Here is a 72,089-nt window from a genome sequence, read left to right on the forward strand (position 1 = left end):
CTGAACTGAGGCCGCAGAACCAAGGGCTAAGGTCGCACAGCAGTGAGGGCACCGAGGGCAATCTTGTTAGTTTGTTTGTTTGTTCAATGCCGACAACACACACAAACACACACAACACACACACACACACACACACACACACACACACACACACACACACACACACACACACACACACACACACACACACACACACACACACACACACACACACACACACACTCACAAAGAGACTGAGCTCCCACATAACTCAAAATTGTATGAGAAAATACATTTTAAAAAGGAATTATGAACACAGTAGGAAGAAAATAAATATCAAAGGTAGACCAAGCTGCATTTTGAAGGAATAGTTTGAACATTTGGGGAAATGTGCAGATAGTAAGAGGAGAGGATTGACACAACTGTCTTCTGTTAAATATAGAGGTACATTCAGCAGCCTATCTTAGCGTCAACATCTGGAAACAAGGGGAAGCAGCTTGCCTGGCTCAGCCAAAGATAAAAACATTAAAATAAATCAGCCTACCGGAGCCTCTACAGCTAACTAATTACCAGGTTGCATCTCAATTGGTTAATCACTATGTTCAGTAAGTGGAATGCCGATTTTACTGATTTAGGCAAGAGCAAAAAGTGTCTTATTATAAAAAAAAGGCTAATTTGGTTTGAGGTTTTAAATTACTTGAAGGCAAAAAAAACATGAGACCGAACAAAAGTATAATAAATAGAGAATACTGCATTTCGAGATCACATTAATATAACTGTGCAGTTCAATCAAAACCACTAAACCTTTTATTTATGCAACGATCCACATGTAGTGAATAAAGCCTAAATACGTGTTGAATGTGTTTAGTGCATCTACAGAAAAGAGCACATACGCAGTGGGGGCAGTATATCAGGATTTGAAATTAGGTTGGCAGCAGCCGCTGAACAGATGACAATAGCATTATGTTTTGAGGAGAAAACATCTTCTTTAATATAACTGTTAATATTATAGTTATCCTCTCAATTGTTGCTCTTATTTTTTAGCCTTTACAAAGTACGAAGGAAAGCATGTGAACAACGGCAATCATGTTTTAGCTGCTAGTAATGTGTTGGTTAAAAAAAAGTGTAAAGGAATGTTATCGAACCAACAACAGCATTGTCTCCAGATTCAGTGCACATGGACATTCACTCATCCTCACAACAACAACAAGTCAATCCTTTAGAGAAAAAAACGAAATCTCTGTGCTTGGTTCTGCTTGTTTGATTTGATCAACGGCGAGCTAAAAGGTCAAAAAGGTCACTGTCCAGAAAAGTCTGTTTGGTTAATTCCATTCAAATCTGTTTTATATACATTACAAATTGTACATAGTCGTTGGAGACACGGCGGATGGCCTGGCCCTTCTAGTAGTTGACCTCGTAGACCGTCGCTTTCTTATCTCCTGAGCCCGTCACAATGTACTTATCATCAATGGAGATGTCACAGCTCAGCACTGAGGACGACTCCTTTGACTGTAAGGGGAATAAAATATGTGTGAAAAGTGCAGTTAAGGCGGAAAAAGCCAAGAAGGATGAAGGCTATGTGTGTGGGAGATAGATATTAGGCAGAATATTTATTTTCGGTAAAGTCCATAATAAATGTAAAGTGCAGTGGCAGCTCCCAGTGCAAAATCTTTTAAAGATCCTGATGAAGGCTTCTTCTTCAAATGTTTGTGTCCTTGATATGCAGTGACTTTTAGTTTTTAAGATTCCTGAATATTCTGTATTCAGCACCTCCACTTGTGTGTTAGCGCTGAATGGTTTTTGACTGTCATGCTCAAAGACATTTCCTTTCATTCTTTCAAATCTTTGAATGGAAATTTCTGGCATCAGGATTGGGCAAATATATTCCACTTTGTTGTAAATGTACACCAATTAAGTATAGCAGTATTAGAAAAAGCTGCCTGCATGTTCTTGTTCTTTACACTTACCTGGAAAATGCTGGCTCCATACGGAGTTCTCCATGCATTGAGCAGGTTGTCTTTTCCTGTGCTCACAAACCACTTCCCTGCAAAGGATGATAAACTGCATTAGGCCACCATCAAGAAAAAAACATAAATTTATTATGTTGAAATGTATGAAGCAATAAAGCTAAAGTAACTCAGTCACATGTTGAGATATTTAGGTGAGAGTTAAACATTTTATTGAGATAATGGTTGCAAACTGTTTTGAAGAATATAAGACTTTTCTAAAATGAAAGAAAATTGAGGACACCAGCTTTTCATTCTAACCACAAGAGGGAAAATTGATACAGAATTAGTGGGACCAATATAATACCAGCATAATGCTGAAATACTGAGGGCATTTCTGTGTACTTTATACCTTTTTACTGACCAAGCTTAATAAACTCTCAAACTATTATAATGTTGAGATATTTTTAAATATAAGTACAATCCTATATTAGATTTTAACAATACTGTACTGACAGACCAACTGGTGGCTTCAAAACAAGTCAGGTTTGTCGTAATCAACATTTGCAGAGATTGTCCTATTTATCAATTCAACCATTAATTGATGACAATGTTATAATGGTGGAGCAGTCTATTCAAATCTCATCTTTTGGTTCCTGCAGATCATTCATACTGGTTCTCCATGCTAACATGTGTTAACTCATTTCAGCTTTTCTTAATTTCCAGTATATTACAAATAGTTTGTTAGGATTTTATGTTTTACATCCCAAGAGGATTTGTCCTCTTAACTTATACTGCAGCAGTATAAACCAGCTATAGATTGTAATTTCTTATCAAACATACTGTGTCTCTCAACATAGTAAATATTTGTGTGACAGTTCTTCACAATTCACACAGAATTTGATCAAAAAGCCAAATCACCCAAAGATTTAGTAGATGCATATTTGTTTTTTTCTTTAAGACTTTATCTAAAACATTGATAGAATTAGGAACCTGTTTAAAGTGGTAAGGATTCTTACCACAGTGAGCAAATCTGAGTGAGAGCACGCAGCTCTCATGCAGGTGGAGCTGGTACTTGTCAGGTTTGGTGACATGTAGGACCTCCACATTGTTGTTCTCCATCCCCACTGCCAGCCACTCGCCCGTTGGACAGTATCCCAGTGAAAATATCTGCAATAAAACAAGTTATTAAATCGTATTTATCATACGCTTTATGTTATATAACTCCTCTCTTATATGATTCTACTGTGTTCTTTTAGCAGATGAATATTGTGTTTGTCAGCGTGGGTGGCAACTAACATAAACATATCTATTGATGCTGGCAAATCCCCTGTTCAACACATTCATAAGCATTTCATGCTTATCTGTTAACGCGCATGACTGTTTCAGCTCATAAAATCATATTGAGTAAGTGATGTCCTGCTAGCAGAAATTATCAATCATAAAGGTGGGTAAATTAATTCAAATGTGTTGCCACAAATCACAGCAATATTTGTCCAGATCATTAAGACACCTGATGGCTCAATAAACCTTGTAAACACAATTGTATTTTTTGTCTTTGCCAACGCATTGGTGTTTAACTCGTTGAAGCTGTTTTTAAGGGGGTGGAGGGGTTAGTACAGATATTATAGGATGGCATTAGCACTTTATTGGTCATGTCTCTCCTTCTCTGGCCTGCCCTCTCTGAGCTCTCTTTAATGCACACTCGTCTCCTCCTGAGCACACTGAGAATGCCAAATTGGTCTTTTCAGGGAAATTGCAGTAATGGTCTATTATTGCTGCTTTTCTTCTCACCTGACAAAACTATAGGTTACTTACGTAACCCCAGGCCTCAGAGTAACATGAAGTGAGATGTCTCACTATGGGATGCGCCTCATCGCGGAGCAAACAGAAGCATCAATCTCATTACGCCAATCCTGATTGGCTGGTGATCTTGACGTCAGCGTCAGGGGAAATCACCCCCTATAAGTAGCTTGCGCCACAACGCATGCGTCATTCAAAATAAGCACCTCTTCTCGCTTCACCATAGCAAGGAGGGCCGTCTGGTGAGACATCTCACTTCATGTTACTCTGAGGGATGGGGTTACGTAAGTAACCTATAGTTCTCATTCATAACACTCCGTTCGATGTCTCACTATGGGATATTGTAGCTCCCGTATTGCCAGACGAGCTTATCTCGAAAATCACCGATCAACCAGAATTTAACAGGTAGAGTCCCGACTCAACAAGGTGCCCAGCACTGCTCGGGCCACGCTTGGAGCGGAAACGTCTAGCCTGTAAAAGCGGACAAAAGTGAGCGGCGAGGACCAGCTCGCCGCTGCACAGATGTCTTGGATGGAAACACCCTTGAACAAAGCCCAGGATGTAGCCAGGCCCCGAGTCGAGTGAGCCCGCAGACCCGAAGGTGCTTGCAAATTCTGACTCGTATAGGCCAAAGCAATTGCCTCCACAATCCAGTGGGAGGAAGCCGTTGCTTAGTAACAGGCTTGCCCTTGTGAGGTTAGCCCAGGACACGAAGAGTTGGTCATTAGACGAAGCTCCTTTGATCTATCCATATATGTGTGTGTAAAGCCCGGACTGGACACAACAGATCCTGCTGCTAGCTGAGGAAATGCCTCAATGTCAATTGGGGTACACGAACCAACCACCTTTGGTGTAAGGCAGGGTTGGGCTTCAACAACACTCTCGTTTGCCCTGGGGCGAACTGAGTGCATGAGGGGATGTACAGACAGTGCATGGATATCACTGACCCGCTTGGCGGATGCCAGGGCCAGTAACAGCACTGTCTTGAGTGACAGATGTTTCATGTCAGCTCCCTCCAGGGGTTCAAATGGGGTAATTCTGAGCCCATTTAAAACCACTGCCAGGTCCCATAAGGGCACCAGCGACCTGGAGACAGGGAGGAGCCTGCGAGTTTCCCTTCATAAAACGGCAGACCAAAGGATTGTTGGCTAGCCGTCTTACCCTCAAAGCCCACATGGCATGCAGCAATAGCAGCCAGGTACACCTTGATCGGGAGAAAGCTCTGTGTTTATCGATCAAGTCCTGTAGGAATGATAAAATCACCCCGACAGGACATTGAAAAGAGATGTGTCCCTTCTTGAAGGCACCACTCCTCAAACACCACTCCACTTACAGTCGTAAAGAGACCTGGTGGAGGAAGCTCTCGCACTCTGAATAGTGTTTATCACCTTCTGAGGGAGTCCCACTGTACAGCTGTCATTGAGCATTTTTTCTTTATGCGAACAGATTTAACGCGGCTCCGCCGTATACGCACCCACAGCGGACTCACGATCCTTGGGATGTGGAGTCCAGTCTGCATAGAGGGGATGCACCTCCGGACAGTAATTCTGTCCCGATGTGCATCCCTCCCGGTACCTGTGTCGCTCTCAGAGAGAGAGACGTCGCCGCTCCAAGGGATCAGTTTGTGTGCCAGTGTGTGTGACTGGAGACAACGCAACCTCCCTTGGCGGTTCATACACGATATCGTGTTGTCCTGTCCTCACGGGACATTGGTGTCCTCTGAGAGAAGGCAGGAAGCGTTTTAGGGTGGGGAACACCGCTAAAAGCTCCGGGTAATTTACGTGCGCTCGCTGGAGGTCTCTGCTCTAGGGACCTCTCACCGGGCGACCTTCTTAAATACCCTATCAGTCTGTCAGACATGCGTCCGTGGTGACCACCTTCCGTGAAAGGACAGTCCCGTAGGCGCGTCCCGCACTAGAAAAGTCGGGTGTAGTGCCACTACGCATTACATAATAACCAATACTCTCCGCACGCCGTGGCGCGCGGGGTTTAGTTTTATTATGAGACCCATGTTGAGCGAGTGCTTTACGAGGACATTTGTCTGCGTAATCTGACTCTGCTCAGCGGGCATTATAGATAAAACCCTTCTTTCTAGGAGAGAGAGAGCCTCTCTCTCCAGAATATGGGTTGACTCTCTCTGGGCTTGTGAAAACAGATAATGTGTAATGTGTTTTGAGAAACCCAGGCAGATGTCGTGAGTATCTCCTGCTGTATGCTCCTTACGGCCCCTACACACGGCGGCGTGCGTTGCCGCTTCAACGCTTCTGCCCATTCACTTTGAATGGGGTGACGTCACGATTCGCCGAACTGCATTGCGGGAGCAAAGCGTAGCTTCTCTCGAGGTGCTCGCTGCAAAAGTAGAGCAATGTTCTACTTTTGCCGCCTCGACGGAGGCGTCAGCCAATCAAATCCCTCGTATGTAAATCTGATAGTACAAGCAGTAGCCAATCAAACCGGGTGTATGTTGGGAGAGCCAGACCGCAGTTATTTCCCATATGTCAACAAAAGGAGGAGAAAATGATCGTGGCGGTAGGGGACATACAGGGATACAAACTGGAGGAGCCAGGCATGGGGGGAGGTGGCAGAGACAGTGGGTGAAACTGGTAGGTTTTCGCCTGTTTGGCGAGTTTATATCCAGTGTATTTCGTTTGAATGGACAGCTAGCAAGAATAGACAGTATATTTAGCCAGCATGGATGTAGCATGAATGCTTTGCTTTGTATGTCCGGGGCGGGACATTCATGTGGTTGGTTGTTGGTCGGGCTGCTCGCGTTGACTCCTCAAGCTCAAGACACGCCCACCGCCAAGCGGCAACGCACGCCGCCGTGTGTAGGGGCCGTTAGAGCCAGCTGCGATGTCACGCTTACGGCTCCAGCCGGCACTGCGCATGCGCGTGAGCTAGCAACAGATGTGCTGCTAGCTTGAAAAAATCGGACCTACCTTACTTTCTCGTAGAGAAGGGCGAGGTCGATTTTTAAGTACTAACGGCGTTAGTACTACCGTCTTCCTGCGAAGCAGAAGGAGTAGCCGGCTAGCGACCGTCGACCGAAATGGTATTTTGGGTTCAGTCTGTGGACCGTGAAGCTTGCCCGGCTACTGTGAGATGTGCTCTGAAGCGAGAAGAGGTGTTTGAATGACGCATGCGTTGTGGCGCAAGCTACTTATAGGGGGTGATTTCCTGTGACGCTGACGTCAAGATCACCAGCCAATCAGGATTGGCGTAATGAGATTGATGCTTCTGTTTGCTCCGCGATGAGGCGCATCCCATAGTGAGACATCGAACGGAGTGTTATGAATGGGAACCCTAAATTCTTACCACATAACTTAACATTAGTGTTAAAGGCATTTGAGCACAGAAACCCTGAGCTCGGTCTAGCCTTTATAGCAGGTTAAATGTTCTGAACTGAGCTTATTAATTACTGCAATAAATCATCACAGACACTGCAGATGGCAATGAGCTGTCCTGAGATGCACGATTTTCAACAATCTGTGTATTTTACTTCAACCACCAAGCAAATCTGTATGCATTTTATACCTGGAAACTAATTCCACTCTGCTGCTACACCAACACGTACTGTACGGACATTTAGCATGCATGCAGTGACACCAGCAGCCCGTCAGCTGGTGTAAGTGTTTGAGCTTGGTTAAGAACACAGTACGGGTGTTTGTGTACCTGGGAGGTGAAGTCGTGCTGCTGCAGCTGCCGTCCCTCTCTCAGGTCCCAGGAGCGCACGGTGTTATCCAGGCCTCCCGTCCACAGCTTTGTCCCATCATTAGAGATGTCTATACAGCTGGCCCCATCAGTGTGGCCCTGGAACTGCCTGCAGAAAAACACAAAGCCAGACAAACCCATGTAGTAGTGTTCATCGTAGCAAATTACACATGAACATTTGTATCTCTTCTTGGAGCTCTTAAGATAGTAACGTCTTAGTATGTATTCCTCAGGTTGTAAGATGTGTAGCTTAAGTTCTGTTGACATTAGCCCAGGCAGCAATGGAGGAAGACATGTCAGACATTCTTTGATGGGGCACTCTGGTGTCTACACTATCCAAATATAAGCCCATGAAATATATATATATTTACATTTTAAATAAAAATACATTATATCATTAAAAGGTCTGTTTGAATATTGATGCCATTGCCATTAAAAAAATCACTTCTAATGACATTGTTTTTAAATTTTTTTAATTATAATCAGCAGTGAGAGCTATCACTTGCACACACACAGAAACACACACACACACACATCATAAAAGTAAAAAGAAAAACAACAAAATAGTTTCTTGTCTTAGAGAATTAGAGACTCAGATCCTATAACTGGTTTAAAAACCCTTCCACAACGCCCCCCACAGCTCCTTACCGAACCAGGGTCTGGTTGTGTAGGTCCCACACGGCTATGTTTCCATCGGAGCAGCAGGAGAAGCAGACCTTGGAGTCTGGGCTGATAGCCAGAGCATAGCATGCAGGTGCTGAAGAGGTGAGTTCAGCCTTGATCCGTGGCGTTGGTGTAGCCAAATCCCAGATCGACAAAGTGCTCGCCTCGCCCCCGACTATGAGGGTCCGCCCATCCGGGAGTAACCGACAGGAACGGATGTAGTTATCTCTGTTCTGATAAACACACACACAGTAGTTTTGTGAAAAAAAGGATCACTCCATAAACTGCTTGCTGTAAGAAGTAGCAGGCAAAACATTAGAAAGACATTCTGTATTTCACCCATATATTAAGTAACACTGCATGGATGAAGGGCTCATCACACTCACAAGGCAGTCCAGCTGGGAAACAGGGGTCTTGTTTCCAGGGTGACTGATGTCCCACACCTTGACGCAGCCCTTGCCGCCGGTGTAGACATGACGTGTGGGGTTACTGATGGTGACAGCACACACCACCTCCCCGTGGCTGAGGGTATTGATCTGTCGCGCGTGGCGCGGGATGCCTGGGCCGATCAGCGCGTCAGGGGGAAAAGGCACAGGCTGCATCTGTCCATCAGCACTCACATGAAAGGAGTACGCTCTAGAGGAAAGAAAATGTGACAATAGAGGTGGAAGTGTGGGTAAGCGAAAATGCACATGTGAGAAAGAAAAAAAAGTAAATGGGGATTTATTAAACGAAGGAAGAAACATACGGTTTTCCACCAGGAATGCCTGAAAGGTTGGGAGGAAGGCCAGGGACACGCATGTGGTGGTGAGGATCAAATCCTACCTATAAGATGTGAGAAGAGAGGTTAGAATACAATCAAACAATAAACACTACTTTTCATGCTGCATGTTCAAAATAATCTTTTAAGAAGAGACATGAACTGGCTTTTGTAGCTTGCATACTGTATTATCTGAAAACTGCTTTCTGTATTAATTGCACCGTAAACTACGATAAACAAGTACAAAAAAACAGTAACGTTAAGCAGCTACTGACAACTACAATATAAATAATGTAATGTAATCACTGAAAATCTGTTTGTTTTATGGAATTCACACTTTTTATTCAGCCACACGTTTCTTCTAGCTTTGTTTGTTTTGTTTTCAATCTGTAAATCACCAATCAATGATGAGCATCCAACCAAATAAAACATTTCTACCTTTTATCCCTAAAAATGATATTCTCTCACTTCTGGCACATTTTTCCATGTTTGCCATTTGGTTTTAGTTTTTACGATTCAAATGTTTCTGATTATACAGAGAGTGTGAACAGATATGGTAATTTGAATGAGCACGAGAAGCAGGCACACAGTTAGAATGCTTAAACTGCTTAAAAATAAATTCCTTTATTTTATTTTGGCCTTTGCTATTATAGATTTTTGGTTGCCAGTTCTCGGCACGCCAAACATGGAGTTAATTGCATACTTGGTACTATGCAGACATATGTCAATGAACTTGTGTATGTTTGTGTACCACTTGTGTGCGTCCGTAAGCTGCCACTGCAGCGGCTGCGACCGCACTCATCTGTGGAGAAATGTTATGCAGCCCGCTGTATGCTGCTGCGGCTCCAATCAGCTCTCCGTTCATACCCGGGTGGGGAACCATTCCAAACGGACTCGGGTACGAGCAGGGCACAGCCAACGGCGTGCGGAGTCCAGGAGCTACAAGACAAAACACTGTCTGACACAAGTTGGGACATTTGCATCTGATGTTAGAAGGCCTATTTGATTTGATTGCAAAGTCTCATGGATGCATTCAGAGAGGTTTGAAGCTCTGTTTGCAACACTCACCAAGCGCCTCAATTCCTACAGGTTTACCAGGGGCAGACCTCAGGCTCGGGGTGGAGGTGCTGCTCGGTGTCGGGGCGTCGGAGCGGGATGTGGGGGAGCTGGACTTGGACACAGGCGTTGTGGACTTCTCATTCTACAACAAAAAAAGGCATGAAATCAGGTAAATCCCAAACTGATCAAACAATGCACTTAAAGTGAAACAAAAATCTAATTGAAAAGATTTAAGAGAATGAAGACAAATTTAAATTATACATGTGCTTAAGCTGCGATTTAATTTATGATGCATAAAATAGATTTTCTATAAACGCTTTCTGAACCTGATATTATCCCGGGTTTTTTCACTCACATTTTGCCATTTATTCACATTTTTCTTATCATCCTATTTACCTTGCAAACTCTGACAGGAGTTTGTCATCATTCAAATCAGGCCTTGATTCCCTTATATATTTTACTCACAATGATTTCATTTGTTCTGAATGCCTAAAAATAGAAAACTACCCTGAGAAATGATGAAGAAAAAGATCAGAGGGCTATAATTACCCCCAACGACTCACCAAATTAATCTCTTTGGATTTGGATGAAGGTGTGCTGCTGGAGGAGGCGATGGAGGACGGGCTCAGTGGAGCATCCTTCTTCGACAGGCGACTCTTGTCCAATCCGTTCTCCCGAGGCGAGTGGGCAGGACTTCCTCGTGGAGACGCTGGATCCTTTGGTGGGTGATCACAGGCAAAGATTAGAAAATAAAAAGGATTTTCATAAATGTTTTTACATTAGACGCCAGGATGTGTTGTACCTCATTGGAGACATCCACGACCAAGTTGTCATCGCTCTTCTCTCCATCACTTTCCTGGGATAGACACAGAGTAGAAAAACACACACATACTTACAGTTTTGAAAACATCTTTGTGTAAGATTTATACAAACTACCTAAGAACATTTACATTGCATTTGCATGTATATTTTTTGTGCTCGTCAATTTATCATTTGAAAATTAGCACTCCGTTCTTTTTCTCTAGAAAGGTCAATTTGAGCCCAGACTCCATTTTAGTCGAAAGTGAATGTTTTAATAATCACAAAACAAGAAAATCAAGTGCTTTTGCTTTTCATTCACAAATGAAAAAAGGTATACATATACAAATGTACCTAAGTCATTAAAGGTCAAGTAAATGATGATGACTCACATAGCGTGTAGAGGCCAGCTCCTTATCCTCAGTCTTCTGTTTTTTGCTGTCGGAGGAGTAATCGCTTGAACTCCGGTGCTTCTCTCGGGTCCGAAAGCTGGCCGAGGGGGACACAGATGAACTCTGGAAGAAACATGAAAGACTTGAGTGTCCCAAGTAATGCTGTGTTTTTATTTAAATATATTTTAACCATCTTTATCCTTATGTCTTAAAGCAGCTGTAAAGCTTGTTCAGCATGTCCTGTCAAACATTCAGTGTAATACTTTAAATAAAGGCAAGTGGAAAAACCCATAAATGTTATTCCATTGAAGTCCTTTGTTTTGGGTGAAAATAGATATCTTCCAAACAAACTAGGCAAATAAAACATCTGCACTACGTACAATAGGAGGTAAAGAGAGAACATGTGTCTGTTATATGGGAGAACCATCCCTTTTATATAGAAAATTAGATTGCATCTATTATTGTCAAGTAAAGTAAATTAGACACGGGGGTATTTGGCAATTACCACTAGTACTTTGGGCCTACTTTTTCAGGTTACACTTATCCAATAAGGAATCTTGCAGAGAGACACAGCTGAAGAGATGACACATTATGTTTGAAGATGTTTTGTGGGTTGAAGCTGGTCCACTGATGTCTCTCTTTTATTAATCAAATATGGCATCTTTTAAATAGCATTAATGACAGATTAATCCTCTCTAAGAAGCAAAGATCAAAATAAGGTCAACTGAACATTTCCCCTCTTGCTCGGCCTGTCCCTGCTGATCTCTCTCTCTTTCGGAGGCTTCTTCTTCACAGAGAGAAGGAAAATAAAGCAGGACCTTTAACTCGACCTTTCCACTAACTCACGCTTGTAACCTTTCCACTGCCCTTTGCCGTGCTGCAAGTGTTGATGACAAGATTCAGTGGGGGAGGAGTGAGTTTCGGTTGTGTGTGTGTGTGTGTGTGTGTGTGTGTGTGTGTTGTGTGTGTGTGTGTGTGTGTGTGTGTGTGCGCGTACATGTGTGTGTGTGTCTGTAAACGGGCCACACTTGTACCTGTTTACATTTTAGTACTCCGTATGTGCAAACAATGCTGAGATGTCAGTGTGTGTTCAGGTGTCTCTCCTTGAGTGAGACAGAGCAGGTTGAGCCCCCCTCCCCACCTTTACTCTATCACACATTTTCTAGTCTCATTAGATTAATTAGTCTGTAAATTAGCTCTTTGAAAAACATCAAGGCAAATTAATTTAGCTGCAGAGACAAATGAAGGCTCTGCCGGCAGTACAAGCGTGTGTAAAGCATGTGCGCTGTGACTGGGTGAAACTATTAATTTACCATCACACCGTAATTATATTTGCCTCCCATTTCAAATTGATTCTGCAAGTCCTGATAATGATACCTGTAACCTTCACTGTGCGCTCAATTACAGTTTTGGAAAACAACTTGGGTGTCTCTCTTGTAAAAGCCCAGGATGACCGAGCGTCTCTTAATGTCTTAACGTCTCTTAATGTAAGTAGCATGAAGTCAGGAGTAATCCTCAAGGTGGATGTTAAGGCTGCATTAAATGTTAAACACTGTTTAAAGAGAGAATAGTATCAGTAAAAAAAATAACCTGGAGCTTTAAGAGGTGTTTTTATCATCATGATAACATTCTGTACTTTGACTCTGTAGTTTTGTCTTGTTGTGCTTTATTACATAGAGACTATCACTGATTTGAATGCCTTTGTTTTCCTTGAACTTCCTGCTCATTCACAAAATGTACACCTGGAAGCTGCCTGATCTGACTCGAAAGGAGCAGCTGGGGTTTAGGGGTCTTGCTCAAGGGCCCCTTCGGCAATTCAATTTGTTTACCCTTTTGGCTTTCACTGACCCAGTTTAAAAAACCTAAATGAAGTTGCTCCAATACTCATAATTGTGTATCACAATGCAAAAATAAAAATGCTATGATATGTAACACAGTATTGGATATGATATCATGTCACTATGTATTCTCCACTGCTGTTCAACAACAGCTCCTGAATTGGCCTTGTGGTGTGTATCTCAAAAACAAGATGACTGATACATTCACACAAATACAGCCATTTATATAATTAGTTTTTGTTAAACAGTATCGGAATTGCCAATTACTGTATTTTAAATCTTTACTTCATTTCACTTTGTTTTTGGCTTCCACCTTTCCTGTTTTCTATTTCCATCCCTTAACATGTTGCTTCTTGCCACCAGCAGTGAGAAGGTACATTTCTGCTTTGTAAATATCTGAGAATTGTTTTGATCCCCTGGTTTCTCAGCTTCCTTCGCTCAATATCCCTCAAAAATGATGGCTGAGCTCACACCAAAAAACCTTTTTTAATCTGGTTTAAAGTCAGTATCCCCTCTGATCCCTTCTCCTATTCCACTCAACTTGTTTTTTATTCCGCAGCCAACACAGCATGGAAGTCCAGCCTGAACTTTGTAAACTGATTTTCTTTAAAGATAAAACAAAGAATCCTAACAATTTCAAAAGAGACACATTGCAGCCAACCAATAAGCAAAAAATCAAGACAAAAAAGTATAAAAGAAAAGTGTGACGGTCACCGCCGCAGAAGGTTTACTTTTGTGATTCAGTCTAAAGGTTAGTGTAACCATGAACGCCGCCTCATTAGGAATTCATCCCCCATCTTTTTTTCTAAACAAACAGTACATAATCAAGGTTGTCCACTTTGTTAAAGAGTAGTTTTACCTTGAGTGATTGTATTAAAGGTCAGAGAATTAAAAAAAAAAAACTGTTTTAATTGCAACTACTCCAAACATCCTGTTGTTGCTAAATAGACTGAAAAGGGAACATTCAATGTCATTGACAACTGAACCAATAATTAACTTGGGATAAGTGTGTCTGACAGGCTTAAGGATGTGCAGTCCTTGAACGCACCACAACTACATAATAGTCTGTATTGGCAACAATAACAGACACAAATGAACATCTGCAACTAGCAACTTTAGCTGGCGGACGTGCAAAGGCAGAGGACATTAAGGCACAGATGTTCATGCAATTCACACACACTGAACTCAGTGGACTGTTGCCAAGGCAACTGTGGACCACTGACAACGGGCTTATTGGTTTTATGAAGTGACTGTTGGCTGTGTGTGTTCTCACAGGGCGCTAATGAAAGGCATTCATCATTCAGGTCTCCCTATCTTTACCTCAAATTTCTGATAACCTCACACACACACACACACACACACACACACACACACACACACACACACACACACACACACACACACACAAACACAGCTAATCGCTCCCATCACGGTGCTTATAGCTGTGGTGTGTGTGTGTGTGTGTGTGTGTGTGTGTGTGTGTGTGTGTGTGTGTGTGTGTGTGTGTGTGTGTGTGTGTGTGTGTGTGTGTGTGTGTGTGTGTGTGTGTGTGTGTGTGTGTGTTTGTGTGCAGGATGATGCACTTCATGGGGGGCTTGAGGTAACATATTAAACATTCCTCCTGTCTCCACCTACTCTAAAAACACCAGAGAACACCCACAACCTGCTAAATACATGCATGCGTGTGTGTGTGTGTGTGTGTGTGGTGTGTGTGTGTGTGTGTGTGTGTGTGTGTGTGTGTGTGTGTGTGTGTGTGTGTGTGTGTGTGTGTGTGTGTGTGTGTGTGTGTGTGTGTGTGTGTGTGTGAGCTTGGGCTGCCTGAATAAAGAAATGCTAATCTGCTCATTGAGTATTCAACAAACCAAATGTTTGCCTTGGGAAAAAGGCTCAGCTTAAGGGACTAATTACTACAAGTGCTGGATGTAATGTTGCTCGGTTGAACTCCCTCTTTCCTTCACTAGTCAGACGTGTGCTTTTTTCTTTTTTCATCCGCTTCTCTTTATTTTGCTTTGTCTGCATTTCCAAATTTGATTTAAATGAATATGTATAAAAACGACTAGTGGATGAGAGAAAAATGTGTATTACAAAATAAACAAGCATAATATCAATGTATTTAATATAGTTTATGTTATACTAACAACACAATTATAATGTACTTAATGTAAAATTGCACAGAAACATTGTTTTTTACAACATCAGCATTTATTTTGAGTCATTCTGTGATTGAATGTGACTTCGTAACAAACATCACATTGACAAAAAAAAGGATTTAAATAAATGTGGCTAAGAGTTATTATCATGCCTTATAAGTCATAGCATATTTGGACTCGGGTTTTGTGTATTTTTTCTCTTTATAGTTGACACAGCTTTGAATGAGGACGGCAGGAATTATTTATCGGTCTCAATTCACATTATTTTCATGTGATACAAAATACTAGTCTTCGGCTCCCACGAAGTGTGTTACCAATTACATTTGAATGAAGAAATATGTGCGGTAATGTTGATAGATGAAAGAGAAGTTGCTGTATTGTGGGTTGTGTCACTTGCTAAAGAAGTGTTGATATTATTTAATTAATAGCGGGTTGAGTGGGATCTGTATGTAAAAAAGAATGAAATAAATAACTTACCTTAACCGAGTCTCTGTCTGAGGAGGCGGAGGGCAGGAGACAGAAAACGAATTAAGGCATTAAATGATAGAGCAACAAGCACGATAATGCATGTTCAAAGAGACACGTGAAAAGCAGAAAGATAATGTAGAACCAACACATAAGCACACATTACACTCCAAGAGAAAAGAGAGGCAACAGATATGAACAGATTTCAAAAAGTATTTCTCTTTGCCAGACTTTGTTCAAAACGTGCAAGAAGCTGATGGATTTGGAATATAAGGAGCCGAGGGGGGCAAAATTACACAACATTGGTAACAAAGTAAAACTACAAATAAAGTAACCTCTAATATACTGTAAACACACACGCCCATTCACAGGAACTCAGCTAGATAAATTGGATTGTTATTGATTGTACTCCTAATGGGGGAGAGTATTACCTGGGTTAGCAGCCGTAGCTTTACTGCAGCTACAGGGCAAGGTTAAATGCTCTGCTGCTCAGTAAAAAGCCTCACAGTCATGCTGCAACAGAGTAATTAACAGCTGGCACACCGTTTCTATCACACACACACACACACACACACACACACACACACACACCCACACACACACACACACACACACACACACACACACACACACACACACACACACACACACACACACACACACACACACACACACACACACACACACACACACACACACACACACACACACACTCGTACACAGACAAACAGTCTCTATTAACTGTAATTAAATGCTTGAGCTCAAAGTCAGATCGCAGAAGAATTGGCAGAGGCGTTCGGCGTGTGCAAAGGAAAAGAGGCAACATGATGGTTGTGTATATCGCTCCTTATTAGGCCAATTAAAACTGCATAATGACAAATCAGTTTTTAATTGCTTTAACTGCTGTTCATTCAGAGTAATAACAATTAGGCATCAGCTAGTACAAGTGCCGGTATTATTCTTAATTCTTAACTTTGATTGGATAAGCCAGACATGAAAAATACGTTTGGGGTCATAAACTGAACAAAAGACAAAGGCTTCAGTTTGTCTTTCATACACATTTAGTATCTGCTAATGAATGACATAAAAGAGCACGGGATTTTGCAATTTGTATTAAATATTGAAACAACTCAACACAGAGCAGGCCTTACCTCTCGGGTGTTCGTTGTTGCTGTCGTGGTGTTTCCTGTCCTCTTTGAGCGGCAGCTGGTGGCTCAGTGCAGAGGACAGAGCCAACAGGCTGGCAGTACCGGCCCCGGGGAGCAGGGGGGGCTGGAGGCCCGCCGGGTGAGGCGTGAGCGGGACGGGGATGGCGTGGCCGTGAGAGAGGTGCTGAGCCTGGAGCTGCTGCTGCTGAACCATACAGAGATCATGATCAGTGTTATGCTGCATTTTAAATTGAAGCACTTTGCATGGTCTGAGACAAAATAAGCTGCAAAGATCCAGGAGAGGAAAAAACTGCCATTTGGAGCACGGAGCAAGGGCATTTAGTCTCTAGTCCGGCCCCCTACTTTATGCCCACGTAGGCTATAAGTGATGCTTGCATTAGCACCGCGTGAAAGTGGCCGAGTTTAAGTAAAATCATGTTAACATTTTCAGTCGTTGGTCGATGAGCAGCTTCATGTGTTGCTGTAACGCGGCATGGATGGGTGACAGAGAGAGAGTAATGGCAGGTGTAGGAAATCAGCTGTTGGAGATCATTGTAGATGGAAAATGGTTTTAGTTGTCTAGTGTTATTTAATGTACAGTTTCTCACACACACACTTTCTGAAAATCAGTTTGATGTATCTTACAGCATCTTCTGTGTGTGTGTGTGTGTGTGTGTGTGTGTGTGTGTGTGTGTGTGTGTGTGTGTGTGTGTGTGTGTGTGTGTGTGTGTGTGTTGTGTGTGTGTGTGTGTGTGTGTGTGTGTGTGTGTGTGTGTGTGTGTGTGTGTGTGTGTGTGTGTGTGTGTGTGTGTGTACCCACTCCTATGATTGCGTTGAGTTCAGACATGGTGACCTGCTTGGCCCGCTCCACCGCCTGCACCACCTGCTGCTGATGCTGGGAGAGATAGACATAGCAGAGAGAGTGAGATATAGCAGCAGCAACTAAGATGATGAAAATAATATCTGTTGAAACAGACATACACAATTCTCTGAAATAAATAAAGATCAGACTGTCTCCACACCTCTCATCTAAACAATGATTTTGCCATCAATCGGTGCACAATTAAGCGACAGTGCCTTACTAAAAGCTGTGCATTAGGGATAGTAAAACAATTCCCATCCATCAGTTTTCAGAGATTCTAGATTCAAAGGCATGCCAGGCTCCTCCAACAATGCGACATAATATATATAAGACATAAGAAAATAAAATAGTGCAAGTAAAAACAGTGAAGAATAAAATAGAGCAAGATTATCTTGCAAGAGTAATTGGCAAATGCAAATGATATCAGCTATAAGTACAAGTTAAATGAAATTGTATTGTATATTTGTTGCACATCTCAGAATATAGCAATAGAGAATAAGACATATGTGTGGAGAGAGAGAGACCCAGAGAGACAGACAGCTAACAGGGCAACAAGTCATCCACAGATTACTGAGCGAGAAAGACAGATCCACACGATGAGAGAGAGCAGCAGAGCTTCAGGAGCGCAACACATCAAAGTAGGGCAGAGACGAAAGAGCTTAGCCAGTGTGGAAATGAACCTGACCATCAAGTTCAGCTACACCTCTGCAGAGTCTAAACGTGACTCACACACATGAAAGGTGAATATTGGCCAATAGCTTCTAAAGCATTGTTACCAACTTCTCATAAACATAATAGACCATCACTTTTTTACTTTGATATTTCAACCCAATCAGATGCTTTTCATTTGATCACCTTTGCCCTTAGAATGTATTTGCCATAAAGTGACACGATAATTGATGGAAACACAGTCAGTAATCCAACCAGAAAAAGAGACAGAGTTTCCCTGACTGGCACACTGTTGCAACTAAGGAAACACTTATAAGTGAATATGGAAAGCTGCTATCAGTATGAAAACCTTTAGAAATGTACACAAGGTAAGATATTTATTTTATGAATTGCTAGTAATTGTCACACATTACCAAAATCATTAGATCAGTTGAGCTAAATAATGTCGGATTAAAGGTTTGGTTTGTTAAAAAATATAATCAATAAAAATGTCCACTAACGGACTGATTTATGATACTGATAGCAAAACCTTACTTTATTAAATCCCATTACTTGCTGAGATCAAACCCGACAAATTATTTTATTTTTAAAGAAAAAGATAAACCTATAATAACGAGAAAAGATGTGATCTGCATTTAGCGAAATCATGATTTAAATCAAGAAACAAGACTAGACTATGACCCAGGATTCAGTTCTAACGTGAGTTGCTTGATAAGTTAAAATACTCTTGGTTAAGACTCAATTTGCATCTATATGAACAAATATAGAATTATAGGGATAATTCCAAAAAATAACAAATACTTCTGAGCAATGAATTCACAATACACTAGGTTGACTAAGCATGTCATCGTATTTGTGACAACAACAAGAAAAACTCCAAACTGTGAAACACACAGTCATTGTGATTTTCTGCCCAATCTTAATATGATTGTCATAATAAACATATGCACACGTAAACAGGGCTGTGCATCAAAACAAAAGCAGCATAAAGCTGTTTCCTCTCCCTGCCCCCCCCCCCCCTCTCTGCGGGCCTCAGGGCTGTGTAGCAGCACCGCAGTCTAATGCCATTATTCCTAATCCACCCTAAACCCTCCTAATCCATGGCTAATCTGGAGGAGAGTTTTGGAGTCCACACTCACTCCTTCCCGCTGTTCCCACACCTAAAAACACCACACACACACACACACACACACACACACACACACACACACACACACACACACACACACACACACACACACACACACACACACACACACACACACACACACACACACACACACACACACACACACACACACACCTTTAGAGGGAGGATTTACCAGTTACACACACCAGAATATTCCATAATAAACATACTGTACTAAAAACCCCTCTGACTCCCACTACCAGCACACAGTGTACTTTATGTGCATGCAGGTGGACACACACACTAAACCAAATAAGCTTATACACAAAGGATTTTTCTCGCACACACTCTAAGCCGCTGGCTCCTGCATATGTTAGTGGGAGACATTTAATAAATTCAGAGCATATCAGCCTATCCCGAGCAGGGAGGATTATCCCAGGATAATCTGTGTGTGTGTGTGTGTGTGTGTGTGTGTGTGTGTGTGTGTGTGTGTGTGTGTGTGTGTGTGTGTGTGTGTGTGTGTGTGTGTGTGTGTGTGTGTGTGTGTGTGTGTGTGTGTGTGTGTGTGTGTGTGTGTGTGTGTGTCTGTCTCACCCACCTCTGTCTTAACTCACAGCGACAGGCATGTTTTAAGTCTTACCTCTTGAGAGAGGAAGGGGATGACTTGGGCGCAGATTGCGTTCAGCCGCTTGACGATCTCCGCCTGCAAGACAGAGTGGTGGGCACACACAACACAATCATTTTCAACTTCAGACAAGGAGGCGTTGTCTTCTTCACGTGACTTAAACATTATAGTAATAGCTCACATTGGTTTTCTTTACATGATAGCCAGCTCATGTGAAACAATTTGATGAATTCTCAGTTGTTGAAAGCTTTTACGTGGGGTGTTAGAACCATCATGTCTGGCAGGTTTTTTCCAAGGAAAATCTTTTGTCTCACAGGAACTGAGGCCTACAGAGACTAAATGAGGAAGGACATACACTCCATGCATTTGTTTTACCTCGAGGTTACACACAATTGGTTGTAATGAGTAGCACCGAATGTAAACATAACTTTAGTATGTTTACAAAAACTCCACAGGGGATCTTTTAAATTAAGCATTTAATAAACACATGAACTGTGATTGGAAGTCTGCGTAGCAAAGGCCATGAAAAGAGAAAAACCACCAGAAACTCAAACTTCATGTGCAGAAAAATGCAAGATAAAAGACATCAAAGTACCACCCACACTGTGTGTTTCAAAGATGATCTCTGGAAAGTGCAGTGCACAGGCAGCACGGTAATGAGCACTTAGCACCAATGTCACCAAAACAGAAAAAGCGTCACAGAAAGTGCTCTCAGAAACTTTCTTATTCAATGTTAAAGTAAAGCAGATGTTTTGCCAAGAAGCCTGAACAAAGGGAAATTATTAAGGTTGTTACATGTCATCCAACGAGGGAGTTAGTAACTCATTATGACCTTTTTTGTTGATTTGTTTTAATCGGCTAAATTAAGACCAATCTACTGAAAAAAGCCATAATGAATTATGATTATGTCTCCAAGTCCAATGCAGTAGTATCCTGTCAAGGGCTTCTTTCATGTGTATAACCTTGACAGAGGTGAACTTTGCTCTGGTATCAGCAGTAACAGAAGCCCCCGGAGGCCATGAAAGCAAACCTCACATGGATACAAACCCTTCAGACAGACGCACACACCTCACTGCACCAGGATGCTACACAAAAACACAACCATGTGCACACTGGCAGGTGCACACCTCCACAGCCTTCTCTGTATTCATCAGATGTTTTACTAAACCCAAGGGTTGGCTTTTAAAGATTATACAGCACTCTCTCTTACTCCACATCAGGTAGGTATTTCTTTTTACAGGAAATGGCCTGATCCACTGTCCCAAAGGGAGTGCTAATAGTGCAACTCTAATCCAAACACAAACACAAAAGGAGACACAGACTTGCACTCAACCACACACTAAATGGAACACAAGGATAAACACCATTTCCTTTTTTTGTAAGACTAAAACTATAATTTACAGTATATCCTCAAGAAGTCACGTAACCTGCAAGCACAATGGTTGGAGAACTCTCGGTCACTCCTGTCATACTGATTTTTTTTTTAAATATTATGACTTCCAGAGCCTACAGCAGTTTGTTCTAGGGGTGACCCCCAAATAGGCGACTATTGTATCTTACGAGCTTGATTTGACTGCCAATTTCAGAGTTTAATTGACGCAGTGGCAGAAAAAGGGGGTTTGAAAATGCAATAATTCCAACCATTGTCCCGTGTCGCTAACCCTTTTCGTATGTTGATTGCTACAATCGGGGGAATGGAATTATAGATGACGGTTGCTACTAAAACCACAAGTTATAAGACCCTGTGTCACATTCGGTGAACACCAGCAAGACATAGAGGAAGACTCAAATGCAGAAAATACTCCTAAGGCAAGCTAGGACCAAGGATAATTTCCTGAAGGCCAAGGACATGAACAGGCTTACATGTTGGCAGCAGTATTGAAGAGCGTACAAGAAAAATCCAAGACAGGTGAGAAGGTCCGAAACAGGAAACAAAGCAAAACCTGTACACTAGAGATCTATAGCTAAGTCAAGAGGACCTAAATGATTGAATCACTCCACCTGCACTTTTACAGTACAGTTTAAATACAGTTTATTCTTACATATTAATACTTAAGCACATGTTAGAGATCAGCAGTCCAGGGCTGAAAGTTGTACTGATTTTTATTCAGGTATAAGATGTGTGCTCTGGCAAAGAAGCAGCAGCAGCAGCTCTGCAAAGGTTTTGCCATTTAAGAGTGTGCTTCAGAATAGATGAGTAGCTAGAAGAAGTACACCGATGTTCACCATAACCAGACAGCAGACAGACGGTAAAAACAAACATGAGGGCAATAACACAGCTTCATGCTGATCCTTTTCCACTCTGCATACATTTGCAGTCATTTCCACAGATTTGAGTGGTAATTTACTGAAGAGATTCCACTGAGTTAGTTCATTCAATGTTGATGATTCACTTACGGACAAATACAGGTCAGAAAATACTCTTAAACATCTCAGGAATTCCGTTTGTTCTGTTGTTGTGCTTTTATAACTGAGTGATTGGCAGACAACACTTAAGAGGCAATACATGTCAAAAACATATAGACACATGACCACAGGATGTCTGAGCACCAGCTATCAGTAGACTTAGGGAACCGTTTGTCAGGCAGTTTGGTAACTCCAGGGAGTCCAACTTACCTGTGATTAACACAGCAACTCACTCTGCCACACACAACCTAAAACACTGACATTTTCATTTTATATCTAACGTTTATCCTGTGAAGACTTGCTGTGCACACATGCCCTTTTTCAGCTTGGTTCTGCTTCACATTCATACACACCGGGGAGCTGCCCGGTACATATTAGTCTCTGGGAAACTTCACTGTTTATTAGTTGGTTGGGGTTTAGTGCCTTGCTCAGGGGTATCCAGTGTGATGTGTTGAGGGCAAATAAGGCCATGCTCTGTATTTGCACCCTAACAAGTGAATGAAAAAAAAACAGCTTCCTCTCTGACTGTTGAAGGACACAGTGAACGGACGGTAGACAGCTACAGAGGTGAGGATCGGTTGGGGGAGATGTTACCATATCTGCTTGGACACTTCGCTGCAACATCACATATCATACTCCCAAAGATGGCTCTGTAGCACAAGTATTTGGGGGCAATGTATACCCCTATGATAAAGCTGACAGGAAGTGAGGAGGAAGACGGGGTGGGGTTTAATTTCATTTGGTTATTGCCTTGATGTAGTATTGACATTTTACATTGTGTATTGTTTACTACACCAAACATTACTTAATTTTGACATAAAGTAATGCACAAACTTCCTGCTCACTGTTTAAAGACATTTGTATCTGGTAATTATCTACCAAGTTATTATAACAGCACATCATACAATACCATGGATTTTGTAGTGATTTAAATTTGAGCTGAAACAATCAATGGAAAATGCAATGCTAGATTAATTATTATTGTAACGATATGATTTAATCACAAGCTTCAACATATAAAATGTGGATATTTTCTATTTATTTTATGATTCTTTACTTTTGTTAAGGAACAAGTCATCATTTGATCAATCAAAACAGATGTTAAAAAGTTACTTTATATTACAAAAATCATCAGTTGCACAAATGAATTACTTCAAAGCACAACATACTTTTGAAAGACTGTCAGATATACACACACTGTGTAAAAATAACGACTCTAAAGCTGTAATGTAAAGATACGGATCTCCATTAACAACTACAACTACACGCTGAACCTACAATCGATGCGTTTTGAAGAATTGACCCTGAGGTTTTGGCACAGACAAAGACACAAAAGCACTGGAGCAGAAAAGGAAATGGAGATGCTTTTCTACAAGGCAACACAACCAATTTCAGGTGACATTTTACATCAATGGCAGACAATCGTGAATGCCGGACAGAGTGCAGGAGATGTCAGCCTGTTCAGCCAACATGTCTGTTCACACTACAGAGACCAAGGAGAGAAAACAAAAGTAGTCCTGGCTTGTTTAAACCTAGAGATTTTTTTCCTTCAGCGAGCATACCTCGACTTCGACCTGTACCTGTCACCGTCTCCACAGTGAATAAATAACAAGAAACGACGTGCCAGAGAGTCCTCTAAGGTTAGGACTCAAACTCTGTTTGATTCATGGAGCTTATTGCTAGATTAAAGGACTGTGTGGTCACATAAACCCTGGTAACCTCAAAGGCCAGATCATGTGCGCTGAGTTTCTGCGACCCTCTGTGTGAGTTGCTGGAGAAAATGCTCCTTCGGTTAAAAAAAGAGAAAAGTCAGTGAGCAACTGTACAACATCAAGCTTCTTATTTTGTGGTTTGCCCCTTGTGATCAGATCAACGACATGCAATAAATGGTGTGATCTGCCTTTTGAGGAGAGAAAAATAGGGCTATTACAGACAGGGCCGCCTTAAAGCACGGGCTGACCTGGGCTGAAGCCCAGGGGCCTACGGAGATCAGGGGCCTATCATGAGCCAATAAAAAAGTTTAAAAAAAAATGTAAATAAAAAGAAACAACGTTTTTTACTTCGGATGTTTTTAAAAAACATTTAGATAAACAAAGTCTTGGCTTTCAGAATATGAAACTTTTATATCCAAAATCACACGATAAATACATGTTTGAAGCTTGTAAAGGGAAGATGACAGCTCTCACTCGCCACTCACTCCCCCTCCCTCCGGCTGAAATTATGAATGTAAGGCGTATAGTAATCATAGATAACACGGCAGAGTCCGTTACAGTTTGTTTTCATCTAGTTTCAAATAAACAAAGTCTTGGCTTTCAGGATATTAAACTTGTTTCGGCAAATTCAGATGATCAATACAACTTTGAAGCTTGTAACGGCATAATTACAAGCGGAGAACGGAGTAACTTGACGTCACAGCAGGCATAACAACAGCCTGTGTTTCTCGTGAGTGTTTTCCCCGGGAAACAAACACAACACACACAAACGCAAAATTACACAAACACACACATGTATACACACACACACACACACACACACACACACACACACACACACACACACACACACACAAACAACGTGAGCTTCCCCCAGACCAGTAATCCAAAGGAAAATATCTTCCCTCCGTAGTATTTTGATAATTTGCTCCGCTAATCAATCAGATCGATGGATTCCAGAGATTTTTCTCAAACATGATGACTCCGTAACAGTCAGTGGGCACCACTTAACAGCCAATCAGAATGAGAATATGTTTCACATGTGACTTATTCAAATTGCGAGTGATTGAGTGACAGATGAAGGTTGTTTAGGAGAAAAAGTTTGAGAGTGGCGCTCGGGAAAGGAAATTGGTGAGGGAAAAGGAGTTTCGAGACCAGCAGCTATTACAAAAAAATGCCGAAGCCTACAGGTTATTTTAAACCTGTAGGCCAGGATGAGGAGGAAGGACAGATGAGTTCTGTACCGAGTGGTAGCGGTGCCGGCCGCGGGGCCTCGGAGCCAAGTAGGCCGTCTGGTTCTGATAGCGATGGAGTAGCGAGTAGCGGGAGAGGAAAAACAGACAGGAGGGAGGGAGGGGAGGAGATGGAGAGGACGACGAGGACTTGCTACGTGGAGGGGAGCCAACGGCAACCAGACAAATACATGAGGGAGGCCCGATACGTCAGTCATCTGGAGGAGAGGACCAGGCGCGCGTAGAGCAGAGTGGAGAAGTGCGATCACAGAGCCTGCCGAGGCTATAAATGACTTTGATTTGTTGTTTAAATAGGGGGCCTACAAAACCATCAGCCCCAGGGCCTGATGGCAGGTTAAGGCGGGCCTGATTACAGAGCTCGCCACTGAATATGCTTTCATTGTTTACCTGAAAGCACCTACTTGCTATCTTTTAGCTTCTTGGACTACTGTATATACATCATAAGATCCCAGCAATAACAACTGATCACCAAACATGTTGCCCAAAGAAAGGAAACAACAGCTTCAAATACTCTCCCTGTAACTCCTAACAACAAATACATTAGATCAGCCAGGAGCCTTGAGTCAGACTGGGTCAGATAGAAGATCAAATGTCCATCTCACCATCAGCACCACTTTTCAACACCAGCTAATACACCCTAATGGACCCCACCATATAAAGGCTGAACTCCTTTGTGACTGTCTGTGAGTGGGTGTGTGAAAGACACCACTTCGTAAGAACGGAGAGGAAAAAACAAAGGATGCTATGCAGACAGCTATACAGACAATGTAAGCTTCAGAATGAATGCTTAATGAAGATTATGCAGTATTTATGAACCTTATTAAGGTTTAAAATAAACCCTCTCTTCCCCCTACCATGAGGGTCAGTCGTGGAGTCTTAATTGACTGTAATAAAACATTGAGTCTTGATATAATTGGCCACCAACATAAATAAAAACACAAATAAATATGCCAGTGGTTTATTTCTGGATTTTAATTACTTTATTTTATATCGATGTGTTGCCAAATGTCCAAATTGTATGTCAATAGGTCGAATAATCATTATTTTCCAGGCGGACACAGGGCAGAGAAGCTGGAGCTAACCGATAAAGTTAGCTCAACTTGTTCATCTGATATCTTAAAATCCAGACGTCCAATGAATACAAATTATTCATCTGATTAAAATATAGTTTAAAAGACCAAGATTTATTTTTTTAAGTACATTTTATGACAGCTTCTAGCAGCTGGTTTTGTGCACCTTCATTATAATAACACATGTATCTAGATTTGAAATCTATAGGAAACATTTAGGATAATGTAAGCACACAAATCAATAAATATAATAATATAGTCGTTTTTTAGACATTTTGATGTGTAAATGTTAAACAGTATATCTTTAACAGCTACATGAATATAACCAGTCAAAAAAGGCACTACACCAAGCCAACAATTGTCCGTCACATCCATAGAACTGCAACTTGTCTTTGGTTAATTTTGGGACAAGATACAAAGATTTAGGTAATCAGTGTGCTTTATATGTGCGTAGGCCCAACCTCAAAAATGCATCGCCTTATTCTCCTCCAATCCGCCACAATTTCACCTTCATGTACATTCAGAAGTTACATTTAAAGTAAAATCTGTTTGTTAATACTTTACATTTGTAAAATATCAGTAAATAAGTTATTTAAAATCATATTTTTGTAATTCAGAGGTTTCAGTGAGCTTTTAATCTTGTTTCTAACTGCATTTTCTAGAAGTAAGACATTACGTGACCAAAATCCTCAAAATGAAACAAATGTCTCCCTATCCGCCGCTGTAAAATGAGTTGTCAGACCTTGTTGAAAACACTGTCGGTCTTCAGTATCAAAACGTCTTATTACTTCCTTCCTTCACCATTTTCTCATTCCTCCTCCTTCCCTTTTTCTCCCAATCCTTCGCTTGCTTTATTTCTCTTTCAGCCTCGCTAATTTGCAATTGATTAGCTGTCCTCTGGCAGCTCAGTCCCATGCTCTACATCCCTCGTACGATCTTCCCGCCTTATCCCTCCTCTCCTCCTTCTCCCCACTCTCTGCCTCCCTGTCCGTCCTCTCCTCCTATGAGTCAATTTCTCTTTAACGAGTGCACCAAAGCCACTCTGTGTAAATAAAACAGAGCAGAGCCAAAAATCAATGGGCCTATTACCCTCCGAAAATGCTAAACAAACAATATTAGCAATTCACTTGGTAGCGGAGGTCGGCTGCCTTAATGGGACTGAGGCTCGACAACACCCCCCCCCCCCTTCCCCGTCAATATCTCCACCACAACAACCCCCCTCGCCCCACCCCACCCCCCTCATTTGGAATCCACTCAAAGAGCCACACACGTCGTACCATCCTATCCGAGTCAGTGGATACACAATTAACGCCCATGCACACTCGTGTACCGGTTCACACAAACACAGCCTGCACAGCAAAATCCTTTTCTACGAAGAGTCCCACACACACACACACACACACACACACACACACACACACACACTACACACACACCACACACACACACACACACACACACACACACACACACACACCACACACACAACACACACACACACACAACACACACACACACAACACACACACAGACACACACACACACACACACACCACACATACACACAACAGACACACACACACACACACACACACGACAGACACAGACAGACAGACAGACTGCTGGCAGAAATCAGGGATTCACCTTCCAAAACTGGTCCCTGACACAAAGCCACAGGCCACATTTTATCTCTATTTATTTATTCTCCCTTCCCCCAAATAAACATACAGGTGTATGGACGCCAACCACACACACACACACACACACACACACACACACACACACACCACACACACACACACACACACACACCACACACACACACACACACACACACACACACACACTAAATAAAACAACTACATTGTGCATACAGACAAATATACAAAACACCACATACTAAGCAAACATGTACAGTATACATACAGGCTGTTAAACAGATACCTCACCACACACCCTCACCCAAGAACACACACACAGCCACACACAGCAACACAATATCATACACACAGCTAAACAAAGAGCAAGCATTTATCACTTCCTCTCATGCTCACAAACACACACACACACACGACACACACCATTTCTCTGGAAATGAACGTGTAGCTAGTTAGCTGTGGCCCATTTAGCCTGGCAGCCCATGTGTGGTTAACACAGACATTTATGCTAATGACCTTCCACGTTTAAAAAAGGCAGCAGTAATATAAAGGCTCGTTAAAGGCCAAATCCTCGCTCACTCGAGAATTTTTTCAGCCCATTTTCTCATTAAATTAAACTGACGACATCATTATCCACACGTTGAATTGCTATTCAACCTCACAAAGCGCACTAGCCCCAGTTTGAGCGTCTTGTTGTCTCCAATACATTCAAGCTAAGCATCCAGACTTCCTCAAAATAATTACCCGGGGATCTTTGAAAAAAACCCAGAAGGTTGTTTGATAAAACTGACCACTGCGCTGGAGGTATTTCCAGAATCTTCAAAGACTCGTCTCATCTCTAATAAATAGTAAAAATATGGCATCAGTAAGATACCCCTCTTTTAACCAAGTCTCAAGCTCTGAATGTGCTTCTTGATTTAGGCAGCCAAGATATTATATTTTCTAAAACACAAGCATTATATAAATGCACTATTGCCCACAGTACTGAATGTATGTAAGTCGCTTTGATGTAATGTTAACATGTAATATCCCGATTTGTTATGGTCTTTACTTCTTAACTGTTAAGGTAAGTGTTAAACAACGTTTGGGGATTTTCAAAAATCAACAGATGGATATTTTCACATATTTATAATGTGACACACCTCAGACCTAACACTTGAATATTACTATCACCAACAAAATGTTGAATAATAATATTAGAACTATTATATATGTATGTCTGGATGGGGCCTCAAAAAAGATGGCGGGACAACATAAGATATTTAAATATTGAAAACTGCCATCATGTGGCTGCAATATGGGCTTTTCTTTCCTGTGATGACTTTGTACCAGTGGCGGTGATAAATACATGGGCTGCAGTCGGATAGTTTAAAAATCAGCTCCTAAGTTCTAACCCTATCGTCTATTCCTTGACCTCTGAGTGAAACGTCACGGGGTTAAGGGATAGTGGATAGGAGAATTAAAAAGGACTTAGGAGAAGAGACTGCGGTACTTTAGAGAATCCGAATGCACTTTCACTATCCGACGTGTTTATGATGCGCCAGCGGACGTCATTTTCTGCGTCTGCTGCTGTGGGGAAACTATGGAAACCACAGTTTTCTATACAGCGGACTACAACATGGATGTTTAATAAGAACGAGGGACTGATGTAAACTCATCTAGAGACTCTGCACCGTGCTCTGATGCTGCTGCTTTGCTTTATGAACGTGGACAACAGAGAAACATATTCTTCATGACCAAAGTTGGAATTGAAATAAAAAAGGAAAGTGAAACTTATGCTCGTCACCCTCTCCCTCCGGTCCACATTAATACAAATGATCCCAATACGACGTATGATTGTATGAACTAAAGATCTAAAAATCAATACAAATGTATTTATTATAAATGTTAGTCCTTACCATCTATCACTGTGTATATCACCATTCAAGCATCTCTTAAAAGTTGAACAAACCCCACACAGCCCAGTAAAGACTGAAATGTTGACTTTATTTGATAATTTCAGTGAAAACTAACGTTCATATTTCTCTTTTTGATTATAATACTGATGAATGTTCAAAACAAAGCACTTTGGCAACTTACCACCTATGTTTTAAAAAGCTTAATAAGCACCGTAACTCTCATGATATCATTTCTCGGTCATAATCGGTTGTTTCCGTGAACGGCCGACTGTTGAGTGACGGCAAATGCTGCGGCTGCAAGGCATTGTGGGGCAGCATTTTCGCTTCTCCTGTCAGTTAGGGAGGTCCAGTGGTTCCTAAGCTAAAGGAGGTTATAAAGGAAGTTTGAAACCTCCTTTCCTATCATTCTCATCATTCTAGAGAATTCGAACGGCACTTATCATGGCTGCCACTGAGGGACTTCCGGGTCATTTCACTCCTTTAGGAAGGTTCCTAAGCTAAATGGACTATTCGACTTCAGCCATGATATCCTTCCCATTTAGAAAAAAGCTACATTCCTCTGACGCCTACTAAAGTTTCACTTGCTTTAACATAAGAGTAACACACTTTTCCTACCTGTTTGTGCATCTCGATGTTGAGTCCATACGACATTTCATAGTACTAAAGAAAAACAAAGATCAATGTTGGGTCAAACAAACGTGTAAAACACACACATACACATAAAAACACACACATGGTCAATGGGACTCACCATGACATAGTGTCTCTGCATCTCAGTTTTATCACTGGCCAGTTTTTCACACTCCATTTTCAGACTGTAGGCAGAACGAAACATTATGTTAGTGTTTAAATGTGAAAGATTACAGAAAAACACCTACAATTATTTATGGCTTCAAATGAGGACAGTCTACAAGATACATTATGTTCCAGGTTTTCTCACATGAAACAAAAAAATTCAATCCAGACAAATGACCTGCATATAACTGAGCCTGGAAGTGACTACAACATTTTAAAGTGTATTTAAAAATATGAGTGCAACAAAGAAAGAAAAATAAGTTGCTTGGATGCCACCAGTTTCCCCTGCAGACACAGATACTTACTCAGCAGGTGCAGTGCAGTAATTAATGGATCAATAAACCACCACACAAACCTCATCATATATTCTTTACAGTGTGAGGGGATGCCCAAACTGCACCATCAACAAAAAGCAGACATATGTGTGGTTACACAAAAGCCTAACTCTTCCAAACGTTGTCTTTTACTGGAAAGCCTCAACAAATTACAACAGCAAGCTTTTAACTGTGTAATCTATGAGACAATGGTCAGGTATACACTGTTGCAGGAAAAGTTAGGATGCTGACGAGCCAAATACAGACAAATTGAGGCATTTCTGCACGTGACAAAATATAAAATTATAGATTCAAATGAAACGACTTTAGATATACAGTGTTTTAACATGAACATTAATTTGAGCTTGATGATGATGTATACAGTTGTTTTTATCAACGAGAAGGTTGACAAAGTTACTCAGCTAACAATCTAAATAGCGACACGTTTCTTTTTACACAATATATATTTCAAAAAGCTTTTCTAGATATTTCAAACTATATTACATGTGACAGGGGTTTAAGCTCAAAGAACATTTATTTACTTTCTTCTAAATAAATCCTGACTTCCATAAAAGGAGAGTACTCAAAAGAAAAATTACGATTGCTAAATATGACCAACTCTTTATTTGTTTTATTACCAAAGTGTCTCTCTGCTATTTGGATTTCATGCATTTGCAATTTGATCACAGTTTAACGCATGGAGCCAGCACTATTCTTGTTTCAGCTCATTCAGCTCAAGCATTGGTCAGCGCTGGTTCATCTCACCAGGTGATTGAGAAATAATTACAAAGAGGCCAGAAGTGGGCGATTATTATGCATTGGTATCAAGCGTATGGCTCTGCCTCCAAGCAATGTATTTCACACTTCATCATGTTGGGTAAAAAGGTATTTCACACCACTTGCGTTCGCAGAGCAAGACGTGCATACAGAGGTTGATGGGCTGTACCATGGTTACTCTCCAGTAATAGATGGAGCAAATGTTAAATGTGCCCCCATGTTGGATTGAGGGTTGGAAGACAATCCTTTCATGGGATCCCCAAATGGTTATTTACCTCAAACTATGGTTTATTCCTCAATCAAATTCAGTTTTCTGTCTTGTAATTCATGTCGTTGTGTCATGCATTTCCCAAAACCTTTTGGTCACACTGTGATTCATACATGCCTGGTACAAAGGAGGTTGACATCACAGAAGTGACCATGCTCATTATAATATTTCATCCACAATAGTTGCATGGACCCATAACAACATAATTGAGCTCAATACAAAGTTGGAATGCTTCATGTGTATTTTTTCTGACTTTTGGAGGATGAGCATATTTTTCAATGACAAGTTCCATCCAAACTCTCACCTGTGATACTGGGCTTGCAGGAAGTGGAACTCCTCCTTGATCCGGTCGCAGGACTCAGTGACGGTGAACTTTAACGGCTGTCCCGGCTGGTGGGGGACCTCGACCCAAACCAAATGGCATACGGAGGGGAGGAGAGAGAGACGAAGAACTGAGCCAACTTAGTTCAGTGTGACGACACACACACAAATGTACACACACACACAACACACACACACACACACACACACACACCACACACACACACACACACACACACACACACACACACACACACACACACACACACACACACACACACACACAACTGGATAACAAAAGGCTCCACTGTGATACGGATGGCCTTTTGGTTTCACTCAGTCTCTTTACACGTAAACCCACGCACACTCACAGACACACACAGCTGCAGCAGTTTGACAATGAGCGCAATTGTCCGGGCAAGCGCGCAGTGGCACGGAAACTTGATCTAAACTGATTACGCATCAGGCGCTCGGCTGTTAATCTGCGCTGTTTTGACATAATGCCTTGGCTGATGCTGCTCCTTTACTTACCGGATGCCGTGCCGGGGGGTACATCTTGCTCAGATCTCGAATCATTAAAATGTTTTGCAAAGTTCGTCTGCATAAACAAAAAAACAAATTGTGGGAGCAGGGATCTTTCACTGTGCGTAAAAGGTCAGTCACTGGCCGGTTAGCGGGTTAGGTGCAGGTTCCGTAAAGAAAGGAAACATCCTGGGACATTTGGCTGGCTGCCATGCTTTAAGACAGTATTATAAAAGTCCATTCAATGTGAAAATCGAAGCAGCAGTTGTCTCGGTGTTCTCCAAGAATCTCCAGCGCGTTACTGCACGCGCGCAAAGCTTAATTATGTCTCTCTAAACTCACTACGATTTTCTACTAAGCGTCGACTTTTGACATATCGCGACCTTGCTTGTTCGCGAAAGAGCTTCCCCACGGCGTCCCGTGGTCACGCATTTATCGGTTAATTTCCTTCAGCCTCGTTGATGTTGACATCCTCACACAGCACCGGCGCAGCGACCACCTCACAGACTGTACAGCCTGCCACCGCGAAGCCAAATTTAGAAGCAACCAGTCGTACGAGCGCAATTACATATTCACAACAATTATATGAGCCCGTAGCGTGACGTCGGGACGTGTAGTTTAATTCATATCAGTCGATAATAAGCACTACAGATGTGCGTCTGCTGTAAAGAACTACAACTTCCCAGCCATTCCGCGAAGCTCCCTGATCCAATGGTGTGTAGTCTGCAGGAGGAGCGACCACTAAAGACAGCCAATAGAAACATATGAGTGTACATACTGGACTCCATCCTCCTGCCAATCATCGATATGTTGTCCAATCAAATCCAACAGGAGGCAATTTATGCAGACTCCCCACGTGGGGGCTCAGTCTGGTACTAAAATATGTCACAGGGATTAATCTGGAAAATATCTGTTGATTTATGATTTGTTTATAGAGACTTCCAGGCAGGAGCAAGCATATGGCCCCGAGGTGTCTCATATGTGTACTGTTTTTAATTGAATCACCTATTAAAACAGTCTGTTAATATGTTCACAGATTGCACTCACAACCCTGCAATTAAATTCTCATTGAGCTCCCCTCTTAGGTACTTCTGCCTGCTTGGATAGGATGTATACTGTATGATGTAGTCCTAGGGGTAGACCAAATATTGTAAATACCTAATGAATTTACATTTTAATTATTATTAATCTTACAAAGTGCAGTATAAGGACAGCTCAACCCCCCTTTGTCTGAGGATATGTGTTGGAACATATTTTAAGTTTTTTTAGACAAATGCACCTGCAGTTTGGCAGTAGCCTATTTACGTAAAAGTAAAACTAAAGTGTTACAAATTAAAGTCCTGCATAAAGCATTATCTTATGTTTCTATTGATATATCATGTGTTAATAGATGTTATAATGTAAACCGATTTAGCACCTTATTCTATTGTTTTTATTTTTGATGTATACAGTTACCTACATTTCTTATTATTATAATATCTTACTCTTAATCTTGTGTTTCATGGTCTCTTATTGCTGTTGCTGCTATGACACCTGAATTTGCCTATGGGGATCAATAAAGGTTAACCTTATATTATCATAAAATACTTATTGTATTTTATGTTGCATTCATAGTCAGAATATGCTAAGAGACTAAGGCTTAACAAAATGAAATACATGTTGGTGAAGTAAGTAAAATCATTGCCTATGAATTTGCAGAAAATGGAAACATGAAAGTCTTGTAAAATGACTTAAAGGAGGATTACAATCATGACATTTGTGTTTAACCTGTCTACAGTAAATAAAATAAAAACATATTGGTGAGTACATTTAAATAGTTATTACATTAAGATTAACTTCTCTCCTTGTGACGTCACCCCATTCAAAGTGAATGGGCAGACGCGTTGGAAACCGTTTTTGAAGCTGTCGAAGCTGTAGTGTGGACGGGCCGTCAGAGACACAAATCCGTCATCAGTGAGTGAATACAGCATGATTGACAGCAGACATTCTCAGCAGTGAGTAGATGTTTAGTGTAGGTAGAGGAAACACGCTGTTGCTGGGTCAGCAACTCGCTTAACCACTGCGTTCATCATTTAGCTGCACTAACTGACTGTGTCGAAAATTAAAATCTTCTAGCGCATAACGCTTCATATTTCTTCTCTCTTTCTCTGAATTTATTATCACCTCTCATGACTGTGGATGAGATCTCTTATCATTTGGTTGCCTAATTGTGTCTCAAAGCTTCCGCTTTAACAGGATAAAGGATGACTTCTATCATTGTTTCATCATTTTTTTTGTCATGCTCAAACACACGAGCGTACAAATGGTTATCCACAATATGACACCACATCAATCCTCGGTATGTCTGCCTCTGTCTCTCTGTCTTTCCTGTTGTCTCTGCCTCTCCCTCATACATACACAGGATTGTGCACACATACACACGGCCTCAGCCATTCAAATACACATCTCTTTTTACCACACATACAAACTAATATCTCAGGTAAGCACAGGGCCTAAAGTGACCTGCTGTCATCTGCGTGAATCCACTAAGGCTCGAGAAAGGTAATATCATGCCCTCTCTCTTTCCCCTCCAAGGGTTGAGGCGTGATGTGGTGAGGTGAGGAGGGGGGTAGGTGAAGAGGAATAAACATATTTATTTGCCTGCGCCCCTCTCTGATTATTTTGCCCCTGCCTTTTGTTCCAGACCTTATGAAACCCAAATGTCAAGTGAGGCGAGGGCCTCATATCGAGCCCTGTCAATCACACCCCTCTGTGCACCTGAAGCCCTGACGCCGGATTATTGGCTTCAACACAAGGGCTGCCATAGCCGCGAGCCACGCTGCCTCAGGCGATTCCACAGCAAGTTTTTTTTTTTCTAAAGAGGAACTTCATTTGGCAGCTGATGCGCAGGAGATTGCACGGGAGCGGATTTTGAGGGTAGATGGTATTGCAGGCTGGGTGCGTGTATGTGTGTGTATTATGTGGGAGACCGAGTGGCTTATCGAGGGAGGGGGGATTAAGAGAGAAGAAGTGTGGGCTTGAGTTGGGGAGTGGGTGACGAGAAACCTCGGCCTCAATACATTGCTCAGTGCACTGATCCCGACTAGCTATCATCACCTGCACATATGTCTCTTAATCTCTCCCTATCCAGTCCTCCCTCCTTTTACTCTCACAGACTCTCTCTCTCTCTCACACACACACAAACAAATATATTAAAAAAAGATAAAACAGGCCACTGACATCTTTCTCTGACAATGACCCTGCAATCTAGTGTGTGTGTGTGTGTGTGTGTGTGTGTGTGTGTGTGTGTGTGTGTGTGTGTGTGTGTGTGTGTGTGTGTGTGTGTGTGTGTGTGTGTGTGTGTGTGTGTGTGTGTGTGTGTGTGTGTGTGTGTGTGTGTGTGTGTGTGTTGGGGAGTTAAATGTCTAACTAATCATACTTCAGAAAGCATTAACCACTGGTCCATGTTCTTAAATCTCCTGTCCTTACATCGAGCTGCGTCTAAATCCCACATGCTCGCCCCTTTAACACATCATTAATCCCCGGTGGCCCCCCCTTTGAACAGGGAGCTCGTGTGAAGGGATAACCAGGCCTCCTCAGACACAGAGACGGAGAGGCGGAGGCAGAGTTGGATTTACTCCACCAGCAGGTTAATCCTGCCCCCACACTGAGTGAACGGAGGGAGGCGTTTGTGTGCGTTGTGTGTGTGTGTGTGTGTGTGTGTGTGTGTGTGTGTGTGTGTGTGTGTGTGTGTGTGTGTGTGCGTGCGTGCGCATGCGTGTGTGCGTGCGTGTGCGTGCATGTTATTGGCGACAGTTAAGAATCGGCTCCATCGCAGTAACGACTCTGGGGGAACATCAGCATCTGGTGCTCAAAGTCATCCAGACCCCCAAAAGGAGCATACAGATTGCTGCCATTTCTTTATTAGATTACAAATGGATAGAAGCAAGTGTTTGTGCTGATAAAAACCGAAGTAGCACACAGCAACCAGAACACAAACGGCCGAGACACTGAAGACAGAAAGAGGGAGATAGTCCTAGAAGAAGCTCAATTAATTAACAGGCAAGCAGTGATGCGAGAGTGAATGAAAAAAAGGAATCCCAAGGGCCTAAGTAATGCAGCGAGCTAATCATGACACCAGTTTGTGGCAGACATTGTACTCGTAAGTCGTAATTTAATTATGAACGGATATAAGGGCATTCATTTTGCTAAGGTAAAGTATTTGTTAACAATTAGAACTTCTTCTATGAAGACCAATTGTATACTCAATGTGTTTATGTATGAGCCTTCATTTATCCCACAGGAGGAGTTTGAGAATCCCAATACATTGAAAAACACATATCTGCTTACTATTACATAATATTGTATCACGAACAATATATTACTAGTGTATGTACTTTTGTAATTGCTAGAAAGGCAAACAAAGCAGGAGGCAATCTCTTGTGCTGAAAAATTAAGCAAATGCAGAAGTGCCCCTCGAGGCTGGCTCCAAAAGCGAGTCACTTTACAGCAAAATAAACATGCATGGGGAAAAACGAAAGGCTTCTATCCTCAATTCCCTGTCCTTTACAACTGTACGGGGATGAATGAGGGTTATACATAACTAAGGGTGTGGCCACTTTGTGTGACAGGTGGGTGCCGTCACAGGTTGCTAGATGCTAGCTGTCTTCTCTGCTTGGTAACTCGGGCCAACCTAAGCTATAGGCGCTTTCACACCAAGTACTTTTCCCAGGAATAGATCCCGGAACTTTTATTTCCTGTCGCGTTCACACCGGAATAAGTCCCAGAGGGAGCCGCTGACGTCACTTCTTCTTCTGCTTTGGGTTTACTGGCAGGCCGCAAACAATTTCATGGCGTATACTGCCACCCAAAGTCCCCGGCCGGAAGTCCCCGGAGTTGGAGTAGAGTTGGGGTAGAAGCCTTCCAAGTAAATCACCAGAAGCGCCGACACACCTCCTCATCACTCCACCGCTCCCATGTTTTCTTTTGTGTTGCCATAAGTTAGTCTCTCTCCGTTGGTGTGCTGGGCTAATGCTATTCCTGGGAAATGTACTCCGGTGTGAAAGCGCCTTATGATGACGAGCCACTAAGCCCATTTTTGGACATGGCCGTATAGTTTAGTATAATGTATCACATTCACAAGGCCACAACAAGGCTGCTAACTTTTCAATATAAAAAGTCCTTGCCTTTGTCTGCTGTGCATAAGATTCTCGGATATGCAGTCAGACATTAAACATTCTGTCTCCTCTTCAGTCTAAAAGACTAATCAGACACTCTGCAGGGATCTGGCTGCTAACCAGGACTAATTCTGCCTCCTGCTGGCTGGTGACACACACTGGGACAGCCATGATTGGCTGTTTAGCACCAGGGGGTACACCTCTGATTGTCTGCTTAGCATATTTTCTCCCCTCATTCTGATGGTACATGCTAGCTCTGATCCGCATTGCATGGCACAAAGTATACAGTAGATGTCCATGTTTGTATGTGTTTGTGTATTTGTGTTTTACCTATCATGCCACACGATTGTTTGTGAATACAAAAACAATTTCACCAAGCTACATGTTACATACTGTCACCAAGCTACATGTTACTTGTTAGACGCTTTTATCCAAAGTGACTTACATACTCAGTACTGTGTGGACAATCCCCACAGGAGCAATTTGGGATGAAGTGTCTTGCCCAGTGACACAACGACATGCTGACTGCAGTGGGGTTTGAACCTGTGCTCCCCTGATCCGAACACCTACGGACAACCCACTATGCCACGCTCCCCTTCCCCCCCTCTTTTATTGTTCCCCCTCTCTTCCTCTCTTTCGCTGCAGCACAGATCAGATAGAATGTCACCTCTACAAACTGCCGCGGGCTAATTAGCTGTTAGCCATGTTTGTGTTCTTGACTGATGACAGGATCATTTACTCTGGTCTCCAGCTGGCTCTGTTTGTCTGAGCCATCTCATTAGCATGGAAAATTAGTCCCACTCAGTCAGGGTCTGCCTCACCCAATGAGAAGTGATTGGAATGCAAATCAATCAAGGGGGCGGGGAAATGGAAATCACTCAATTGTGGTGAAGAGGGAATTATAAATATTGTGTTAACTTTTATTTTGCAGTAGATTTACCAAAATCATGGGGACTTGTTTGCTGGAAATTAGAGACAAGAGTGGCAAAGGTTAAGAATGAGCCAATTTAGGGTGTTATCAGCTACCTTATTAGAGAGAGAAACAACATTCAAGTTTGATGCCTTGCACTGTTGCATTTGATTGTTATAGTCTGAGGAAATGGACAATAGATTGTAGGGACATTATTTAGAATTTGAGAGTTTAATTCCCGTAAAAACTTCACTTTATTTCCAATACTGGAGCCCATCAACAGCAGCCATTTATCAAATCAATGCCAGACCAACCAGGTACAGTATAAGTCTGGATTAAAAAAATAACATCCTGGGGGGGAATTTATATATATCAATAAATGAACAAGGTTCAGCATATTAACAAGCAGCATTGCCTGGCAAAGGAACCTTGTTTGTCATCATTGCTTCGTATTTCTGCTAAGTGAGCCGTTAATACATTCCCGGCGTAAAACAATCTCTTTAATTTAATATTCTGTCATCAGGTTTTTCTCCTCCTCAGCAGGAAGTTATTGATCACGCTCAGGGCAGCTTTTACAACAAGACAGCTGCAGTTTTTTGCAAATCTGTAGGTGCATTTACATTCTCCTGTGCATGTAGATGGGTGTACTGTATGACTGAAGTTGGAGAATGTTTACAGGAAGCATATAGCTTATGTAGGAACACACACAGTCTTTTTTCTGTCCAACACAGAACAACAGAGGATGGAGCCACTGGGGTTTTCTCTGTACATTTATGTTGTTAGAGGTGCAGGAGGTGTCTGTCTCGTCTCTTTTTTGTGTGTATTTTACTCCTTCCAAGTCAATCTCTGTGAAGCTGCCGCTATCTCCCGTTTCATTTGTCGACAGGCCTGGCAGCAGGGAGGGGGGGAGGGAGGAAGGGAGCGAGGTTCGTGGCGGAAAGAAGGATGGAGGTGGAGAGTAGGAGGGGGAGCAGTAATGTAAGAAAATTGGAGGATTAGACGGCGAGCCCTCTTCCTGTCTGCTGCAACCCCCCCTCTTGTTCCTCCTTCTCATGCCTCCATCCAACCCTCAGACTATAATAACACAGGCTGACATACTGACGCCCCCCCCTCACCCTCCTCCCTCCTCTCTCTCCGTTATCCCTAACAGATCTGTCATGCCTCCTCTTTCCCCTCTGCTTTGTTTCCCTCCTCTTATTGCAGGTATCTAAATCTAGACTTTCTACCTCTTACTTCATCTTTTTTCAGTTAAAAGCAGGATTAGCTCAATTTGTGTGTCCCTTAGCCTTTATCTCACTTTCACTCTCAATTACATTGCTCACCTGCTGCCATCATCAGCTTCTCTAGTCTCTGCCAAGACCTGTCTTTGCTATAAAGGATAAAGGATAGGTGTAAGATCTCTATATCAAAGTTTAAGGCAGATTGTCACACTATGTTTGCAGTAAAGAGAGTGGAGATGTGGCGCTGACACGAAACAAGGCAAAGGGGTATAGGGGTGGTGGTGCTGGTGGAGGTGGAGGGGGGGATGTGAGCAATGAACGGGAGTTTCAGAGTGTACGTACAGGGGTCTGAAAGGGCCTAAATGGATCTGTGACTGGACTCTCTGAGGTCGTCATCAGCCCAGATTGGAGGCCATTAGGGCCTATTTAAAAGAATTACTTCCAGGATGCAATCAAAAACCCTGATAGGTAATCAATGGCAACTAGATCAGGGCACAAAGGCAGTCCATGTGTCTCAATCAGCCACCATTCAGCAGGACAGGGAGATCAGTACTGGCCAGAAACGGCATTCATTTTCTGTAGTGCATGCACACACACACACACACACACACACACACACACACACACACACACACACACACACACACACACCACACACACACCACACACACACACACACACACACCACACACACACACACACACACACTGCACATTATAGAATACCTGAGATACATGCATGCACATAAATACACACTGTTAGAAAAGCTTACAATCACTTGGACAACACTATGCATTGCCAGCATATCGGCACACGCACGCACGCACGCAAACACACCAATGACAGAAAGTTTATCTGGGCATGTTACTCTGATCTGCTCCCAGACAGCTACCAGGAGGCATATACTGTAATGCCTCCAACACCACCCCCTGAGCTTTAGAAGAAGAATTACAAGACACAAAAGAGAAAAATGGAAAGAATGATAGAGAAGGAGAGAAAGAAGGTGCAAAAAGGCGAGTGAGAGGAAGGAAGGGGTAATGGGGGAATAGGTAAGAGCAAAGGAAGGAAGGAGGCTGTGGACACAGAGGTTGATTTATTAGACCTTTCTTGTTAACGGAGCCCTCTACACTACATATACACACACACACACACACACACACACACACACACACACACACACCACACACACACACACACACACACACCATCCTGTGAGAGTGATGAGTGGGGAGAGGTTGGTAATGCTGCTCAATGATGCGTATGGCGTTTAGTTCAGTATGAGTGCACCTGCTTCTCCAGCCATGCAGGCTCAAAATATGCCCCGGCAGGCGGACACAGACAGAGAGAGAGAGAGAGAGAGAGAGAGAGAGAGAGAGAGAGAGAGAAAAAGGGGACCAATGGCACAAATGTGGTCAATATGCCTTGTTCATAAACAGAGCACCCGACACACTGAGGTACAAAATTAGCACCCACGTTCAAGCTGGAGGGACCTCAGGGTGCACACATACATATGCAAACAGAGACAGTCGCTCAAGAATGTGCAATAACTCAATGTATTACATTTTATACACCAGCGCATATAAATGCGGGAACACATATACCAATAGGAACAATAATAGTCCTGACATGATAAAACACCATCAAGAAGGGGAGATGAGACACACTGCGCTCTCTGCAATAAGATTACGGCCCTCAGTAGATTTGCCAATGGGAGTCCCCAGTATAATAAAATCAGATTAAAGTACAATCATATTTATTTCTAGTATATACAATATATCAAGGTTGCTCAGTAGCTCTTATTGTGAAAAGGCGAGCCTGTGTGTACTCTCCTTCCTCTAAGTTGACGTTAGGCTGTGTTTAATGAGCTTCAGGTGTCAAGGAGTCGGGAATATAACAGGATCTGTTGGCGAGGCTTATTGATTTATTGTTTTCAAAGAAGTTTTTGTACTTTTGTTATTGCCTGGCTGTCACACGTAATGTCATTTCACAATCATTTCAGGTGAATAAAACTTGAAGGACGGTCTGTAAATGTGAGCGTGTGATTGCTCTACTGCTGGATAAAATATTAGAAAATAACATGATTCAGAGAGGTTAATCTGACTTCTGGCACATAAACAGATCTCCTGCTCTGGGAATAGGAAGAGGTGTGGAAACATATGCAAAGATTGTAATTCATAGGGATTCAGAGGCGCTTCGGAATTAAATTGAATCATTTTTGCCACCATTAAAACAACTACAACCAGGTCTTCATTTGCCAACCACCCCCATACACACTGTACACAATTATGAAGGGTAAACAAAAAAAACATGAAACAATTTCTATAAAGAAGTATGTCATCACACAAGAGCTGGAACTACAAACATAGCAGGTCAAGTAGCCTGAAGTGGTTAACTGTTGTACTATAAATGCATGAGTAAAGACATTTTGGGTACAGATGTGTTTTCCTCATTAATAGAAAAAAATGAAGATAAGCTTCAATATTACAAAAAAATGGGATGCAAAACATTTCTATATCTTGATCAAAAATAACTTTTTCAAAACAGTAAACATAGTTTTAACTGAATGCCAGTAATCGCTCATGTGGCTAAGAGGCTAAACACAAAAGCTACTCAGCTACTCCTTTCAGAAGAATGAAAGTATGAAATCGAAAGTCTAAATTACAAACACTGATGGCTTTATCCGTTTTTTTAAATCAGTATAACTTCTTTAAAGCACCGTCATCAGCCATAGGCATGATGGTGTATGCAGGGTTATTTCACCACTCTCATTCTGCACTGCAGTGTTGCAGGTCACCATAGAACACATTTACTCACTTTGGAACGTTGACTGAGAATCTCTTTTCCCTCACTACTTTTGAATTCACTGAATAGAGGCTCTGTGCACTCTGCCCCCAGCCAGCTTTGAGCTTATGCAACCAGCTGTTTGCCTGCTTTGCTCATCCTGTCCAGGGGAACCAACTGTCTAAACAGCACTTGTATCATTGGACTGTTGAGGTTGTTATCGGAGCCTGATAATACAAAAGAGGTTAAAAGCCCAAATAGATTTGACTGATTCCACCGGAGGTAGGCAGTTTTTGCTAATCTAGGGTTCCCATGTCCAACCAAAATGTCTATCCATTTAGCTACAGAATGCTCCATCATGTTCACAATCTAAGAGTTACCTGTGTTTGCTACTTTATTGTGCCGAGCAGCAGGAAGGGTTCAATTGGTAGTAGAGCTGACTTCTGCTGGTAGAAAAAGAAGCAGATGAGAGTGCTAAGAATGAAACAAAACAATAGGGCTGCAAAACCAAAACAAGCTGAAAAACACTAAAAACGCATAGATCTGAAAGGAGTTGGCTAGAGAGACTAAACACATTAAAGCAACCATTTACACATGTTGATTTGACCAATGGTTGATTACAGCAGCTATAACTATAATTTCCTTGGTGTTTTTCAGGATTATCTGCAAATAGAATATGAAACAACAAGCCAGAGGCGATTGTATAATATCGAAATGTACAATGCATCTAAACTTAATATTGTCAGTGCACTTCAAGTTCAGGGTGATTTCAACTCCACTAATTATCCTCAAATAACTCAAATGCTGAACTGAGAGCTCAATTTTTTCAGCGGTCCTCTCGCCCACACGACTAGATGTCCCTTCCCTCTGCGTAAATGCCACACAAATATGAGTGGCTCCAGGTTTGGCAGGCCAAGATAGTTGGGGGTTGTTGAAGAGTGCAATTCATATGCGTGAGTGCTGTGTGTTGGTGCGTGTGTACATTGTGTGAACAGAGAAGTCATCTTATTTACCCACCTTGGTGTTAGGGGTGGCCATCGCCCGCCCAGCTAAATGCCATGCAAATGCTGCCGCTGCCGTCAAGCTGCCAATCATAACGCTTTTGGCATTCACGGCATGCCGCAGGAACATTTACAGCGTCTGTGATCTTTACTAAATGAGAAATAACCCTAGACTGTCCAAGCTGGCCGCAGCGTTTAAACTACGCTATCCCCATATTCCCATTGGAAAAGTGCTTTGAAGTGAAGACATCGAATTGTGTCAGAGGAATGAAAAAGAAAACAAAGGGGGCTGGAGGGGAGGTGGGTAGATGTGTGGGTGGTAAGGGAGGTATCTTACTCCCATGGTACAGCCTCATTATGATGATGTGATTTGGTGGAATGGCAGCAGCGGCTCTCGTCACTAATACCAGCTCCCCTGAGCCACCAAACAACGTTTTATTAAACTTCATGAAAGGCTTAGCTGTCCAATTTATGAGCCTGCCTGCTGAGGACAGGAGCGTGCAGAGACAGAGGAAACACTGCAGCACTACATCAAATGAGATTACACAGAACAAAAAGTTTTACCCCTGACAGTTTTTCTCTCGCTTTATTCTGAAATGCAAACACAAGAAATGATGTCAGATTGTTCTTACAAGAAGTGAAGGAATTGGATCAGCTCGCTTACTAAAAGGCGTTCCTTTCATCATGTATTTGTGGAAACACTCGGGTTAAAGGATCTCAATATCCTTTCATAGAAGTAGAAACATAAGACAAAATAATATGAATGATGTACACACGTAAGTCAGGATGATTCAGGATGACATTACTTTGTTAAATAAAATGATCTGCTATTTGCATCATGGCAAATGCATTATTATCAAAGTGTAATTACTCTTATCATACACATCAGAAATCAAGATGGTGATGGTTGTTTAAGATGAGCTGATACCCTGCGCTCGGATGAAGGCTGTATTTGGGTTTTTCAGAATTGTCTACTACTGTATGTTTGGCGAGTTAATTTATGGTTTACCGACGGTGGTTGCGTCTCGGATACTGCATTATGGCTGCACAGATTACACATCAATCATGATTACACACAGAAATAATGCCCACAGAGCTGTGTGCAACCCACTCCTGGTGACAAAAATGGGCCTCGTTAACTCCTGTGTCTTTTCTGACATTCTGTTATCAAACACTGACAGACACACACAGATAAACAGGTGCATTAAATATTCACTAGAGTGTTTACGTTGGCTAAGAGACAGCAAGGCAAAACACACACCATCACTCACACATTAACATAAATCCCCAGGCAGTAATTAGTCCTGCTGCCCCCCCTCATGTCACTGAGCTGAAGGTGAAAATTCAATTTATGTGAATGCACTGGTCTCTTATCGTACATTAACATGTCGGGGTCACAGACAAAGACAGGTGTGCTCACTCACACTGACATTTCATTTCATTTCATTTCAAACCTTTATTTAACCAGATTGGTCCCATTGAGATCATAGATCTCTTTTTCAAGGGAGAGCTGCAGCATATAGGTTCCACATGAAACATAAAACAATAAAGGACATTATACATTATATTTACAGGATACATAGTTATAGACATTTACAAGTGCCCATTGTATCGGCAAGCATTTCATTTACCCTAGCTTTAAAAACATGCAGAGGAATGAGATTGCTCAGTTTCAATTCTTGCTGAAGATTGTTCCAAGCAAGTGGAGCTGCGCACATAAAAGCTGTCTTACCTGAGACAGTCCTTGCTCTTGGCACATCTAACAAGACCACATCATGTGACCTCAGACAATAGCTGCTTGCAACTCTCTGTGTTATCAGCGAGCAGATATAATACGGGAGTTTACCCAACAAAGCTTTATAGATAAAAGTGTACCAGTGACTGAGCCTCCGTACAGAGAGAGATGGTAACCTGCCTTGGTATACAGTGTACAGTGATGAGTAAGCGCTTTACAATTTGTGACAAATCTCAGAGCATTGTGATACGCAGCATCCAATTTGCTCAGGTAATTGGCAGGTGCATTCATATAGACCAGATCCCCATAGTCCAGCACAGGTAAAAAGGTCACAGTGACTAGCCTTTTCCTGGCCTCAAGCGAGAAACAGGACTTGTTTCTGAAAAAGAAACCTAGCCTAACCCTCAGTTTTTTTAGCAGGTTATTGACATGAAGTTTAAAAGTGAGACAATCATCAAGCCAGATACCAAGGTATTTGTAACAGGCAACAACTTCAAGTTTTGTTCCTTGCGTAGTTACAATATCTAAAACAGGCTCTGGTGTCTTTTTAGCTTTTGAAAAGAGCATTACCTTGGTTTTATCCACATTTAAAAGAAGCTTTAATTCAGAGTGCTGAGTCTGAATAGTGTTAAAAACAGCTTGTAATTTAACAACAGCCTCTTTAATGGAGGGACCTGCACAATACATTACAGTATCATCCGCATAAAAATGTAAAGTAGCTTCATCCACATATCACCTACACTGTTAATATATATGGAGAATAACAGTGGTCCTAAAACAGAACCTTGTGGTACACCATTAGAAATGTTTAACCACTCAGAAGACAGCCCATCAAAGTGAACACATTGGGACCTTTCAGAGAGGTAGTTCACAAACCACCCCACTGCATGGCTGGATATGCCTATACTGAGTAGCCTCTGCTTTAAGATGCGATGATCAACGGTGTCAAACGCTTTAGAAAGGTCAATAAACAGAGCTGCACAACTCTGCTTATTATCTAAAATACTAGTAATGTCATTTACCACTTTCATTGTCGCAGTGATGGTGCTGTGTTTATTTCTGAATCCTGACTGATGTTTTAGACAGGATATCATTTATACATAAAAACTCCTTTACTTGTTCACTCACTAAGCGTTCGAGCACCTTAGCCCGAACTGACCAATTTAGAGATTGGCCTATAGTTATTTAAAATAGTTGCCTCCCCCTCCTTTCAGTAAAGGCAAGACATAAGCAGACTTCCATACTTTTGAATTGTGTTCGTGCTAAGGGAGAGGTTAAAAAGAGAAGTAAGAGGTGGAGCAATAAAATCTGCAGCTATCTTTAAAAAGAAAGGTTCTACGTTGTCCGGGCCAGCCGGTTTCCTAGGATCTAACTTGGATAATGCTCATGAACAATACCAACAGTTAAAGGAGTAAAACTGAAAGGGTTTTCCCAGACCACATTGTTCAGAGTCAAGGATTGGAGCGTTCACAGGAGCCACACAGCCAAACAGAGAGCCACAAGACACAAAATGCTTATTAAAACAATTTAGCATAGTAGCCCTGTCTGATATAGTGCCAGATGCTGTGGTAAGGCACGGAGGTAGCTCATTTGGGATATCACCAGTGGAAATCGATTTTATGGCTTTCCAAAATTTCCTAGGATTATTCAGGTTTTCTGTGGTAACCGACAAATAGTACTTTGATTTAGCACTTTTTATTTGGGACGTGAAGCTATTTCTTAGCTGCCTAAAATGTAGCCATTCTACCTCTGAGCCTGATTTCCTAGCCTTATCCCAAGCATTATTTCTCTCATGAAGGAGACTGGACAGCTCAGCAGAAAACCAGGGATTGTTTCGTCCCTTCACTCTAAATTTACACAGAGGTGCATGTCTATCTATAATTTTCATAAAACCAAGATAAAAATAAGACCATGCAGTTTCTACATCAGCACACACATTGATTCTACCCCAATCAAAATCAAACATATCATGTAAAAAACCCTGCTCCACAAAGTGTTTTTTGTCTCTCTTTGTGATGACACGTGGTTTAACCTTTTGGACCTTAGTGTCCCTAATTGTGGCTACAACACAGTGGTCACTCACATCATTAGCAAATACTCCCACAGATGAGTATTTATGTGGAACATTTGTTAAAATTAGATCAATTAAGGAGGATTTATTTGGGGACTTAATATTTGGGCGAGTAGGACTGTCTATAATCTGGGTAAAATTCAAAGAGGTACACAGGTTTTTAAAATCCTCTGACACAGAAGTTAACCAGTCCCAATTAAAATCACCAAGCAGCACTATTTCCTTGTAGGAAAGTTGCGATAACAGTTTTGCCAAAGACGATAAAGAGTCCTTGACAGCCGAAGGGGCCCTGTAGCAGCCCACCACCATGAGCTGTTGACCCTTTGTTACCTCAATATTCACGGCTAAAAATTCTAGCTGTTTACTAACAGATTTGGAAACCATATTAGTTACACAAAACTTATTTTTCACATAAATGGCAACGCCACCACCTTTTTTAGGCCGGTCAGTACGATATACAGTGTAACCATTTATGTAAATGTCAGAGGCCAAAATGGATTTATCTAGCCACGTTTCTGATAAGACAATGACATCAGCATCAGTAGAACTCGCCCAAATACGGACAAAATCTAATTTAGGTAACAGACTACGCACATTTAAATGAATTAAACCTAGCCCAGATCTAGATATAAAATCAGCAGGAGTAGCTATTTGACTAATACTGCTCGGTGGACCTGGATTTGGCTGTACATTTCCTGATAGTAACAACAATAAAAATACCAAGCACCTTTTCCTCTTAATCAACACACATACATTGTCAGCTGTTCTAGACTCACCAGCAAACTTCGCGAAAGTGAGATTAGAGTTTAAAAAACAATTCTGAAGGACCATCGTGGCAGGCATGTGAGAAAGACAAACATTTTCCGAAATGAATGTCCGCGACAGTGCAACCAGCAATTGTTTGTGCAACACCTCCGAAACTGTACAGGGGATGTCCACAGCGGGCGGCAGAACATACCCGAATCCAGTAGACATACACATTGTGCACCAAAAACACAATGAAGAGGGGATCTGTCCTCAAGAAGCTTATAAACAGTGATAGACATGCCTGAGCTTATAGCAAAGCTACAGTCTGTAAGTGGGAACTGGAAGATTTTACACTTAGATATATCATTTGGTCAATGTAAGACCAATTAAGACAGCCTGCAATTACTTGGTTAATGTTTGATTTTCATTTTGCTGCATATCAATAAATATAATACACATTTACCTGTGTCATACTTTTTGAACAGGTTGAAATAAATGGCTACACATATAATTATTAGACAGGTATTACCTTGTCTTTTGTCCTTATCAAGACCAGATATTGTAGGTCTTCTTCAGAAGGTTGGGCCAGAATCTAAATTGGTTGAATTTAAAAAATGTGCCTTCAGTCAGCTGATGAATGCAGGAAAGGTAGAAGCTTTAAACAAAGTAAGCATTAAGACAGTCCATTTATGAAGAGACTAACTGAAAGAAGAGTCGGAAGAATAAATATGAATGTAATCAGTAAACTGTGCAAAATAGAAAATGTTAAAGAGATATGTCAGGGTCTTGAACCCCATGAACCCCATTGTGATATCACATGGTGTTTGATCCATTTTGCTTTTCTTTTTTCATTGAAAAGTCCATCATCAAACAGGTAGGCACCTACTGTATGCCTAATTATACTTAAAGGAGAGTCAAGTGATATTATGAATACACTGAAAAAACTGAAGCGTTGACTTGTTGACTAAATGGATTACAGGTATGTCAACAAATATCCCATAACTTTATTAGGTTAGTTGAAAGCAATAATAATAAGTTCAACCCAATGTTTTTTATTTTTAGCTTAATGTTATTGCTTTTAACTAACCTAATACAGTCATGTGAAATCTGTTGGCATAATACATTTAATTAAAGTCAACGTTTCAGTTTTGTCAGTGTTCAGTAATATAGTCAGTGACTCAGCAAAACACACAAAAAAATGGTGCACCTGAATCAGTTAAGCACACTTGTACCACAGCGGCGCTGAATGAATGAGTGTCAGTGGTGGCAAAATGATAAGTCAAATCAATGGCACTCTGCTGCTAATGAATGACAAGGCTAATTGCGGGAACGGCTTGTTGCTCTTTGGTTTAGATAAATACTCCGACAAGTGAAGTGCTTTAATTATCCCCAGTGTGTTTGTGCCTGAGCGCCGTCGCCACCATTGCACTCGAGATGCTTGCCGAATGAGACAAGCTAATTAAGAGCGATTTCCTCGCTCGCTACTCATTAATAACACAACAGCAATTAAAAGCAGCTAGCGGAACATGGTGCATTTGGTGCTAACAAGATTAGCCTCATGAAGCAATGAGTTTGCAAGAGAGACAGACAGACACAAAAAGGTGAAGCTGTGGATTAATTGAGGGAGGGAGAAAATCAGATGGTGTTGAAAGGAAGGAGAGAGATAGTGTGCATGTGAGGAATTGAGAGAGATGACAAATGAGACAAGAAAGAGGTAGGTGAAAGAGAACAAAGCTAAATAAGAGTAGGAAGCGCAAGGTACAGAGAGGAAGCAAGAAAGAGACAGAAGACATTGGTGTGTTAAATGATGCTCTTCGGATTCAAACATCTCTTTTTTTATTTCCCTGCATGAATCACCAGATTGGCCTTTAAATGAGCTGTTGCATAAAGGACATTCAGTTTCATGAGCTCACTGAATAATAACGGGGCAAGGGAGAGGACTGTGTCCCTCTGATTGTGACAGCGTTTAATTACCAACAATACTTGAGCCTGTGTTAGAGAGATTACCGTATGGAGGCAATAAACACATTTATGATTTAGGATGTACAGAAAATGCAGTATGTACTAGGTTATGCTTACACTCAGGTACCAGTCTATTACAAATAATCAGTAGCATACATGGTACATTAACATAGTGAATTAGATCACCTATGTGGTTTACTATAAAAAGCAGGCTGTGTGGCTTAAAAGGGATTATTTGCTAAATACAATAATTTAGAGGCCTATTTGATTTGGAGCAGGGTACAAATGTTGTTGATGATTGTGATGCCCCTGTGGGTCCATCAGTAGAGAGGGTGTGGCTGTTCTGTCTGTGCTGCATTGGCTCCAGTGATTGCATTGATTACAGTAACTCAGGGCACCTGGGTCTGGTGTCCTGCAGCTATTTGAAGCCTCTCTGTTCTCTCTGTTCTCTCTGCTTTCCCCTGCAGACACCTGGTGTTGTTGAGTATATATGGTTGTTACTTTAGTTGCTTTACTTTGTGCACCTCAACACTCTCACCCATACACATTCATGCAACCCTCACCCTGCATTTACACTACTGATACCACTGACGTCCACACCTCATGCCTTACTTATTGTTGCACTTCATTTAATTTGGATTGTTTCCTTTAAATAAACATGTTTTGATAACCGTTGACATGGTGTGTCTCCTTTTTGTTGTGGCCTTTTGAGCCAGGTCATAACAAATGGGGCTCGTCCTACGGGTTATTTGGTTAAAAGTTTGTGTAGTGCTCAGAGCACATGGCGTCATTTGAGCAGCTAATTAGTTGATGTGGTCCAGCTGTGTGCTGGCTCGGCGCTGCTATTTGGGGGACACATCATGTTTTTTGGGTTTCAGGAAGCTTTAGTGTTTGACATGTCGTCAGGTTTTGTGTGCCAATCAGAGGGTAAGATGTTGCTGCTTGTTACGCTTTTGTAAAGAGTTTTCCCTGCTAGGCTTGAGTGGCGTTTCCCCTTGGGTTGCGTCTGTTTGTTTTTTTTCATAGTGTTGTGGCAACGTGGTTAGTGTCAGCTGTTTTCGGACAGCTGTCTCGGGGGCACGTCCGTGTGAGTTCTTGGTGTTACCTGCGTGCAGGTCGCTCCATAACTCCGCCGGGTTCCAGTGCGTAATTACCCACCGCAAGCCACATGAAGACTAGGGGAGATTAGGAAGATTTTGTTTAGGCAGTTAGGGGGAAGTTCTCTGTTGGGTTAATCTTATGCCCATGCGTGTTGGCAGTTTAATACTTTACTTTCTGATTGGCTATTATGACTTCTTTGTCAGCGTTTGTGGATGCGCCCTCAGTGTCTTTCTTAGATTGCCAGAAGAGAGAAGCGTTTAGAGGTGGAGAAGACGCGTAGGTGGAAAGGATGAAATATGAGGGTGGAACATACTAGATTACGGCTGATGGGAGAGGGGCAAGTTTTCTCCAGGGGAGGATGGTGGTGATAGGTCGGCATCAGGCAGTGGCGATATCATTTCTTACTTGCGATTAGTGCCAAAGTTCCATGAGCGTGACCCGGACATTTTTTTCACTCTATTTTAACGCATAGCAGAGGCAAGAAACTGGTCAGATTCGGACAGAGTGCTGTTACTTCAGTGTGTACTCACTGGGCGAGCACAGGAAGCCTATTCAGCTGTTTGTGGCGAAAAGGCTTTGGACTATGATAGAGTAAAATCAGCGGTGTTGAAGTCTTACGAACTAGTTCCTGAAGCGTATCGTCAAAGGTTCAGAAGTTGGGTCAAGGGAGATAAGCAGACACATGTGGGAGTTTTATCCGTGAGTTAACTTCTCATTTTCAGCGGTGGTGCGCGGCAGCGAAGGTTGCAAGTTTTGACGGTCTTTGTGAACTCATTGTCTTGGAACAATTTAAAGACATTCTCCCTCAGCATGTGGCCTCTTATGTGAATGAACAGAAACCTTCCACTGCGTTTAGAGCTGCTGAATTAGCAGACGATTTTGTGTTGACACATAAGGGCAGTTTTACTGAGAAGTATTCTAGGGGTGATTGGAAACGTGGAGAAGACAATGGCTATGCCCGTGGGGGTGCAAAGTTTTCACCAGGCTCCTCCCGTAGATTTGTAGGTACAGGGCGACCCGAGGGGGCCAAAGTGGACCTATGTCATTATTGCAGAGGAGAGGGTCATTGGAAGGAGCAGTGTCCGTTGCTGGAAACTAAGGGGAAGCCTCGTTTGTCACCACATGCTCCAGCCATGTGTTGTTCTGCCGTGTTGAAAAAAAACCCGTTGGGTGTAGGCTCGGGCATGGTGCCTGATAGGAAGCCGATTTGTGCTGACCCGGATGCGGGTTCTGGTTTTGAGCCGTTCATCACTGAAGCTGTTGTATCAGTAGTCGGTAGTGACAAATATGTGCTGATTAAGGTGTTGCGTGATACAGCGGCTAGATACTCATTCATTGTTGAGTCAGTGTTGCCTTTTTCATCAGAGACAGAAACGGGTGATTTTGTGCTGATGAGGGGCATGGAGATGGGCTTGATTTCTGTGCGACGTCATACAGTAGTGCTGGATTGTGAGCTGGTACGGGGAGTTGTGTCTATCGGTGTGCGTCCCGCGTTGCCACTTGATGGGATACATATGATTTTGGGCAGCGATCTCGCTGGTAGTGCTGTGTGGGCTGGTGTGCCACCGCCTGTGGTGGTTTCCAGGCCGGTGGCATCTGGGGAGCCAGATGAGAGTGGTTTGCAATTTCCAAGTGTGTCTCCAGTTTATAATATTACACGTGTGCAGAGCCGTAGGATGTCCACTGACCTACCTGTTTCGGAGTCTGGAAAAAGTGGTCCAGCACGGTCCTTTGACTTTGAGATCGAGACAAAGAAGAAGGAGAAGACAGTCAAAGTGGTGAAGGAGAAGAAAGAGAGGAAACCCCGCAAAGCGAAGGAGAGGAGGCCGAAGGAGAGGAGGCCGAAAGAGAGGAGGCCGAAGAAGAGCAGGCCGAAGGAGGTCGGCGAGGCCGATGAGCGCCTACATGCTGTGGCTCAACGCCAGCCAACCCAAGGAGGAGTGGGACATAAAGGCAGTGGAGGCGAAGAAGCAGTACGAAATCGCAAGGCTGGAGTTAAGAAGAAGGATGTTGGGTTGTCGTGGACCCCTTTGGGGCCCCGTCTTAAGGGGGGGGGCTGTGATGCCCCTGTGGGTCCATCAGTAGAGAGGGTGTGGCTGTTCTGTCTGTGCTGCATTGGCTCCAGTGATTACATTGATTACAGTAACTCACGGCACCTGGGTCTGGTGTCCTGCAGCTATTTGAAGCCTCTCTGCTCCTCTCTGTTCTCTCTGCTTTCCCCTGCAGACACCTGGTGTTGTTGAGTATATATATGGTTGTTACTTTAGTTGCTTTACTTTGTGCACCTCAACACTTTCACCGATACACATTCATGCAACCCTCACCCTGCATTTACACTACTGATACCACTGACGTCCACACCTCATGCCTTACTTATTGTTGCACTTCATTTAATTTGGATTGTTTCCTTTAAATCAGGGGTTCTCACAGTGCGGCCTGCGGGCCAATGGCGGCCCTCGGAAATGTTTCTGGCGGCCCACGATAGTTAATGTGACACGCTGAAATGCATGCGTTATATTTTAATCCTCCATGGTTGTATCTAGTAAGAATTAAAATGAGTAGCTTTCCAGAGGTATCTCCTGTGAGACTGTAACCAGGGCACAGCAGCCAATATGGCCGCTCAAAGCAGCTTGACTTTACACTGTGTGGGATTGGTGGATTTGTGTGTCCGTCAAGGAAATCTCGGCCGGCAGCCATCATGGTCTGAAATGACCAATGGACATCGATGAATCACTAAGGACCTACCCACCAAGTAAAAAAAACATCAACCACGTGTCTCCCATCAGTTTAAGTCTGTGAGGAGAGAGAGAGACAGAGAAAATGGCTAAGAAAAACTTTACAGTTGCCGACTTCGCTAGAGATTTTTTTCGCTAGCAGCAGTGAAGATAGAGCCTCAGAACCTGAAGTCTTCGACTCTTCAGAAGAAGAAGAATACAAAGACAACAACAAGGATCCATTTGTACATGTGTAAGTGTAAATATTACAGTAATAGTGTACTGGCAATGTGTGGGGATTACCGCGAAAATGAACAATAGGTTTATTGATATATATTTTTTATCGATAGTCATTAACTTTTTATTGGGACAAAATAGACGTTATTTTGGTGTGTAAAAGTGAGATTACATGTGTAGATGATTAAATTAATCATTTATTCGTCCCACAACAGAGACATTTACAGTGACATGTTTTTGCCATCGATTATTTTATCATACTGTTCTGTACAGATGAGACTTTGTCATAGATTTATTATATGTGTGCCTGTTATTATTTTACCGTCCTGTAGAGATGAGACTTTGTAATCAGATGTAGCCTATGTATATGTGTCTGTGATTTTATACGGTGTGTTGTGTGTGTGTGTGTGTGTGGTGTGTGTGTGTGTGTGTGTGTGTGTGTGGTGTGTGTGTGTGTGTGTGTGTGTGTGTGTGTGTGTGTGTTGTGTGTGTGTTTGTGTGTGTGTGTGTGTGTGTGTGTGTGTGTGTGTGTGTGTGTGTTTGTGTGTGTGTTGTGTGTTGTGTGTGTGTGTTTGGCTCCTCTGTTTTCATTAACACCAGCTCCTTATATCCGTTAGCGCAGCTAGCTAGCACCAGATGCTAACAACAACAATGCAAGTAAGGTCTCTCTCTCGCTCTCTCGGGCCACACATACACACACCCTCCCGGTCCTCCAGATGGCCAGTCGGTGCCTGCCGGTGAGCGTGGAAGTGTGGTCTGCCACAAGCAGGAGCGGGGATGTCAGCATCACGCTTGTAGATGGTATTTTAAACTCGATGGCGCTCTGAAACTAACGGGGCGGCCAAGGAAAAAAATACACATGCGTTAAAATAATTAGTGGCGTAAAAATTGTTTTTGTTATCTGTATCGGTCTTGAGAAGCAGGAAGTTATCGGTATCGGTTTAAAAAAAACAATATCGTGCATCCCTAAAATATATCTTAAGATCATGTTTAATCATCTGATTCGTCTGTACATTGCTGTTTTAGTCTGTGTTCTTCTAATTAGTGTCTACAGTGTGCCTATTGAGCTGTTTAGAGCCATGTGGGACAAAACCCGATCATGCCCCTCCCTCTCACTGTCTAAGTGAATGGTGACAGTAAAAACTACACTGCGCATGCTCAGAGTATTGTCCTATTTAATGTGTGTGGCAAAAGAATAATGACCATAGGGCAGGGGTGGGCAAACCTTTTGGCTCGGGGGCCACTATGAGTTTTAAATTTGACAGACGGGCCGGGCCAGTAGCAGATCGGTAAAGAAATATTTAGCTGTCCACTCCTCATTATACACTCGGCACTCAATGTTGACTTATTTTCTTTGGTCCACTCATTGTTACAGATGCAGGTTCAAAGGTGAATTAGGTTGAAAGGTGAATTATTGCCTTCTTATGACCCACACAACGTTTTACGTCGCTGATTTTCTCCTCAACACCGCTCACAACAACATCAATAGAGGACTGCGTCGGGTAGTTTTTAATTATATGATGCCAGATTAAATTAAATAACTACTTCTCCAACCTTGTACCTTTCTCCAGAGTGCCGTGGTGTATTGTTTATTAATGTGGTTCAGCTGCATTACTGCCTGCTGCAGTTCTGCTCGTCTACCGGAGCGGCCGCTGTAACGTTGTCATTGTCTGACTGTCACACAAGCAGCTGATAAATATTTCCCATCCCCATAAGTGAATGTGTTTAAAGACCCTGACACACCAAGCAGTCACCAGAGAACTCGCCGACGCCGACTGTTGCGTCGCCGTGTTCTCCTGCATCTTGGCCATGTGTCGCACTGGAACACACCGCAAAGACTTCAGCCGAGCACGTACGAAATGCGCATGCGTGAGTGGCAATAACTCTCCTTACCAGCAGGCGGCGGTAGTGTGTATTCGTCATTCAAAAGAGGCAACAACCGGAAGACAGAGAAGAAGAACAGACTGCGTGATATAAACAAATAACAAATAGCGTGTGCGTTCCATTTTCACTCTCGTCCATCGAAAACATGTTTCGTGCGGTACTGGAGCTATCAGCCATTGGAGTGTTGCTTGTGGAAGACATTCTCAAGCAACCGTTTTGCTTCTCATGCATGCACTGATTCGCTAGCTGAACAGCCAATTAGAGTGATTTCTTTGTCCGACTGCCTGTGGTGTGGCCGACGCACGGCCGATTCAACATGTTGAATCAGCCGTGCGTCAGCCATGAAAGGCCAAATAAGGCGTGTCACGGCCAACGGTGCGGGACACACCAAATTGAGTTTGGGCGACAGGACATGCTTCGTCATCCGACTAACGAAAACGGCCGATTTCGGCATGGTGTGTCAGGGTCTTTAGTCTGAAAGCTGTTTGGCATCACAACGCTGTTATGAAAGTTTCTCTGGCATTCTACAGGTGATGTTAGCATAGCAACCGAAGCTAATCAAATTGACTACTTGTTGCCATCATATTGTGGCATAAGCCGTTTTCTACACGCATATTTTACCGCCGTAGTTTTCGTTATGATTTTACTAGTCACTTTGCTCAGCGCTACTGCTTGTTACAACTTGTATTCGCCGACCTTGCCGGGTTGCAGAGTGGGGCCAGCTGAGAGAATAGACCAGACTCCAGCAAAGGTAAATTATGTTTAGAGTGCGCTAGAGTGGGATCAACTGAAATGTCGGGTATTGCAGGAAAAAGGCAAAATGAATGTGGTCTTTACTATAATTTGGACAATTTTGTACCAATATTCTGCGGGCCGGATTCAAAACAACGGGCCGTATATGGCCCGCGGGCCTTAGTTTGCCCATGCCTGCCATAGGGGCACTGAGCTGCCATCCCCACCATACGTCATCTCACATAATTCAGAGCTGATTGGCTGTAAGTACGTGTGCCGCGAAAAGTGTGGTGTGTGAAGAGGAGACGAGAGACGCATCCTAAAACCCGGAAGTAAGCTGCGCATGGGTTCCCTCCACAAAAAAGCAATGAGATTTCTCCATAGGATTTTAGAAAATAGCTCAAAATAAGATTTGTGGGAAACGTCAACCCAGTCTCACAAGAAAACGTGTAATAACTACGTTGGTCCACAACTTGGGACGTAGTATTTCTACAAAAACGCCTCTGAAATTGTAAGATCCCTACGTTTTTTTTCACCATTCATTTCCAATGGCTGGCTATGTCTATATCACGTGATATTCAAATTTCTCCCCGCAGAAAAAAAAAAACATGTCCGACATTCGTTTTATTCTCGGTGTAAAATGCCTATTTTAAAGTTAGTTTGTCCATTAAAATGCAATTTGATGTAATTTGATGCGAGAAATATGAGTTATGTGTGCAGTGGATGTACATGATCTTTAGTTTGCTACTTATTACGAAGATTACTTCAGGAAATTGTGTCCATTCAACGTTTTCATTGTTACCAAGGTGGTTGCTAGGGACGCTGCTATCGATATTATTTCTGTTATGTTGTGTAACTGTTTAATGGTGTTATCTTTATTGCTACCCCCTTCCCTGTCAATTTATAGTGTTAGTCCACAGCGCAAACGTATTAGTTTAACAAAATCTGCATCTAAAATTGTGGCATAGATACATTATTTTCCCCTGTGCAATTCTCCAACCCAGTCTCACATCACATCGTCATAAACAAATACCGGAAACATTATTTTTATATTTATTCCGAGTGTGCTTGCTTTTCTCTTTGAAAGTCATCACATAACGGCATCGTAATACACGGTTCGGCTGCATTAAATATTACATATCTGCCATAGTTCTTTATTTATAGAGCCCTGATGAGAAGACTTCTAGACAAACATGAGGAACTGTCGCCAAAACTGAAAACGTGGATCATACACTGAACAAAAATATAAATTAAACACTTTTGTTTTTGCTCCCATTTTTCATGAGATGAACTCAAAGATCTAAAACATTTTCTATATACACAAAATAACCATTTCTCTCAAATATTGTTCACAAATCTGAAAAAATCTGTGATAGTGAGCACTTCTCCTTTGCCTAGATAATCCATCCCACCTCACAGGCATATCAAGATGCTGATTAGACAGCATGATTATTGCACAGGTGTGCCTTAGGCTGGCCACAATAAAAGGCCACTCTGAAACGTGCAGTTTTGCTTTATTGGGGGGGTCTGGGGGGTCCGAAAACCAGTCAGTATCTGGTGTGACCACCATTTGCCTCACGCATGTAAGGTTTCAGCGTTAGAGTCTGTGAGTTTATTGTTTTTATTTATTTTGGTGGCCTTGCAGTTTATTTTGATGTTGGCTCTGTCCTCTCGTTTCAGGTGTCATCACTTCCTGTCGTGGTGTGTCACTTGCCAGCTTGATTGTGATCTCCTGTTCTGGATTGTTTGCACCTGTGCCTCATTAACTGTTGTGTATATGTAGCCCTGTTCTCCTGTTGTCTTTTGTCGGTTCGTCTTGTCTCTATACCAAGTCCATGTCTGTACTCCCTCGTGTAAACATTGAGCATACTAGTCGAACCTAGTGAACTATTGAGTATCCTAGTAGATCCTAGAAACCTTTTTCTTTGTAAAGTCTTTTCGTATTATTAGTTGAACCTAGCGAACTTTTGAGTGTCCTAGTTGATCCTAAAACCTTTTTGTATATTAAAAGGTATTTTTTTAAATCAAGAAAGAATCGTGCATCTGAGTCTTTGTGAGTCCTTCGTGTCAGAACGAACCGACCACACAAGATGGACTCAGCCGATTCCACCGTGTTAAAGACGGCTTTGCAGGTGCAAGGAACACACCTGCATCAACATGAGGAACAGCTGACAACAATGAATCAGGGGGTTCAGGACTTAAATGCCCGTCAGCACCACTTACAGTCAACAGTGACAACGGAAATAAATAACCTGGCGGAGAAAATGCGTGACATACTTACGCACCTCGAGGCACGTCCTGCTGTTCCTGCGGCAGAGTTTTCCGGTCCAGCGGAGGTCGGGTTTGCTGAGATCCCCGTTCAAATACCCATGCCATCGTCTTCACTCCGCCTCGCTTCACCGGAGAAGTTCTCCGGGGATTCTGGAAACTGTCGTCCATTCCTGATACAGTGCGATCTCCATTTCAAACATCAGCCCGTAGCATTTCCCACAGATCAAGCTAAGGTAGCTTTCATAGTATCTCACTTGACGGGAAGAGCGGGAGCCTAGGCAACAGCAGAATGGGCCCGAGACTCGCCTGTTTGCCAGTCGTTAAGGTTACCAGACAGCACCCGGGAGAGAGTCAGCGAGAGCCCTGGTGAACATCAAACAACGGCAGAGGAGAGTGGAGGATTACACGATCGAATTCCGGACCCTGGCAGCGGAGAGTGGATGGAACTCAGTGGCTCTTTTTGATGGGTTTCTGCATGGATTAGCGGATCCCATAAAGGATCAGTTAGCTCCATTAGAGTTGCCTGTAGAATTGGACTCTCATCACCATGGCTATCCGGGTGGACCAACGTCTAGCAGAGAGGCGTCGGGAGAGAGGGGAGAAAACAGCTTCCACTCCACTGTTCGGACGGGAGTTACAGTGGGAACACTACGGTTGGCGGAGTAATACCCGGACTTCGTCTCCAGAGCGACCAGCGCCCCCTAGCGCCGCGGAGGAACAGATGCCGCTCGGAAGAGCCAAACTCACCCCGGAGGAGCGTCAGCGCCGCCTACGGGAGCGGCGGTGTTTCTACTGCGGCCAGCAGGGTCATGTTCTGGCAGCCTGTCCGGCAAAAGATCAGGCTCATCAGCGGGAAGAGGGACGCTGGTGAGCCGAGTGACTTCTTTCAACCCTTCCTCGAGAAGACTGACTCAGGTACAAATGAAACTGAATGATAAAACTGTGACTCAGGAAGCATTAATTGATTCTGGGGCTGATGAGAGCTTGTTAGACTGGGAGCTGGCTAAAGAGTTGAACTTAAACATTGTCCTTTTAGATCAGCCATTAGAGGCTAGCACGTTGGATGGCCGCCTTTTATGTACAGTTACTCATCGCACGGAACCCATAGAAATTGTCATAGATCAGGAGCACCGTGAGCATATTAGCTTTCATTTATTTAACTCGGCTCAACAGCCTCTCATTTTGGGTTACCCTTGGCTTGTTAAACATAACCCTCACATGGATTGGCTTACAGGAAAGGTTAAGGGGTGGGGGAGTGAGTGCTCTCGTTCATGTTTAGCCTCTCATACAGTTTTGAGTGGACCACACAGATCTGGGAACTTTAAACAGGCGTCAGACAGGGACAGTGTCACTTCTTCTAAACATTCTGACTTTCCTGACTTATCCAAAGTGCCAGAGTGTTACCTTGACATTAAGGAGGTGTTTAACAAAACACGAGCTACTTCCTTGCCTCCCCATAGACCGTATGATTGCCCCATAGACCTTCTCTCGGGCTCTACTATCCCCAAAGGACGGTTGTATTCTCTCTCTGGTCCTGAAAGGGAGGCCATGGAAGAGTATATCGGATCATCACTCAAAGCTGGCTTGATTCGGCCATCATCATCCCCAGCAGCAGCAGGTTTCTTTTTTGTAGGGAAAAAGGACGGTTCATTAAGGCCCTGTATTGATTACAGTCCACTTAATCAGATCACAGTTAAGAACCGATATCCCCTTCCACTGATCTCTACGGCATTCGATCTGTTACAGGGAGCCAAGATATTTACCAAGCTTGACTTAAGGAATGCATATCATCTTGTGCGCATCCGGGAGGGGGATGAGTGGAAAACAGGTTTCAATACACCTACGGGACATTACGAATATTTGGTGATGACTTTTGGACTTTGCAATGCACCTGCTGTTTTCCAAGCCCTCATTAATGATGTGTTAAGAGATTTCCTGAATATTTTATGTTTTATGTATCTCGATGATATTCTCATCTTTTCTCCAGATAAGAAAACTCATGTTAAGCATGTTCACCTTGTTCTTCAGAGACTCCTGGCTAACCATTTGTTTGTAAAAGCCGAAAAATGCGAGTTTCATGTGAACTCTGTGACATTTTTGGGCTTTGTGATTTCCCCTAACAAGGTGGAAATGGACCCAGCTAAGGTCAGTGACGTGGCTAATTGGCCCACGCCAGACTCGAGAAAGAAAGTTCAGCAATTCCTGGGGTTTGCTAACTTTTACAGACGGTTCATACGCAATTTCAGTGCTATTGCCTCGCCTCTCCATGCCCTTACCTCTCCCCATGTTCAGTTTGTGTGGAATCCACAGGCAGAGAAATCTTTCCTGGAACTGAAGAGGAGGTTCGCCACAGCTCCCATCCTGACGGTACCTGATCGCCACCGACAGTTTGTGGTGGAAGTGGACACCTCCAACGACGGCGTTGGAGCTATACTGTCCCAGAGGTCAGCGGGGGACAACAAGCTTCATCCGTGTGCATATCTCTCCCATAAGCTATCTTCTGCTGAGAGGAATTACAACGTGGGAACTGTTGGCTGTGAAGATTGCTTTGGAGGAGTGGCGGCACTGGTTGGAGGGAGCGGAGCAGGATTTCCTGGTCTGGACGGATCATAAAAACCTGCAATACATCAGGAAGGTCAAACGTCTGAACTCTAGGCAGGCCAGATGGGCTTTGTTCTTTAATAGATTTAGGTTCACTCTGTCATATCGACCTGGTTCGCAGAATGGAAAGCCTGATGCACTCTCCAGGGTGTTTGATCCTGAGCCAGTCCCCAAGAGTCCAGATCCCATTCTGCGGCCAGACCGAGTGATAGGGAGTGTGACCTGGCCCATTGAAGCCAAGGTCAAATAGGCAAACGTTGGAAATCCTGTCCCAAGAGGGTGTCCTCAGAATCGCTTGTTTGTGCCGGAGCAACTTCGATCTCAAGTTGTTCATTGGGCCCATACGTCTGTACTTACCTGTCATCCTGGAAACAAAAGGACCCTTTTCATGGTGAGACACAGATTCTGGTGGCCAGGGATGTGGAAGGATGTTGCAGAATATGTGGCAGCGTGTCCTGTGTGCGCCAGGAACACAACTTCTCGGCAAGCTGCGGCAGGTCTTCTCCAACCTCTGCCCATTCCCAACAGACCATGGTCTCACATTGCGTTGGATTTTGTGACAGGATTACCAACATCGGCAGGTAATACCACCATACTCACTGTGGTTGATCGTTTTTCGAAAATGGCACACTTTGTCGCCATGCCCAAGTTACCTAATGCCAAAGAAACAGCAGAGGCCATGTTGTCCCATGTGTTCAGGATCCATGGTTTTCCCAGTGATGTCGTTTCAGAACGAGGCCCACAGTTCGTGTCACGTTTTTGGAAGGAGTTTTGTCGCCTAATCCAAGCCACTGTTAGTCTGACCTCCGGATACCACCCACAGTCGAATGGACAAGCGGAGAGGATGAATCAGGATTTGGAGACCTGTTTGAGATGTCTAGCGTCGGAGAAACCTACCACCTGGAGTAAGAATCTGATTTGGGTGGAGTATGCGCACAACACTTTACCCACATCAGCCACTGGTATCTCCCCGTTTCAATGTGTCCATGGGTACCAACCTCCATTGTTTCCGGAGCGCGAGAAAGGAGGTCACGTACCATCAGCCCATGCTCTGGTTCGCCGTCGGGTCTGGGCGGGAGTTCGCCATATGTTGCAGAGGAGTGCCGTTCGCATGAAGGTATTGGCCGACCGGAAACGACGTCCAGCCCCCAAGTACCAGGCCGGACAACGAGTGTGGCTATCTACCAAGGATCTTCCTCTCTATGTCGCCTCCAGGAAGCTGGCTCCCCGGTTCGTTGGTCCTTTTCCCATAGCCAAAGTGATTAACTCTGTTGCTGTCCGTTTATGTCTTCCAAAGTCCATCAAGGTCCACCCCACGTTTCATGTCAGCAAGTTGAAACCGGTCAAAGAGAGCAGGACTGGTCCCCGCCTCCATGCCCCCTCCACCTCCCCGGATTGTCGACGGAGGTCAAGTGTACACTGTGGACAAAATACTGTCTGAAAGGAAGAGGGGCAGAGGTAGACAGTTCTTGGTCGACTGGGTAGGGTATGGATTAGAGGAGAGGTGTTGGATCCCAGGCAGCTTCATTGTGGACAAGACCCTTATATCTGACTTCGATAGAGAACAGTCTCAGGCTTCAGGGACGTCTGGAGCCGTCCGTAAGAGGGGGGGTACTGTAAGGTTTCAGCGTTAAAGTCTGTGAGCTTATTGTTTTGTGTTTATTCTGGTGGCCTTGCAGTTTATTTTGATGTTGGCTCTGTCCTCTCGTTTCAGGTGTCATCACTTCCTGTCGTGGTGTGTCACTTGCCAGCTTGATTGTGATCGCCTGTTCTGGATTGTTTGCACCTGTGCCTCATTAACTGTTGTGTATGTAGCCCTGTTCTCCTGTTGTCTTTTGTCGGTTCGTCTTGTCTCTATACCAAGTCCATGTCTGTACTCCCGATTCACAACATTGACATCAGAAAACCGCTCACCCACACAACGCCACACAGGCTGTCTGCCATCTGCCCTGAACAGTGAAAACCGGGATTCATCCGTGAAGAGAACACCTCTCCAACGTGCCAGACGCCATCGAATGTGAGCATTTGCCCACTCAAGTCGGTGACGACGACGAACCGGAGGCAAGTCGAGACCCCGATGAGGACGACGAGCATGCAGATGAGCTTCCCTGAGATGGTTTCAGACAGTTTGTGCAGAAATTCTTTGGTTATGCAAACCGATTGTTGCAGCAGCTGTCCGAGTGGCTGGTCTCAGACGATCTTGGAGGTGAACATGCTGGATGTGGAGGTCCTGGGCTGGTGTGGTTACACGTGGTCTGCAGTTGTGAGGCCGGTTGGATGGACTGCCAAATTCTCTGAAACGCCTTTGGAGACGGCTTATGGTAGAGAAATTAACATTCAATTCACGGGCAACAGCTCTGGTGGACATTCCTGCTGTTAGCATGCCAATTGCACGCTCCCTCAAAACTTGCGACATCTGTGGCATTGTGCTGTGTGATAAAACTGAACATTTTAGAGTGGCCTTTTATTGTGGCCAGCCTAAGGCACACCTGTGCAATAATCATGCTGTCTAATCAGCATCTTGATATGCCACACCTGTGAGGTGGGATGGATGATCTCGGCAAAGGAGAAGTGCTCACTATCACAGATTTTTTCAGATTTGTGAACAATATTTGAGAGAAATGGTTATTTTGTGTATATAGAAAATGTTTTAGATGTTTGAGTTCATCTCATGAAAAATGGGAGCAAAAACAAAAGTGTTGCATTTATATTTTTGTTCAGTGTAAATATATCAGCAATTAAACATCTTACATTTATTTTCACACAATATGTCTCCTTGCAGTATCAACACTAATTCGGCTGACTTTTATATTTGATCTAATTGGTAGATAGGCTGTATTTACACCATAATTGTGCACAGCTGATATAAAGGGACAACTAGTGGTTAAAGCATGTTATTGAAATTTCATTATTTTTATTATTAGATATGAATAGGATCCCTATAAAGTATATTCATTACTCGTTATTCTCTACTAAGAGTTAATAAAAGACTGTATATAATGACTATTTTGCACATCCCTTTCAAGATTTCAAGATTTTCTAAGGTTTATTGACATATATACACAACTACGGTGTAGTTATGCATTGAATGAAAAACTTGGGTCGCAGGTTCCTCAACAGTGCATGTAGCGGCGACAGCAGGAAACAAACTAAGTCGCTGAGAGGCTGAGCTCGGGCCTGTTTGCTGTTGTATGACACGCTAAAAAAGTACTCGCTGAGATCTGAAGCTCTGTTTCGTAGTATGGTAGTTTAATGAAAAAACTCGGTTCTCAGACATATACACTGTTATAATCAAAGCAATTGTAATCTTGCGGTCAACAAAAAAGTACAACGGCCCCGTGTCACCCTCTCTTCCACACACCCACACCTCACACAGGTGAACAGGATTATAATGAGTGCCACCCATACCCATGTGACCCAAGCCAACCAATCAATAAATATCGAGTCAGACTCGAGTCACCAATTTGATGACTTGAGACTCGACTTGACAAAATCACAAAACACTTGCGACTCGACTTGGACTTGAACACCAATGACTCGGGACTTGACTTGGACTTGAACCTTCTGACTTGAGGTGACTTGATAATTTAATTCAGAGGTCTCCAACACGCCGATCGCGAGATGCCGCTAGAAGAGCAGACTCCCGTTGGGGAGAGCGGAATCTTCAGCTGCTCATACTCTTGCTGAGAATCCTTGCAGGCAGGGGCGGGACTTTATTTAACTGGGCCACCATGCGGCCAATCATATGCGAGGACACACTAGGATCATACCATTATGTGAAAGAAGGGTGGGGGGCACAGCAGGTGTAGTGGTATAGGTCAGCTGCACAGAGCGACGGGGAGACGGATATAAATGCAAGCGCGTCGGAAAAATCAAGAAATGAGCGAAAATCGAAAAAATAAGCAGGATCTGGCTGCTTTTCAATGATATTGGAGTAAGCAAAGCTGAGTGCAGGATTTGTAAAATGAAAATAACCTTTTTTGGTTACCTTTTTTTTGGTAACCACTCAGGATGTATACTGTCAGGTGGGAGAAGTTCAGATCTTGTAAGGCAAGGCAAGTTTAGTTATATAGCACTTTTCAACACAAGGCAATTCAAAGTGTCTTGTAATGCACTGTTGAGGAACCTGCAACCCAGGTTTTTAATCTCCGACCTTGTCAGGTATTGAACAATCAATAAATAAAGAACACCGTGTATTACGATGCCATTATGTGATGACTTTCAAAGAGAAAAGCAAGCACACTTGGAATAAAATATATATATCTATTTTTTTTTTTTGTTGGTCTGTTTCCGGTATTTGTTTATGACGATGTGATGTGAGAATGGGTTGGAGAATTGCACAGGGGAAAATAACATATCTATGCCACAATTTTAGATGCGGATTTTTTCAAACTAATACTTTTGCGCTGTGGACCAACACTATAAATTGACGGGGAAGGGGGTAGCAATAAAGATAACACCATTAAACAGTTACACAACATAACAGAAATAATATTGATAGCAGCGTCCCTAGCAACCACCTTGGTAACAATGAAAACGTTGAATGGACACAATTTCCTGAAGTAATCTTCGTAATAACTAGCAAACTAAAGATCATGTACATCCACTGCACACATAATCTGAAATAACAACTCATATTTCTCGCATCAAATGACATGAAAACTAGGGCTGTCACGTTAACGCAAAAAAAAAAATAACGCCACTGTGAGGGAAATATTTTGTTTAAGTGTTTGTACCAAAAAGCATTTTGTGTTTCACATAGGTCTGCCATAACTTAGAGCAGGGGTTTAAAGGTTTAAAGGTTAAAGGGTTAAAGGTTCCGCTTTCCTGTTGGGGGACTGTGACTAACTGCCAGAGGACTTTAACAGACTGTCTTTGTCTCTGAATCCAGGTGTTTGTAATTATCGATCAGAAGACGCGCGAAATAGAGGCTCCTCCTTGATTATCTGTGTAGATTTGCGCTGTGTTTCTGTGTAATCTTCAGTGTTGGCTGGGGAATCACATGATGAAGTCGTGTGAGAACCCTGCCAATGCTCCCGGCCGTGGCTCTCAATAAACTCAGGTGTTTGATATAAAGCGGACTCCAGCCTCCATTCCTTCCATCAACATTGCTGAGCAGAAGTTTCTCTCACACCACTAATTATTTTAACGCGATTAACGCATGTGTATTTTTTTTCCTCGGCCGCCCCGTAGTTTCAGAGCGCATCGAGTTTAAAATACCATCTACAAGCTGATGCTGACAGCCCCGCTCCTGCTGCCCGCTTGCAGCAGACCACACTTCCACGCTCACCGGCAGGCACCGACTGGCTATTGGGAGGACCGGGAGGGTGTGTGTATGTGTGGCCCGAGCGAGCGAAAGAGAGACCTTACGTGTATTGTTGTTGTTAGCATCTGGTGCTAGCTAGCTGCGCTAACGGATATAAGGAGCTGTTTAAATGAAAACAGAGGAGCTTCATTTTGCCACAACTGCGCCGAGCACTTGACTTTATGCAGGCAGCCAGACAGTGGTACATTGTACGAAAAGTCAGCACACTCAGCACGGATAGTGCGCGCAACACGATTGCAGCGTCCAGGCAGCTCCCGTTCGAGCATATGCCTTGAGTTGCACATAGCTCCAACGATCCATCACACACACACATACACACACACACACACACACACACACACACACACACACACGCACACACACACACACACACACACAATTTGTATTGTATGAGAGAGGTTCCAGGTTGAATTGAGGCGAATATTTGTAATGTTCAGAGGTTGTTGTGTTTAATATTCATGAGAATATTTGTCATTGTTCAAATGATAATAAACATTAGTATAAAGCATATTTGTCCACTCATATGTTGATAAGAGTATTAAAAACTTGAAAAATATTCCTCTAAGGTACATTTAGAACAGATCAAAAATGTGCGATTAATTTGCGATTAATCGCGATTAACTATGGACAATCATGCGATTAAATATTTTAATCGACTGACAGCCCTAATGAAAACACATTTTAATGGCCAAACTAACCTTAAAATAGGCATTTTCCACCGAGAATAAAACGAATGTCGGCCATGTTTTTTTTTTATGCAGGGAGAAATTTGAAGATCACGTGACACAGCCATTGGAAATGAATGGTGAAAAAATACGTAGGGATCTTACAATTTCAGAGGCGTTTTTGTAGAAATACTACGTCCCAAGTTGTGGACCAACGTAGTCATTACACGTTTTTTTGTGAGACTGGGTTGGAAACGTACCTGTTAGATAAATGCACGTTTTGTTCAGCCGGATAATATCCACATGTCTACCCTACTTTTATAATTTTCGAATCATAAATCTATCGATTAGATTTATGATAGACTTTTTAAACTACAAGAAGATAAGGAGGACTTTTACAAAAAAGTAATAGAGATTTTTGTAAGGAAAGATAGGCAAATGGACTTCATCTTCAAGTCAAGGTAAGACCGCAATTTTATTGTAAATGGGATCTTACTGAGAGAGAACAATTCAATATTTAAATGATAAAATTACATTTTTTGGGTATCCTTTTGTTGAACTGTCTGTTTAAAATTAATCGAAGCATCATACAAAAAAAGCTTTTGAAAATAATATTATATTTTGATTTAGGTCAAAATATAATATTTGTAAACCTGAAGAGTCAGTGCTAGTGCCTCACCAGCCATGAACCTCACTGCACGTCACTGCAGAAGCTTATATATAGACATCTAAGTTTTTTGTGCCCCACCACTTTTGTACATATAAAAACGCCACTTGTCCCCTGTTGAACAAACCAGCTAATTTACAGTATGCCGACATTTTCAGGTAAGTGATGATGATCATGAATTTGTAGAAAAATATGAAACTTTATGTGTCGATAAATAATAATTCTTGCAACAAAAGATGAATTGCTATGCAACACTCACAAGGAAACGAAAATGAACATGTGTAAGAAGGAAGACAGAGAGCCAATGCAAACTGTGTGTGTGTGTGTGTGTGTGTGTGTGTGTGTGTGTGTGTGTGTGTGTGTGTGTGTGTGTGTGTGTGTGTGTGTGTGTGTGTGTGTGTGTGTGTGTGTGTGTGTGTGTGTGTGTGTGTGTGTGTGTGTGTGTGTGTGTGTGTGTGTGTGTGTGTGTGTGTGTGTGTGCGAAATAGACTGTATGTAGGATGTCAGTCACAGTAACTTTTCTTACTGCAAGCATGGAGCCCTTGACAAGAGACTCAATCAGCAGCACTAAAGCCTGCTCTGCCTCTGCTACACTACTTTTGTGTCGACTAATCTCCACTGTAGGATGTAGAGGAGCTATTTGATATTGTCTTCCCCGGTGTTTTTCATTACCACCGTCTTACTGCAGCCTGCCAGTGGCATTACCTCCACATTAGTGAGCTTGACGGGACTAGAATCACCACACAATCCTGTCACAACCTCCCATCTCTGCTGTAACACCTACTCAAATTTCAAAGCCCCTCTGCTTCTTCTTATTTTTGTTCTGCTTTGAGGAGGATCTGCAGCAGGGTCATGGACAATATGATGGGGGGAAATTGCAGATATGCCCATTGCAGTTTAACAGAATCCAAATTGCATTTTGGCTGAAAATGAGGTATAAAGAACTTGTCATAGACACAAAAGCAACATTTCCATTAGAAGACTGAAAATAAAATGCTCTATGTTTTCTCCTATATCTTTTTTACTAATACCCCTCTTCTCTAAAATATTGAAATCAGCTTTATTTCTCCACTCTTTTAACTTATTCTAAACACAATCCTTTTTTATCATCTTCCCTGCATTGTTTTTGTTTTTGGTAATGATGTCAGAGAAGAACGATTGTCGTGCGTTTTTCAATTCCAAATTATAAAGGCCAAGTCTCTCTTTATAGATTTCAAAGTGAACCTGGGGATTTGTTTTTCGCCACCTGTGTTCAGCTTTTCGACATTCTCTTTTTTCTGTTTTCACGGTCATGGCCTTTCTCCATGGAGATATTTTCTTGCCAGACACTTCCTTTACCTTAATTGGAGCAATGGCATCTATAACATTTTTAATTTTTGAATTAAAATGATCTACTAGCTCATTTACTGAGATGTTAGCAGGGGCAAGTGAGGAAGAACAATTCTGAGTAAACATTTCCCTAGTATTTTCAGTTAAATATCGCTTTGTGGTTATCTCTTCTTGAACATTTTTGTGAACAGAAATAGAGCTCTCAAAGAAAACACAGGAATGGTCAGAGAGTGCAACATCAGTCACCACAACCTTAGAGATATTCAGACCCTTTGAGATAATTAAGTCCAGAGTGTGCCCCTTATTGTGCGTGGGCTCCGTCACATGCTGAGTCAGTCCATAGCTATCAAGAACACAAAACAGTTATTGTGCCCCTCTGTCCTGGGGGTTGTCAACATGGATGTTAAAATCACCATCAATGACTAGACGGTCAAAGTCAATACACACTATAGACAGCAGTTCAGTAAAGTCATCAAAAAAGCTTGCACAGTATTTGGGTGGTCTATAGATATTTAGGAACAGAGCTCGAGAGGAGCATTTCAGCTGAAGGGCCACATATTCAAAAGAAGCAAAGTTCCCATAAGATGTCTTCCTGCATTGAAGGGAATCATTGAACAGAATAGCAACTCCACCCCCTTTCTTATGCATTCTTTCCTGACTCATAAAACTAAAGTTGGGAGGGGTTGATTCGATAAGAACAGCTGCACTGTTATTTTGTTCAATCCAAGTTTCTGTTAAAAACATAAAATCGAGATTGTGCTCAGTGATAAAATCATTGATTAAAAATGTGTTTCCTGCCAAAGACCTGACATTTAATAAAGCTAGTTTAAGTTCGTTAAACACACTATCAGTCAGGTTTTTTGTAACAAGCTGTGGCTGACATGGAATCACTGCTAAATTAGATAAACTCACACAAACGTTTGAGCGCTTCCTGTATCTAAGATGATTCACCGCTCTTAATCTATTACCTATCAACACAGATATCGGCAAAGCTACAGGCAGGCAGGGCCCCGGCATGTCCTGGAAAGAGTTGAGAGTGCCATACGCCCTTGAGCCTGGACCCAGCAGATATCAGTTTGCAGCGTTTTGTACACACACATCCCTATCAGGCTTTGAAGGGGAGGGAGGACCCACCACCCTGCTCCTCTCATCATAGGAGGGCAGGGTGAGGGCTACACTGTAGAAAGGGGGGTTTGGAAATTGGCTTCCATCTTCCTTGTATTGTTTTGGTTTGGATGATTGTGGTAGGCATGGTGATGAAGCCGGGGGAGATGGTGCGCATCTCTGCTTCGGTGATTTTGGTGGGCGTCGTTGAGGGGCGGGGGTAAAGGACATGCTGCCAACCCTGCGTGTCGCCTTCATGTGGTCATCGAACTCCAGGGGGGTGGGCGAGGGTGAAAGGGTGAGCCGAGAGTAGAGAGAGCTGGGGGATGAATGAAGAGTATCCTCAAAGGCGTTGACAGGGAGGGTGACGGGCAGTGGAGACTCCTCCATTTGTGTCATAGGTCTCCCATAATCAGAACATTCCTCAGGCGGGTGCAGTAATACTTCTTCAGGGTTTTCTGCGCGATGTGTTGTGTCTTTCTCCTGTTTTGATTCCTCTTGCCGCTTGCAGAGGGAACAGATTGATGACGCAGGCAGTTGCATATGTTAGAGATAAACAATTTCACTCCTGACTTGTTCAGGCAAATTCCATTTGCCTTGAAAATATGTCTGCGATCCCAGAAAAAGTTAAAATTGTCAATAAAATGGACAGAATGGTCAGTACAGGCAGTTGAAAGCCATGCGTTCAGTGCAAACAATCTGCTGAATCTCTCCACTCCTCTTCTGACTGGCGGTAGAGGGCCACTGATGAACACCTTTGCATTTAGAGAGCTGACAGTTTCCAACAAACATTTAAAGTCTTCTTTCAGCACTTCTGACTGTTGTTTCACAACATAATTTGTTCCAATGTGCAGTACCACATTCTTCACAGTCGGATGTTCAGC

At 42.7% G+C, this 72,089-nt stretch overlaps 1 protein-coding gene across 2 annotated transcripts; it reads right to left on the reverse strand.

Moving 5' to 3' along the window:
* Window positions 1–201: 201 nt before the first annotated feature.
* On the reverse strand, window positions 202–33,497 carry LOC117452151 (transducin-like enhancer protein 4). Of its 2 annotated transcripts, none has more exons than XM_034090627.2 (20): window positions 33,001–33,497; window positions 32,453–32,538; window positions 30,746–30,809; window positions 30,610–30,654; window positions 20,013–20,075; window positions 17,533–17,607; window positions 16,716–16,914; window positions 15,577–15,593; window positions 11,112–11,234; window positions 10,724–10,777; window positions 10,485–10,637; window positions 9,931–10,063; window positions 9,614–9,801; window positions 8,851–8,927; window positions 8,489–8,738; window positions 8,088–8,335; window positions 7,401–7,548; window positions 2,945–3,095; window positions 1,947–2,023; window positions 202–1,488 (listed from the first exon to the last, which is right to left on the reverse strand). In XM_034090627.2, exons 1-20 carry the CDS (start codon window positions 33,043–33,045, stop codon window positions 1,381–1,383), a joined length of 2,304 nt encoding a protein of 767 aa, XP_033946518.1. In that variant the 5' UTR covers window positions 33,046–33,497; the 3' UTR covers window positions 202–1,380. The 2 variants fall into 2 exon arrangements, with proteins under 2 accessions (XP_033946518.1, XP_033946517.1); XM_034090626.2 differs by having other exon boundaries at window positions 16,716–16,917.
* Between the last annotated feature and the right edge of the window lie 38,592 nt (window positions 33,498–72,089).

This window comes from Pseudochaenichthys georgianus, chromosome 9 (genome assembly GCF_902827115.2).
Source record: "Pseudochaenichthys georgianus chromosome 9, fPseGeo1.2, whole genome shotgun sequence".
Lineage (NCBI taxonomy): Eukaryota > Metazoa > Chordata > Actinopteri > Perciformes > Channichthyidae > Pseudochaenichthys > Pseudochaenichthys georgianus.

Excerpts from the sequence above, each read along its gene's own strand:
- LOC117452151 (XM_034090626.2), bottom strand. The coding sequence starts at position 33,045 with ATGATTCGAGATCTGAGCAAGATGTACCCCCCGGCACGGCATCCG. Across the intron at positions 8,739-8,850 it reads GGCATTCCTGGTGGAAAACC|AGCGTACTCCTTTCATGTGA; the intron begins GTATGTTTCTTC and ends TCTTTCCTCTAG. Across the intron at positions 3,096-7,400 it reads AGCACGACTTCACCTCCCAG|ATATTTTCACTGGGATACTG; the intron begins GTACACAAACAC and ends GTTTTATTGCAG.